Source organism: Cannabis sativa, chromosome 9 (assembly GCF_029168945.1).
Source record: "Cannabis sativa cultivar Pink pepper isolate KNU-18-1 chromosome 9, ASM2916894v1, whole genome shotgun sequence".
Taxonomy (NCBI): domain Eukaryota; kingdom Viridiplantae; phylum Streptophyta; class Magnoliopsida; order Rosales; family Cannabaceae; genus Cannabis; species Cannabis sativa.
The window spans coordinates 18,380,565-18,452,653 of record NC_083609.1 but is presented as its reverse complement, the minus strand read 5'-3'; the positions used below and the strand labels follow the sequence as shown (position 1 = coordinate 18,452,653).

General features: G+C 32.3%; 4 protein-coding genes and 1 long non-coding RNA gene across 5 annotated transcripts; 1 reads left to right on the top strand and 4 right to left on the bottom strand.

Moving 5' to 3' along the window:
• Positions 1-13,493: 13,493 nt before the first annotated feature.
• Positions 13,494-14,901, bottom strand: LOC133030961 (uncharacterized). The gene is made up of 5 exons (XR_009684515.1): positions 14,573-14,901; positions 14,332-14,415; positions 14,068-14,134; positions 13,909-13,984; positions 13,494-13,815 (listed from the first exon to the last, which is right to left on the bottom strand). It is a non-coding gene; the product is annotated as an uncharacterized LOC133030961 (long non-coding RNA).
• A 5,616-nt stretch (positions 14,902-20,517) lies between these two features.
• LOC115723600 (uncharacterized) lies at positions 20,518-21,051 on the bottom strand. Its single transcript, XM_030653084.1, has one exon. The coding sequence runs from the start codon at positions 21,049-21,051 to the stop codon at positions 20,518-20,520; it is 534 nt and encodes a 177-aa protein (XP_030508944.1).
• Positions 21,052-34,104: 13,053 nt separating this feature from the next.
• Positions 34,105-41,503, top strand: LOC115722999 (auxin-induced protein PCNT115-like). The gene is made up of 5 exons (XM_030652396.2): positions 34,105-34,529; positions 34,638-34,841; positions 40,025-40,197; positions 40,439-40,541; positions 40,911-41,503. The coding sequence occupies exons 1-5, from the start codon at positions 34,314-34,316 to the stop codon at positions 41,250-41,252; spliced, it is 1,038 nt and encodes a 345-aa protein (XP_030508256.2). The 5' UTR covers positions 34,105-34,313; the 3' UTR covers positions 41,253-41,503.
• A 1,038-nt stretch (positions 41,504-42,541) lies between these two features.
• LOC133031279 (uncharacterized mitochondrial protein AtMg00810-like) lies at positions 42,542-42,985 on the bottom strand. The gene has a single exon (XM_061104750.1). It carries the CDS (start codon positions 42,983-42,985, stop codon positions 42,542-42,544), a length of 444 nt encoding a protein of 147 aa, XP_060960733.1.
• Positions 42,986-64,774: 21,789 nt separating this feature from the next.
• LOC115721891 (flavonoid 3'-monooxygenase) lies at positions 64,775-66,311 on the bottom strand. The gene is made up of 2 exons (XM_030650993.2): positions 65,635-66,311; positions 64,775-65,533 (listed from the first exon to the last, which is right to left on the bottom strand). Exons 1-2 carry the CDS (start codon positions 66,127-66,129, stop codon positions 64,889-64,891), a joined length of 1,140 nt encoding a protein of 379 aa, XP_030506853.2. The 5' UTR covers positions 66,130-66,311; the 3' UTR covers positions 64,775-64,888.
• Positions 66,312-72,089: the final 5,778 nt, after the last annotated feature.

Below are 72,089 nucleotides of genomic sequence, written 5' to 3'. Positions count from 1 at the left end.
GTAAAGTTTTGTTTGATTCTGGTGCAACTCATTCCTTTATTGCTAGCACAATTGTAAATCATATAAATGCACCGAGTGAATTATTTACTGTGGGGTTTGGGACCATGTTACCATCTGGGGAGGTTGTAATCTCTAGAAGTTGGCTTAGGGGTATACCTGTCAGGATAGATGGTAGAGAATTATTTGTAGACCTGATTGTATTAGATTTATTTGATTTTGATGTAATCTTGGGCATGGATTTTCTTACCAAATATGGAGCATCAATTGACTGCAAGCAAAAGAAAGTTGTTTTCACACCAGAAGATGGAGAGACTTTCGAGTTCAGGGGGGTAGGAAAGAAACCCCGCACTCCTATTATTTCGGCAATGAAGGCTGGGCAACTATTACAGCGTGGGTGCTTAGGGTATCTAGTTAATGTGGTTGATGACACCAAGAAAATTGAAAGAAAGCCGGAGGAAACACGGGTAGTTGCTGAGTTTCTTGATGTATTTCCAGAGGAGTTACCCGGGTTACCACCACACAGAGAAATCAAATTTGTGATAGAATTAGTGCCCGGGACAACACCAGTTTCTCGTGCACCATATAGAATGGCACCATCTGAATTGAAAGAACTCAAAATACAGTTGGAAGAATTGCTTAAGTTAGGGTTTATCAGACCTAGCTACTCTCCGTGGGGCGCACCAGTTCTATTTGTTAAAAAGAAAGACGGTACTATGAGAATGTGCATAGATTACCGAGAATTGAACAAGGTGACTATAAAGAATCGGTACCCACTACCAAGGATTGACGATCTGTTTGACCAGCTTCAAGGGAAAAATGTGTTTTCTAAGATTGATCTTCGTTCAGGGTATCATCAGTTAAGAATCAAAAATGAAGATATACCGAAGACAGCCTTCAGAACGAGATACGGGCATTATGAGTTCATGGTGATGTCATTTGGACTTACAAATGCCCCAGCAGCTTTTATGGACCTCATGAACCGAGTCTTCAAGGAATATCTGGATCAGTTTGTCATTGTATTCATAGATGATATACTGATTTATTCTAAGACAGAGGAGGAACATGAGGAGCACTTACGCTTGACCTTGCAGCGACTGAGAGAACATCAATTGTATGCCAAGTACAAAAAATGTGAGTTCTGGTTGTCCGAGGTTGCATTTTTGGGCCACATTGTCACTAACGGGGGAATAAAAGTAGATCCTGCCAAGGTTGCTGCAGTGAAAGAATGGCCTAGACCAAAGACCGCCTCAGAGGTTCGAAGCTTTTTGGGTTTAGCAGGCTATTATAGAAGGTTTGTTGAGGGGTTCTCAAAGATAGCCACACCCTTAACAGAATTAACTAGGAAGAATCTAAAATTTTCCTGGTCAGACAAGTGTGAGCAAAGCTTCCAAGAGTTGAAGAATAGACTTATCTCAGCACCAATCCTCAGTTTACCAACAGAAGAGGGACAATTTGCGGTATATTGTGATGCATCTAAACAAGGGTTGGGTTGTGTTCTAATGCAAGAAGGGAAGGTAATTGCTTACGCTTCAAGGCAATTAAAAGAATACGAACAGAGATACCCGACACATGACCTAGAGTTAGCCGCAGTGGTTTTTGCACTAAAAATCTGGCGTCATTATCTCTATGGAGTGAAATGTGAAATCTACACCGATCATAAGAGTTTAAAGTACTTTTTCACCCAGAGAGAGTTAAACATGAGGCAGAGGAGATGGTTGGAGCTAGTCAAAGACTACGACTGCGAGATAATGTACCATCCCGGTAAAGCCAATGTGGTAGCGGATGCACTCAGCCGTAGAGGTCCCGGACTAGTTTCCACTTTACAAGGAGTATCAAGGGAATTAGTGGAAGACATGGAACGAGCTGGTATAGAGTTTATTACAGGGCAACTTGCAAAGGTCACACTTCAATCCACTTTGTTAGAATAAATTAAGGAGGGGCAGACGACAGATCAAAAGCTCAGTGAACTAAAGCAAGAAATTTTGAATAGTAACGCCAAAGATTATGAAATATCAGACACAAGATTAATTCGGTTCAAGGGACGAATTTGTGTGCCCGATAATGATGAGCTCAAGAAGGGGATATTGGTAGAAGCTCATACTACACCTTATTCAGTTCATCCCGGACCACTAAAATGTACCATGACCTAAAAGCATTGTATTGGTGGCCTGGCATGAAAAAGGATGTAGTTGAATTTGTGGCCAAATGCTTAACATGTCAACAAGTTAAAGCAGAGCATCAAAGACCAGCGGGATTGTTACAACCACTGAAGCTCCCTGAATGGAAGTGGGAAGAGATTTCCATGGATTTTGTGACTGGGTTACCTAAGACTACAAAGCAGCATGACGCCATTTGGGTAGTCGTCGATAGGTATACAAAATCTGCCCATTTTCTACCAGTACGCATGACTTACTCCATGGACCATTTTGCTGAACTTTATGTGAATGAGATTGTGAGATTACATGGGGCACCGTATTCTATTGTTTGTGATCGAGATGCTCGGTTCACTTCGTCTTTTTGGGAAAGCTTACAGAGAGCAATGGGAACTCGATTGAAGTTCAGTACTGCATATCATCCAGAGACAGATGGTCAGACTGAGAGAACAAATCAGATCTTGGAAGACATGTTGAGGGCATGTGTGATAGATTTCCAAGGATCATGGAGCAAATACCTGCCTTTGATTGAATTTTCTTACAACAACAGCTATCAGTCTACTATCGGGGTAGCACCCTATGAGATGTTGTATGGAAGAAAGTGCAGGTCTCCACTGCATTGGGATGAGTTGGGAGAGAACAAACTCCTAGGGCCAGATGCAGTTCAGCACACCAACGAAGCTATTCAGAAGATCAGGGCTAGAATGATCACAGCTCAGAGCAGACAGAAATCTTACGCAGGCTTGAAGCGGGGACGTTACAAAATGGTATCAAAGCCTTGACCCAGCCGGAAGTGTGGTCGACGAGGACGTCGGACCCCGTAAGGGGGGGTGATTGTGACAGTCAGTAGTCCCGTGATCCGTAAGGGGAAATACCGGGTAAGCTGTGCAATCCCACACCGCCTGGGGAAGGTCAAGTGGGATGATTCTGAGACTGTGTAGGTATGGGACTACACAGTTGAAGAGGGCTTAAATGGATTGATTGGTACTACCTATGTCAACAAGGTGCATCTTGTTTTTCGGTAGCCCATCACGAAAGAACTCCACAGTTAAGCGTGCTTGACTTGGGAGCAATTTCAGGATGGGTGACCTCCTGGGAAGTTTTCTCAGGAAGCGTGCGAGTGAGGACAAAGCACGCTGGAAACACTGGTGTTGGTCTGTAGGGCCAGTCATCAGTCCATGAAGCAGCCAGAGTGACGTACTCGTGTATAAGAGCCATTATTCCGTGGGTGTAAGGGCCCAATGGAGGCTTGAAGCGGGGACGTTACACACTGGATTTAGACTGACATGGTATAATCAGCGATAGGTATTCTTACACCTTGGAAAAGTGTTATGTCCTTTCCAGGACATTGGCAAAGTTTACCAGTATCGGATGTATGGAGTATACATCGGAAGGGACCGATATTGAACTTTAATTAGATATATTAAAATTTACCGTAATATCTATTCAATTCAATATCACCTGTTGATCCTAGATCAAATGATCTTAATCCTGATATGGTTAGGTTCGATCTCAAGAGTTGTTGGAAAAAAGTGTTGGAAAGGACTTTGAATTGCAACTCGAGAAGGAGACTAGGAAAGTGTTGGAAATATTTTACCAGGATCTAGATTTACTACCAAGTATGTTTGATTAACATCCTAATATGAATTCTAAAACAATGAAATAAACACATAAGAGTTTAAGAAAACCTTACATTGGGTGCAGCGAAATATAATGACTCCTTCCATTCAGATCTCTAGCCCTTGATTCCTTTCTGTAGCAGAGCATAATCAAGATCTGAATCTGGATCTCTTTTTCTCCTTCTTTGATGCTGATTTCCCATAGTCTTACATACTATGATTTAGGGCTGTACAAAAAAATTTGTAAACCGCCCAAACCGAATAACCCGCCCAAACCGAACCGAAAAAACCGATAAAAATTACAAACCGAAATAACCCGAAAAAATTACAAACCGCCCAATCTGTTAATTGGGCGGGTTGAAAATAGGTCCAACCCGCCCAATTAAACCGACCAACCCGACCAACCCGATTTTGCACATTTAATTTTTTTTTTAACTTTTTAGTTTTTATTATATATAACATAAATGATTAAATATATAATAATATAAAGTTATATACTTAATTACTAGTTTTAAAGCCATATATATGGTGTTGTACTTTGGTGGAATGTGATATTTTTAATTTATCTTTTTAATTTTTATTGATTTTGACTTTAAAACTAAAAAAAAAAGTTTGGCCGGTTTGGGCGGGTTAACCCGACCAAACCACCCAAACCGTTGGTCGGTTTATAGATTTTTTTTTTTTTACATTGGGCGGGTTGCACTTAAATTTTAGCAACCCGAACTTTAGATTGGGTTAGAAAATATATAGGATAAACCGCCCAAACCGACCGATGTACAACCCTACTATGATTGAGGTACCACTTGATGTGTATGGGCACTACTCATTCACTCAAGGGTTTTGAAATTTAGAGAGGAAAAGAGAGAGAAAGTGGCGTGTAGGCTTTTTCTGAAAGAAACAAATGTTCAAAGTTATGAGTTTCCTGAAGCCAACACTTTCTATTTATAGAATGCCCTCTAGGTTTAGGTTAGAATTGTATGACATTAAAATAATAATAAAAAAATAAAATTGTAAAGTGCTTTGCATAGTGGGCGGCCAAAATTGGAAATTGGGCCTCACTTTGCAACTTTCCCATTTTGTTATTTCTCATTTCCATTTTCTCAAAAATGCCAATTTTCCAATTTAACCTTTTAAATGTCAATTCTAATTATTTAATAACTTAAAAATAACTATTAAATAATATTGTCATTTAATATATTTATTAATTTAGACATATAAAGTCTCTTAATTAATAAATAAACCTAGAATCTATTTTCTTTACAATTTCGCCCTTGCTTAGTGAAAATTCATAAAGTAGACATAGTCTAACTTTAGAATTATAATTGATTAATTAAAATCAATTAACTGAGTCTTACAAGCAGTATGGTCTCAACTAGTATGGGGACCATGAGTCTATATAACCGAGCTTCCAATAAGTCGAACCGAATTTACCAAGTAAATTCCCTAACTTATTAATTCCTTATTGAATCCACTCTTAGAACTTGGAATTGCACTCTCAGTCATTTAGAACACTCTATATGTTCCACGATATAGATACGTCATTAGTTATCCATTGTTATAATCCTAATTTGATCAATGATCCTCTATATAGATGATTTACACTGTAAAGGGATTAAATTACCATAACACCCTACAATGTATTTTATCTTTAAAACACTTAACCCTGTATAAATGATATTTCAACTAAGTGAAATGAGTACTCCACCATTTATTTTTGTTTGGTTAAACTCGAAGGAAATCATCCTTTACTTTCTATTCGCCAGATATAAGCTATAGATTCCATATTTATGTTAGCGCTCCCACTCAATTGCACTACCGTGTTCCCAAAATGTACGTATCACCCTGACCCAAAAGTAGGCTTAACTAACAAATCAAAGAACACGAATAACACTCTTGAGATTGAACCTAATCATATCAAGATTAAGATCATTTGATCTAGGATCAACATGTGATATTGAATTGAATAGATATTACGGTAAATTCTAATATATCTAATCAAAGTTCAATATCGGTCCCTTCCGATGTATACTCCATACATCCGATACTGGTAAACTTTGTCAATGTCCTCGAAAGGACATAACACTTTTCCAAGGTGTAAGAATACCTATCGCTGATTATACCATGTCAGTCTAAATCCAGTGTTTTGACAAATCAGGGAATAAACTTTCGAACATATTATTAAGATTATATTCCACTGTGCTGACAACACTATAATCATTAACAAATTCATATGTTCTGGACTTAAATAGAATTCATACATTCTATATATAATCATGAAATAAATCATGTGAACCATGCAACATAAAATGTTATTTCCGATCTTTATTAATAAGTAAATCTGATTATATTGAAATGGATTTTATTTAGGGCACAAAACCCAACAAGAGTACTATACATGTTCTTTGATTTGTTAGTTAAGCCTACTTTTGGGTCAGGTTGATACGTACATTTTGGGAACATGATAGTATAATTGAGTGGGAGCGCTGCCATAAATATGGAGTCTATAACTTCTATAGGAATTTAGAAGTGAAACGATGATATCCTTCGAGCTTGGCTAAACAGAGATAAATGGTGGAGATCTCATTTCACTTTGCTGAAATATCATTTATACGGAGCTAAGTGTTTTAAGGATAAAATACATTGAAGATGTAACGGTAACTTAGTGCCTTTTCAATGTAGATCATCTATTAGAGGGTCATTGATCACATTAAGATTATAACAATGGATAACTAATGACGTGTCTATATCATGGAACATATAGAGCGTTCTATATGACTGAGAGTGCAATTCTAAGTTCTAAGTGTGGATTCAATAAGGAATTAATAAGTTAGGGAATTTACTTGGTAAATTCGGTTCGACTTATTGGAAGCTCGGCTATATAGACCCATGGTCCCCATACTAGTTGAGACCATACTGCTTGTAAGACTCAGTTAATTGATTTTAATTAATCAATTATAGCTCTAAAGTTAGACTATGTCTACTTTATGAATCTTCACTAAGCAAGGTCGAAATTATAAAGAAAAGAGATTCTAGGTTTATTTATAAATTAAGATACTTTATATGTCTAAATTAATAAATATATTAAATGACAATATTATTTAATAATTATTTTTTAGTTATTAAATAATTAGAATTGGCATTTAAATGGTTAAATTGGAAAATTGGCATTTTTAAGAAAATGGGATTGAAAAATAACAAAATGGGAAAGTTGCAAAGTGAGGCCCAATTTCCTTATTTGGCCGCCCACTATGCATAGGCTTTTACCATTTTATTTTTCCATTATTTTAATGCCATACAATTCTAACCTAAACCTAGAGGGCATTCTATAGATAGAAAGTGTTGGCTTCAGGAAACTCATGACTTTACACATTTGTTTCTTTCAGAAAAACCCTAGCCGCCCCTCTCTCTCTTTTCTTCTCTTCTAATTTCGAAATTCCCTTGAGTGATAGAGTAGTGCCCACACACATCAAGTGGTACCTCAATCATAGTATGTAAGACTGTGGAAAATCAGCATCAAAGAAGGAGAGAGAGATCCAGATTCAGATCTTATTAATGCTCTGCTACAGAAAGGAATCAAGGGCTAGAGATCTGAATGGAAGGAGTCATTATATTCCGCTGCACCCAATGTAAGGTTTTCTTAAACTCTTATGTGTTTATTTCATTGTTTTAGAATTTATATTAGGATGTTAATCAAACATACTTGGTAGTAAATCTAGATCCTGGTAAAATATTTCCAATAACTGGTGTCAGAGCCATGATAATGATTTACTTTCATGTAATATGAATTAAAACGATGTTTTATATGTTTTGTGTTGATTTGGATGGTTTCGTATTGGTTTATGTGCTTATGTGATGAATGTATATGTTGTACGAATTTTTTCCATGAAAAATATTTTTTCTATTTTTGGAAATATTTTATTTGGATTCCTTGTGAAAAATTAAGCAATTTTTGTTTTTACGGAACTTGATTCCGATAAAAATTGAGAAAGTTATGAATTTTGGAAAAATCGGGATTACATTGTGTCGAGTGGGTGCTCGTGCACTCGGACTGGATGCCCATTCGCTCGCGTGACACACCCAGAACCCTGCACATCCGCCCATGCCTACCCTGCATGGGTTGAAGAATGCTGCACATCCCTCCCTGCCATCACCTGTTCCGCGCGCGTTTTGGGTGTCATGCAGCCTCTAGAGGCTGCACGTGCAACCTCCTGGGTAGCCAGCCTCCGAATTTCGTTTTTTTTGGTTTTCCCTAAAAATCCAATTTTTATGGGATTGTTTCCCAAAATTCAATTTTTCCAATTTGAAATATTTCTTTTTTAAATATTTTCAATTTTAAATATTTCCTATTATGGTTAGATTTAAAAATTTGTTAACTTCTTTAATATTTATATATTATTTAATTATAAGATTAGATATTTTGATATTTAACATATTTTAAATTAAAAGATAACTTTGTCTTTTTATTTAAAATATTATATTAAAATTATCTTATATGACAAATTAAATAATTAATAAATTTGAAATTAACATAGATATTTTTTATAGATACACTTACCATAATATTTTCAAATTCAAAATTTGTTATTTTGTTAAATATTTAATTTTTTAAATTATAAGTTTAAAAATGATATTTTTTCTATATATATATATCATTTTTTTTTCCTTATTGGAAATTTATAAATCATATCTTGAATATTTAAATAACTTAGATATTTTGTAGAAATTTGAATATTGCTTAATTTGAGATATTTTGACATATAATTATGGTAATTATTATTTTATTCCTAAAATAATAATTATCTAACCAAATCTATTTTAAAATTGATTTATTTTATTACTTTAATTTTATTAAATTATAAGATCTGAAAGTGATATTGAAGATTCTTTCTTTCAAATCATTGATCTTATTTGATATTTGATTTAATTTGATAAAAATAATTCAAATAAACATAGATATTTTAAAATTAGTTTATTTATTTTGAGATTTTAAGGTTTGTTTTAACAATCCTAAATTATCAAAAATTTATTTGGTTAGTTTAAGAATAATAATTTAATTATATTAATATCTTATTTCACATCTGTTACATGGACAATGTTTGTTTATTTATTTATATTGTTTATTCAAATTTTTTTTAACAAACCTATTATTTATTTGATCTAAATTGCTATGATTAACTTGTTGACATATCCAATGATCTGATTTTAATCATAGTCCAATTCTCAATAGATCTTATAAATAATTTGTAACAAGTAAATTTTGTACTTCTTTCATCTGTATAAACCTAGTAACATGATAGGGCCCATCCAAACATTTGACCTGTGTGAGCCTATATGTTTGCTATTGGGCTTAGATGCATATAGGAAGCCCATTTAAGTTTTACTAAGTAAATGGACTAGGTTGCTAAAATAAAATTTGACATAAGTAATTTTATTTAGGCCCAATTAGATTTGGGCTTATTCAATGAATAACAATTGTTTATTGAAAGGTTAAATTCCTCTCTTTTGGGCCTTGTGTGAGAGTTGGGGGCCAATAGAAGTGGGTACGACATACTGAACCCAGCTCCCCCTCACATGAACTACCCCAATTGTGAAGGTCCATTTGCCTTATTTAAATAATTGTATTAGGTTAATTATATTAGTCTAACCTAATTAAAATTGAATTAACAACATAATTAACTTTTAAAATATATGAAATTTATTTTTCATTTAATATTTTAAAGTTAATTTTAGAAAAACACTTAGTTAATGGTATATATTCTAGATAGTTATTTCTATACTAGTTATTATTTCTAATATTAAATAGGAAAATATCATGGATTGTGAAATTAATTGTTTAATAATTAATTTTGGTACAATCTAAGTTTCGAATATTTTCTTAGTATTAAACTAGAATTAATAATTAAGTTTCCTCTATACTTAATTATTTATTTCTTGAATTTAATACATTTAATTAAATTGAAAATTTCAATATCTAAGTTGATTTTCATCATGATACTTAAATATTGTTATTTTCATGTTATTTAATTAAAGTTGAAAATTATCTTAAGTTTGGAATCTTATTTCAGAATAACTTAAATCTGAATAATTTTCAAAATATATTTTATTTTATTTTATTAATCTTTTTCCCACAATTTCGAAATTGTATTTCTTTAATGCAGAAATTTCGAATTTTTATTTGAAAAATAGATTAAAGTTGAAAATTATTTATTTTGGACCAACTTAAATCAATGCTTTTTTTCATTTAATGATTAATTAAAATAAATGAACTAAAATATAATTAGAAATTGAATTAATTAGTCCATGAAAGTCTAGATAGTTATTATCCGTTTTGCTTGAAGTATTTTTCTAGTGATATTTAATTAAATAGAAAATTAATATTTAAGTTGATTCTTAATCATAATACTTAAATATTTGAAATTTTTCTTTAATATTTAATTAAATAGGAAAATTATATTTTTTGTTGTAAATTAATTTTATTAATTAATTTTGGGCCAACATAAAATTAAGATAATTTTTTCCAGGATTTATTTTATTTTAAAGCATTTTCGAAAGTAGTATTCTTATACACTTTATTTTTTGAAATGTAATATATATTTATAGAAAATTAAATTTGAGTTGTAAATTAATTTTGAAACAACTTAAATTGCATATTTTTCTAAATATTTATGGAAATTATTACTAAGATGGAAATAATTCACGTTATTTTCATATCCATCTAAGTATAATTTATAAATATTACATTAAAATTTATATTTAGAATTTTTCATTCTAAATTGGAAATTTTAATTAAATAAATATATATTCAAAATAAATTGATTAAAATAAATATTAGAAGAAAATACAATTTTTTAAAATAATGAGCTTTATTATTATTAGGACATTCGATCTCCTTTGTTGGTCTTACAATAGTTAAATATTTTCAATATAACCTCGAGACGCTAGACTTCGTCCCCCTTATGGATGGTTATTCGTTGAACGCATTTAACACCGTAAGATCTCATTTGATAAGTGTTTTGTAAGTTTTCGTCTCTATTAGACTCTCCCCTATGGTGACTACTTAGAGATAAACTTATAAAACATGAAACAATGGTGGAAGCTCATAAAATGAGAATAACCTTGACTCTCGCCTACCGGGACAACGTTGGATTCTTATTTTGATCGAATAAAAGGTTGCTAGAATGGTTTGCATTTTAGATGAGCTGACAACTCTATTCAATGAATGATACTTTGACTCTCGCCTACCGGGACACTGTATCAGTTTGTTGGAAACCTTAGAAATTATTTAAGATGTGCCTGTTTTGTATTTTCACATGTCTTTGTTATTTGCTATATGTTTGATAATTTCTGAATTGTGTATGAATTTATATTGAACCGTGTTATTTTCTGTTATTAAGTTGTAGTTTAATTTCGAATCTTCATTGTTGGTCTAACTTGGTTTGTTGTTCTAATGAGATAAATCCCTAATGGATTTTCACCATTAGACAAACATAATAGTGTTAGATCTCGAAAGATAAATATTGTAAATGCAACATCTAGCTGTTCATCAATTGATGACACCTTAGACTAGTATTTACAATATGAAACAAGAAGATTGTATAAATAAGATTACTTTGACTCTCACTAATCGGAGCATCGTTGGATTCTTATTTAAATACGAAATTATCCTAATTCCTCTTAGCTTATTCATTTCGAATTAGCTCAATAACATATCATTGGATGAATGGTCTATAAATCATTTCATGACATTCTATATTTTCTCTTAAGAAATTAAAAGACGCATATGATTATATTCCCGAAATTCTATCCCGAATTGATATATATCCTCAATCTTAGAAATCTCCTACTTGTATGGGCAAATCAACTTAGAGTTAAATTAGTAGTGGTGGTCCAAGAAAGAATTACTCATCATACAGTTACACTTTCACAAGTGTTTAATAACCATTTTCTATCAATGGATTCAAACAGTATGAGTTTAGTATTTTGTGACCAGAATTCATTTGCACTACTCTAAGAACTCTTTGATGTAACTAAACCTAAGTCATCAAAAGATACAACCACATATTTTAAATCTATGGCATTTGTATCTTGTTCATAGTGGTTTTGACAAGATCATCTCTCCAAAGAGTTAATATGCCTATATCCACTGAAAGCAGTTCATCTCATTCGCAGATGGATGTACATTCAGGGGGTGGATATGAGTTTTCGTTGTATTCTTAAAACGATCACTCTAGATTTTACCTTAAGCAAAAGAAATTTGAAATGTTTGAAAAATTTCATGAATTTCTAGCAATGGTGAAAAACCATTAAGGTAAGTGGTTAAAGATCTTGCGAACTGATAGGGGTGGAGAAAAAGTTAGTAGATATGCAGTTCAAAGATCATTAATTTGATTTTTGAATTATATCCAAACTTACCTCCCCAGAAATTCAATTAGCATATTGATAATTAGTTACTAGTCGTTGCCTAAATCCTTCTATGGTAATATAATTTCAGAATCACTACTACAAAAAGTATAATTCCCGTCGGTTTTTAAGTGTCATTTAAAGAATTTACGTCGGTTTATAAAACCGACGTATATACCGTAGTCGCAAATAGTTTTTTATTAGCGTCATTTTTAAAACGACACAAAAAACAATTTTCTACATTTATAAACCGACGCAAAATATTTACTTTTCTATTTTATCTTCTGTGTCGGTTTAGAAATGACGCTAAATTGTTTATGTCATTTTAAAAATGTTACAAAAAAACGTATTACGTCAGTTTAAAAATGTCATATCTATTACGCAAATATTTTTTTTTACCTATTGCGTCGCTTATAAAATGAAGCACAAATATAAGTAAGGGAAAATTACAAATTTTTCATGCAATTTTCCCCATCTGCATTATCAAATTTTAGAATAATTCTATATAATAGTTAAATACAGAATTCAAAAAAAAATTAAAATAAAATTTTTAAAACTTACATGAAATTAGTAATCTATTAACTAATCACACAATACCAAAATAGTTAATAGACATTTGTAAAATCTTAAAAAGTGCAGTCATGTGACTACATGCAAAAAGACATTTGTAAAATATGTTAGAATAAAAAAATGAATTATTATATGAATTAATTGATCAGTTATAAAGTTAGATGAGACTAATTAACTTAAAAAGAACAAAAGAAGAAAGCTATATAATTAGTACGTATGTGTGCAACTAAAATTTCACATGTCATATTAAAAAACCAGCTCTTAAAAAATACAATACTCCAACATATGAAATTAGTCAATGCTACATTATTGTTTTTCTAAAATTAAAATGCAACTTGTATTATTAATGTATTAAGTAATACAAGAAATAAACAAGAAATATATCACATAATTAGAAACTTTACAGAAGTATTACAAAAGAAAAGTTCCATAAGTCAATGCTAAATTTTATCTATAATCTAAATATATGGCCTTTTCACTATGTATAGAAATAAGCAACTTCAGCTGTTGTTTGGTTTCATGAAAAGGGTCAAAAAGTGCATTCATCTCACTTTATGTTGCCTTGTTTAAAAAGATGAACATCAAAGACAGTATGAAGACAAAAAAACATGCCACAAACAAGTATATATACCTTTGCTAACAAGCATACAAGCAGCACGAGACTCAAAATGTGCCACAAACAAGATATATGATACCTTGACTAACAATGCTACACTAGTAACTGAATAGCAATACAATCACACTATCAAGCTAAAACAATCAGAAGACCAAGCATCAAATAGAGTTGTATATATAGTACAGAAAGATTAATAGAAAATGCAAAGTACCAAGGCAACTCACAACTTCCTTAGAAGTATAGTGTGGCTTCCTCTATATTACAATTGGCTGCAATCTCATGGGAGAAATCAGCACCAAATCAGCAATGACTTCCAAAGATGAATGCACCCGAGATAGAACATGGCTCTTTCTTGAAATACCTCGCGGTTTTTTCAAAAACTCTATCATTGAAGAAAGGGGTGTGAAATTTCCAACAACCCTAAACACGAATTAACATATTTCCCACTTGAAGCAGCCTACAAGATAGACATTGTACATACAATATTTTTATAAATAAATCTAGTAGTTCTGAAAAACAATAGTTATCACCATAAGAAGAATTCACATACCAATAAAATGATTAGTTTAATTAATTAGAGCATCCATCACATCAGTCCTGCAGGACCACGTGTTCATTGAGAATATCTGGAAAGAATTACCAAATCAGTAATTGAGTAAATTGAAAACAGCAAAGATAACATCAAATCAAAGTGCTTTTATCAACTTACAGAAGCAAGAAGAGAGTGATGAAGAACATTATCGATATGTGAAACTGTAACAGACAGTGCCTTCAAACTCGTTTATCAAGCATTAACAAACAAAATTTAGTTGATCAAAATAAAAAGTCAAATTTGACAGAATGTTTTAACAGGCTTCATACAGGATGTCTATAAAGTAATTACATGATAAATCCCATGAAACAAATGAATTAACTTCTTTGACAAAGAAGCAAAAGAACTTGACAAAAAAATAGCTTTAGATAGAGAGCTTACCACGAGCAGTGCAACCTCATCAGGAGCAAGATGTCCCCTGTGGTGCATGACTGCAACAAGTTGGTTATACTTGTCACTATCCCCCTAAACCAGAAAAGATAAAAGAAAACAATAATTAAATTCTCACAACAAATATTTTTACTGCAATTGGGGAAAAATGATATAAATCCATATGTAAGAAAACCTTCAATCAATCCACAAAGAATGCTTCAGATTTTGGGAGAAAAATCTTGAGCTTTACCTTTGAAATAAAAGTAAGAGCATCTCTAATGTGATAGAACAAATCGGAATCAGTGATATCGACATTGTTTAATTCATGATACCCCACGAAGATGGATTCTAGACAAAGGCTAGGCGGTTGGCGTCTCAATGTTCTCTTTCATCCTTGGCTTAGAGGACCGGTGACGTTCTCAGAGTACAACTGGAAACAAGAGAGAGAGAGAGATGCGCATGTACCTGTGAGGAATTTAACGAGAGATAGTGAGAGGGGGCTTCGAGAGAGGTGGGCAGAGGAGAAGTTAAAATCGCAGGTGGGTTGAGGGTTTTGAAGATTAGTCGAATGTGAATAGTGGGCTTCAATTAGGGGTGAGCAAAAAATCCAAGAAACCGACCAAACCGAGTAAACCGACCGTCCGAACACCGAAAAAACCGACACCGAAAAAACCAAAAACCGAAAAAACCGCCTTCGGTTAAAACCGCTTTAATATGGTCGGTTTTAGTGTCAATCGCAAACCGACCGATTAAACCGAGAACCGACCGAACATATATATTATATATAATATATATTATTTTTGTACATATTTAATATACAATTTTATTAATCTAAGTTTACTTATATCTTTTTTATTTAAAGTCTCAATTATTCATTATTTTATTTTATTATAATTTGATGCATTTACATATTACTAGGTGAATGTACGTGCCGAGCCACGTATTGCTAGTTTTATATTTAAGATTTTGGTATTTTTAAGATTTTGAATGTATTTTATTTTTAAAGATTACAAATTTTTTGTTTGAAAAAAATTAAATATTTATATTTGAAATATTATTTAATAATGTATTAAAAATAATATTAGTGTAATTATAAAATTGTAAATAAATTTATTATTGGAGTAGTAGATTATTCTATTTAGTTCTTTTTTTAACATAGCATTGTAATGTAAGTTTATATTTATAAATATTCTGTAAAGTGTTAATATTATATGAACATCTCCATTTATAAAGCTAAAAAGTGGGTCAATGACAGAAGTGGTATATCTGCAATCACACAAAGATAGAAGTGGTATTTCTGCTTCCTATGCTTATCCAGAGAAAATATTAGATAACGTAATGTTAACTTTAATATATAAAGATTTTTCTTTTTTAAAAAATAAATAAAAAAAATATTAATATTCTCCCAAAATAGGTTTGTTAGAGAGATATGTGGGTAAAATGATTTTTTTCATTTAAAAAAAGATTATTAATATTTAAAAGATTGTTTAATTTTTTGGGTTTAATTATTGGGTTTATTTCTTAACGGGAGATCAAACCTAATCGTTAAATTTAACAGAATATTCTTTTTATTTTTAAGAATATTCTGTTAAACCAAGAATTGCCGTTATGTCAAAACAGATAGTAGTGCATCATTGCAGAATTTTTTAATATTGTATTAATTTTTGAAAAAAATAATAATAATAATTTTTACACTACAATTTGATCTAATTAAAATTTGTATGATATGATGAGTTGGCATAATTGATGAAGTGGTATTTCTGCTTCCTATGCTTATCCAGAGAAAATATTAGATAACGTAATGTTAACTTTAATATATAAAGATTTTTCTTTTTTAAAAAATAAATAAAAAAAATATTAATATTCTCCCAAAATAGGTTTGTTAGAGAGATATGTGGGTAAAATGATTTTTTTTCATTTAAAAAAAGATTATTAATATTTAAAAGATTGTTTAATTTTTTGGGTTTAATTATTGGGTTTATTTGTTAACGGGAGATCAAACCTAATCGTTAAATTTAACAGAATATTCTTTTTATTTTTAAGAATATTCTGTTAAACCAAGAATTGCCGTTAGATAGGCACTTTTAATATATAAAGATATACACACATTCATAAAATAATACTAGTTTTTTTAATATAACTCATTACCATATTAGTAGCACAAATAATTTGAACAAATTTAAAAAAGTTTATTTTACATTATTTATTTAACTAAGAAAGTTTTATTTTTAAATTATATGATATTTGATACAATACTTTAATTTTTTAGTTTTCAAATAATTATAAAAAATTTTAAAAGTTATTTTTTTTTTAAAAAAAATGAAGTTCGGTTTGGTCGGTTTAAACCGACCAAACCGTGAATTAAAACGGTCGGTTTTTTTATATTTTTATAATGGTCGGTCGGTTTTCGGATTAGAACCATAAAAACCGAAAACCGAATTTTGGATTCTTTTTGTGTAAAAAACCGACCAAACCGACCGTTGCTCACCCCTAGCTTCAATTTGGGGTATAGTGATACAATTATAATTTGTGTATGTGGATCCCCTTAGTAATTAAAATATGCGTCAGTTATAAAAGGTCAAATAGAAAGTATTCAACCTTTTATAAACGACGCTAATTGTTTATTATATTTTTGAAAAAAAAACTTATTTTCTCGTCAGTTGTCTTTAACGCGTCATTGTCTAAACGACGCAAATCATAAATTTTTACTGTCTTTTAGAAACCGACGCTGTAATTAATTGGGATACTATTCACGTCGGTCAACTTTGTGAACAGTAGTGTTGACCGACGCGAATAGTGTTTTTTGCAGTAGTGAATGATGGAATGGTTGTATACTTAATGTAAATCATTACTAGATGGATGACCTAATCGAAATCTTAAGAAAAGCTAGAATTGTTAACCATGGTTTGCATGTTTGTTAGCTATTCTAAGTGATTAGGGGTGGAACATCCCATAGTCATTAGATAAGAAAGTGTTTGTTTAAACAAATACCACTTTTCTAAGAAAATGACTAAGTCTGAAAATAAAGTAGCAAATAAAGGAGATATTTTTTTGATTCCAGAAGTGTTCTATCATCTTATTCTACATATGATGATCCCACTGCCTCTGTTGTCTTAACACAACCGAAGAGGTCAATACCATTTATTTTTCTTAGACATAATTCACGGTACCTTGTCGTAGTGGGAGGGTTTCTAGGAATCCACCTTCTTATGACTTGGAAGACACTAGTGATTAAAATCCATTGTGAGTTTAAACAAGTAATGGATTGTCAAGATAAGAAACTAAGAAGAAAGCCAAGAGAATTATGGTTTAATCCATTCACATGGAGTAACCTAAAGTTTTCTATTACAAGGACATAAAAGGAAATTTTCGTTAATAAGTCTATTCAATGGACTTAACAAAACTTCCTGTTCCTAGTATTATAGGTTTGAGTTTATCTAAACCTATGGCTTGTGGTATACCTGGTAATTACTGACTCTAATGCAAGCAACCTACTTTAGTAAGATGCTGAAGCATTTTCTTTCCAAGGCAATCTATAGAAGCTTCACAACTTCTAGACATAGATTTTATTTATCTAAGGAAAAGTTTCAACTATTCCAGAAAGGATAAAGCCATGAAAGAATTTCTTAAAACAATAGTGAGAGGTCTCAGATATGCTTTAGTATGTCTTAGACCAGACACCTGCTGTTGAGTGGGAGTAATGAGTAGGTATCAGATTAATCCAGGAGAGGAATATTGGAAGACAATCAAGTAAATCTTAAGATTAAGAAGATGAACTATATGTTAGTCGATAAGGGTGAGTTTAAAACTCTTAGACTACACCACATCAGATTTCGAGACTTGCCTTTGTGCTAGAAAGTCTACTGATAAGATGGTGATTACTCTGGGGGTGGAGTAGTGATTTTGGAGAAGTGTGAAAACCTATCTGAAGTCTCTTAGTCTACCAGAGAGAGACTGAATGTCAAAGTTGCAGGAAAGGTACTTATTCAGTCTAAGGAAAGTTCTATACATTTGGGGCACCGTTCTAACTTGTCTTAACTACTAGTGTTATTTTCCTTATTAACCAAAAGTAGTTGTCAAAAGTATAGAATCCAATATCCCAAGAGAGTAGACATATAGAGAGGAATTTCAAAATATCAAGAATTTTGTGATTAAGGAAGAGTAATGGTGGAGAAGAGGTTGTGTTTAATTCAACCTGTTAGATCCTATTACGAGGAGTTTACTACTATTACACTTGATTTGTATATCAAGGTGTTGAGATTATTTGAAATGCACATTTTGTTTTATATTAGTGCAAGTGGGAGTTTGTTGGGCTTTGTGCCCTAAATAAAACCCATTTCAATATAATCAGATTTACTTATTAATAAAGATCAGAAATAACATTTTATGTTGCATGGTTCACATGATTTATTTCATGATTATATATATAATGTATGAATTCTATTTAAGTCCAGAACATATGAATTTTTTAATGATTATAGTGTTGTCAGCACAGTGGAATATAATCTTAATTATATGTTCGAAAGTTTATTACCTGATTTGTCAGAACACTGGATTTAGACTGACATGGTATAATCAGCGATAGGTATTCTTACACCTTGGAAAAGTGTTATGTCCTTTCCAGGACATTGGAAAAGTTTACCAGTATCGGATGTATGGAGTAGACATCGGAAGGGACCGATATTGAACTTTGATTAAATATATTAAAATTTACCGTAATATCTATTCAATTCAATATCACCTGTTGATCCTAGATCAAATGATCTTAATCCTGATATGGTTAGGTTCGATCTCAAGAGTACTATACATGTTCTTTGATTTGCTAGTTAAGCCTACTTTTGGGTCAGGGTGATACGCACATTTTGGGAACATGATAGTATAATTGAATGGGAGCGCTACCATAAATATGGAGTCTATAACTTCTATCGAAATTGAGAAGTGAAACGATGATATCCTTCGAGCTTGGCTAAACAGAGATAAATGGTGGAGATCTCATTTCACTTTGCTGAAATATCATTTATACGGAGCTAAGTGTTTTAAGGATAAAATACATTGAAGGTGTAACGGTAACTTAGTGCCTTTTCAATGTAGATCATCTATTAGAGGGTCATTGATCACATTAGGATTATAACAATGGATAACTAATGACGTGTCTATATCATGGAACATATAGAGCGTTCTATATGACTGAGAGTGCAATTCCAAGTTCTAAGTGTGGATTCAATAAGGAATTAATAAGTTAGGAAATTTACTTGGTAATTCGGTTCGACTTATTGGAAGCTCGGTTATATAGACCCATGGTCCCCATACTAGTTGAGACCATACTGCTTGTAAGACTCAGTTAATTGATTTTAATTAATCAATTATAGTTCTAAAGTTAGACTATGTCTACTTTATGAATCTTCACTAAGCAAGGGCAAAATTGTAAAGAAAAGAGATTCTAGGTTTATTTATTAATTAAGATACTTTATATGTCTAAATTAATAAATATATTAAATGACAATATTATTTAATAATTATTTTTTAGTTATTAAATAATTAGAATTGACATTTAAATGGTTAAATTGGAAAATTGGCATTTTTGAGAAAATGGGATTGAAAAATAATAAAATGGGAAAGTTGCAAAGTGAGGCCCAATTTTCTTATATGGCCGCCCACTATGCATAGGCTTTTACCATTTTATTTTTCCATTATTTTAATGCCATACAATTCTAACCTAAACCTAGAGGGCATTTTATAAATAGAAAGTGTTGGCTTCAGGAAACTCATGACTTTGCACATTTGTTTCTTTCAGAAAAAGCCTAGCCGCCCCTCTCTCTCTTTTCTTCTCTTCTAATTTCGAAATTCCCTTGAATGATAGAGTAGTGCCCACACACATCAAGTGGTACCTCAATCATAGTATGTAAGACTGTGGAAAATCAGCATCAAAGAAGGAGAGAAAGAGATCCAGATTCAGATCTTGATAATGCTCTGCTACAGAAAGGAATCAAGGGCTAGAGATCTGAATGGAAGGAGTCATTATATTTCGCTGCACCCAATGTAAGGTTTTCTTAAACTCTTATGTGTTTATTTCATTGTTTTAGAATTCATATTAGGATGTTAATCAAACATACTTGGTAGTAAATCTAGATCCTGGTAAAATATTTCTAACACTTCTTTCCTAGTCTCCTTCTCGAGTTTCAATTCAAAGTCCTTTCACTTTAATGCTGCATGAACACCCTCCAACAAGATCACATCCCTGCCATACTTGATTGCTGCTTTAACTTCTTGATATTCTATTGGCAATGATCTGAGCAATATGATTGCTTGACTTTCTTTTTCTACCTTATGATCAATGTTAGCTAAACCAACAATTATTTCATTAAATTTATCAATATTTTCATCTAAGGAAAGAGAAGAGTTTATTCTAAACCCGTATAATCTTTCAAGAAGATTAATTTTGCTCGAGATTGATGGTGCCATGTACAACTTCTCTAGTTTGTTCCACAATTCTTTTAGGGTCTTTTCTTGGATTAGCTTTCTTCTAACTCCATTGGATAGGTACATAATGATGGTGTAGTATGCCATCTCCTCCATTTTTGCAATTTCCTCTCGCTTCTTCTCAGCTAGCAACTTTTCATCTTCGAGTACCTTTACCACCTTTTGGTGCACAAGTATACCCTTCAAACTCTCTCGCCATAGTGCGAAATCAGTTGATCCATCGAACTTCTCTAGTTCGAACCTCGCCATCGACATCCTCCTTCAATATGTGTTCTTGTAGAATTCCTTGATGAATTCTTGTTGAGTTTTTAATGAGTTCTTGGTGCGGAAGCAAGTGATCTTTGAATTTCCCTTGATGATCGAAGAACCAAGCTTTGATTTGTAGGAAATTTAGCTCTAATTTGTAGGAAATAACTTCTGTAATTCCAGCTTCAAGATCACACTTAAACAAATACATGTTAAATCAAAACAAACAAATCAAGAACAAAAAACTAGCAAACACATTAAACCAGAAAAATATAACACAAATGAATCTAGATAGCTTCCAGACACAACAACACATAAGATTTATACTAGTTCGGATCCTAACTTCAATGTGAACTTGGTCATACTCCAGTTTGAAAGCATTGCCACCAATCTTTATTGATAATGAGAATTAGATATATTAATTTCAGGAGCTACAAGGAAATAATCACAGTAAGTCATCCATGGTGTAATCCTTCAACACTTATTAACTCACTAACCCGAGCCAACATAATCGACAATGTTGCTCAATACAATTTCCCAATCCCAGCTCGCTCTCTCTCTCTCTCTCTCTCTCTCTCTCTCTCTCTCTCTCTCTCTCTCTCTCTCTCTCTCTCACTCTAACTTCACTCTCCATTGTGTTGTGTCTCTCTTGTTATTCTTCTTTCTATTCCCCTTTGAAATGAGATAAGTAGTTCTCTTTATATATAGGCCAAAAGACCCAATATACAATTGCTGTCATATTTGACAATTAAGTTAGTTAATAAATAACTAACTAACTGAATATTGATTGGGGATTTAAGGAATAATACCACAAAATTTATAGAGGTTCCCGGAAATTTAGGTACTTCCTCTTTTGAGCCCGCCTGAGAAGTATGGTTCAATTCCACTATGAATCTTCAAGATTAACAAGTTACAATTATTGATTCCAAGTCACACGTAAATGGCTGGTAATCCTCTTTATTACAATAACATTTCTCTGTGTTTATCTCTCTTTTTCTCTTTAATTGTTTTCTTTTCTTGTGTGTATGTCTTCTTCTCCCTTAGGTCTCCGAGCCCTAAATTCCAGGCTCCACCACATAGCTAAGTCTCTCTTCTACGATCTAATTCTGTTTTTGTTGTAGATTTAGGTATATATAGCTTTGGTAAGGTGTTAGGTGAGCTGGAGTTAGTTGCAACAATCTTTAATCTTGCAACTAACTTCAGCCTTGTGAGTGAGAGAGTTAAATCCCACGTGCCATGTAATTTTTATTTTTGTAATTTATTTTACCCTTATTGTAATTTTGTATATGTTGATTTGGACAGTACATATGGAGATTTACTCCAATAGTACATCTAACAACGCATCAGAATGATAGATATTCCTCCTAAGCAAGTACAATTTTTTTAAACCTGCTAATAGGAATTACTATTAAGCATGCAAGGAATTTTTCTTCTATTGTATCTTCCTTTGTTCTTTCGTGCTACATGCTGTTCTTTGAGAGATGAATGGAACTTTGTGAATCACAATATAATACAACTTGTCTTTGTAATAATTAAGGTTGTGTTTGGTTTACTTGAATGGACAATGGAATGGACTTGTCATTCCTTAAGAGGGCCCAATAAAGTATTTGGTTTCTTTATTAAAGCTTGAAAGTCTATTCCAATGGAATTACAAATCACTTAAACTAGGGATTTAATTTTCCATTATAAAATCAGTAGAAAGCTAATTCTTTACTAACAAAAGTCCATTTTGCTCTATCAATTCTTCTCCAAGAAGTTACTTTCTCATCCTTTCTTTCTTTCTTTTTTTTTTTTTTCCGAGCATTTCTTCTTCTTCCTTCTTCTTGACACGTGATTGTGATTGTTGTTCTAATAATAATGTATTTTTTTTTCCAGATTATGAGAGCTTCTAACCAAATATTTCTGTAGGATCAGCTCAAATACTATTGAAAAGTACTTTTTTATGCGATTTTATTGTTCTTCCATGTATTAGAAAGAAAATTTCTTTTTTATACAATATGTTTGATGGGTTATCTACTACTTTTATCATACTCTTATAAGGATTGTGTTTGAGGATATAAATATATAAATATTTATATATATATATAAATTATTTGAGAATGTGTTTTGGAACAATAATATTATTTCTGTTATTTTTTTCTTTGATGGCTCACATATGTAATTATATTAACACTTTGAACATAATTATAATTATATAGATATATAATAGATGTGTGGTGATTAAATTAAATAGATGAAATTTGTGTTGATACTAATTATTAGATATTTATATGTAATTTTATTATTTTATTTTTTAATACTTAGATTTAAGAATGTGCATATTCTCATCACGTGATAAATATATTTGTTTGCTAAAAATATTATTTATTTTTTCAATTTATAAAATAATGGTAATTAAATAAAACAAATATCATTTTTGAAGAGTAAAAGGTAATTTGGTCAAAATAATAAATGTTCTATTCCATTCCTTACAATACCAAACATAATAATTCTTATTCCGTTGTTGATTCCATAGCTTTTACCAAACAAAAGATAGAAATTTCATTCCATTCTATTCCTATTCCCATTCCCATTCCATTTTCACTTACTAACCAAACGCCACCTAAAGTTCCTTAAAATCTTTTGATACACAAGCTTCCTTTAACTGGGAAAAAAATCTTATGTCCCCAAAACCATGTCTCCACCCTGTCTCACCAACAAGTTTAAGCCACCTGTTTTTTTCATTTATTAAATAATTTAATGAAAAATTATAACGTTAACTAAGGTTAACTGAATAGTTAACTTTCATCCTATATTTAATGCTATATTCTCTCTCAGAATTGTAAAAGTCTCCTTCTAACTTAATAATAATACTTTTCAAAGTAAATAATATTTTAAACAAATAAATTTTACTTTTTTTTATCTCCACTGTAGAACGATCATTTTTCTAAGTTTTTCCTACTTTATTGAAGAAGAAAAAGAAGAAAACAAGTAAGCTCCATTTTCTACTTTTTCATTTGATTTTTTTTTTTGGGTTTCTCCTATTTTATTGAAGAAAAAAAGTAAACTTCATTTTCTATTTTTTTAATTCTTATTTTCTTTCTTTAAAATAATATTCAAATAAATTATATATTCAAATCACACATATTTGTTTTTTTTTTGTTACTTTTGCTGTATCGATTGTATATAGAATTATATATAATTAAATGTTTTGTTTTATTCATTCGTTTTTTTAAGGATTTATAAAATGTAGAAAATATTTTATTTATTTACTGTATCTTATTCTTATTATATATATATATTAATTTTTATTTTTTAAAATTATTTTATATAGTTAAAATTATTAGTTTTACTTTATAACAACTTATTAATATTTAATTTATTAATTAATATATTTTTAAAATTTAACTTATTTATATATACAGGATTATGAATATTGATACAAATAATGAGAAACAACACTCCAACAATCAAAGGAATAAAGAAAATCAAGAAGCTACAAATGATTACGCTGTAAATATAATGCAAATTCATTCCAACATTCCTGATGATGAGATACCAAAGGTTAGTATGGAATTTGAAACTGAAGAACAAGCTTATAATTTTTATAATGTTTATGCTTATAAAGTTGGTTTTAGCATACGGAGAAGCAAAAGTCATAAGGATAATGAAAATGGAAAAATAAAAAATAGAACTTTTTGTTGCTCATGTGAAGGCTTTCGTGAGAAAGATAAACGGAATGATAATGTGAAATGTCATCGTGCTACAACAAGATTTTGTTGTTTGGCGAGGATGAAGATAAAACTTCATCAATTTGGAAAAAATCAAGTTATTGAATTTAATGCAGAGCATACACATGTGACTTCAAGCCCTAATATGAGTCACTTACATAAGTCACAAAGAAGAATAACCCCTGCTCAAGCATCTAAAATTGAAATGGCTGAGAATTCAGGAATTGCTCCTAAAGCCAGTAGGACACGAAAATCTTGGATTTATTTTGGATGATTGTCGAAATTACATACGCACTAAAAGAACAATTCAAATGCGTGCAGGAGATACAGGTGGTGTTCTTAAATATCTTCTAAAGATGAAGTCAAAAGATCCTAATTTTTATTATGCATTGCAAGTGGATGAAGATGATTTGTTAACAAATATATTTTGGGCGGATGCACGAATGAAGGAATTATATTATAACTTTGGTGATGTTGTTAGCTTTGACACAACCTACAGAAAAAATCATGATTGTCGTCCTTTTGCTATGTTTGTTGGGGTAAATCATCATAAACAAACCACTATATTTGGGGCTGCATTGTTATATGATGAAACTGCTGAAACATTTACGTGGTTATTTGACACATCTGTAGAAGCTATGTCAGGGAAAAAACCAAAAACTATTCTTACTGATCAAGATGCGGCAATGGCAAAAGCATTAAGATCCCAATGGCCAGAAACATATCACCGTTTATGTATCTGGCATATGTATCAGAATGCAACTAAACACTTGAGTAGTGTTTTTGAAAGATTTCGTGAATTTGCTCATGATTTTGGAAATTGCATATATGAGTATGATGAAGAATGTGAATTCATTGAGGCTTGGGGGAACATGCTTGGGAAATATAATCTTGAAAATAATGAGTGGTTGGCACAACAGTTCAAGGTTAAGGAGAAATGGGCTTTAGTATATGGAAGAGATACTTTTTGTGCAAATATGACCACTACACAGCGAAGTGAAAGCATGAATAATGTACTTAAAAAGTATGTCAGCTATCAACACACTATGTTGCGTTTTTTAGAGCATTTTGAGAGGTTGGTTGATGATCGACGTTATGAAGAGTTAAAAGCCGACTTTAGAGTAAGTCAAGGTAATTTGGCACCATCACTTCCAATTGAAATTTTGAATCATGTAGCGAATGTGTATACCCCTGCAGTGTTGAGAATGTTTGAGGTTGAGTTTTCAAAGGCTTATAGTTGTGTTATGGAACTTATTACCGAGTTAGGAGTTATGAGAGAATATAAGCTTACTCTGAATGGTAAGTCTTTTCACCACACAGTTAAATATGATTCATCGACTAATACAACAATATGTAGTTGCAAGAAGTTTGAGTTTCCAGGAATATTATGCTCACATATTCTTAAAGTCTTTTCCTTTCATAATATCGTGAAAATACCTTCTCAATACATTTTAAAGAGGTGGACAAAGCATGCGAAAATGGGAGTTACAAGTAGTACCTTTGAGATTAAACAGATGATCCTAAAGCATGTTTGGCATTACGTTATCAAGATTTGTCAAGATCCTATACTCATATTGTAACAAGAGCATCAGTAACTGAAAAAGCCTATAAACTTGCTAGAGATGGTTTTAAACGAATTTCAGATGATGTGGATGCTTGTTTGGAAGAAGATACTGTTGGAAGAAAAGAGGAGAATTGTACCGACGATGGAATCAATACAACAATAAAAGGTATAAAAATAAATAATAGGAGAATTCGTGGTAGTTCTTCTACACGTCCAAAGAATGCTCTTGAGAAGATGCGTAAAAAAACTAAAGTTTCTTAAAAAACCGTCTCTACAAAACAGGTACTTATTTTTATTTTTTTAACTTTATGTTTTCAATTCTATAATTTTATAATATTAAATGTTATATATTTTATCTTACAGGCTTCACAAGTCTTTAACAACAATGATCAAGTCAATAATTATATGCCACTTTGTCAACCAGATTTTTCATTCCCGACTACATCATATAATCCTAACCATGTAATATATTATATATTTAATTTAATTTTTTATATCAACAACCAATTTTATATATATTTATATCTTTTTGTTTGTTACAGATTAATATGGCACCTAAAAATTCAAGCATACAAATAAGCATGACTGAATTACTTTTACAGGTATATTGACTTTATTTAAAAATAATAATAATAATAATAATAAATGCATTGCTTAATAAAAATTTTATTATGCATATAGGCTGAGAAGACACCTATTGGATTTGAAGATAGCCAATTTTTCAAGAATATTTAAGAATTTAGCTTGGTGGAGTTAGTAATTGTTAAAGGCACAAATTTATTGATATGTTTTGGAATTTAATTTATAATTATGATTATGTGGAGTTAGAATATAACTTTTATAAGGAATTTTGTTATTTTTAACAATTGTATAGAATTTGATTTTATATATAAAAAATGTTATATAAATACATACGAGCAAAACAAAAGAGAGATGAAAATTTCAAAATTAAATAACAGTGGGGTGTTATAAATTAAATAACGCTGCCATGAGGGAGTTGCTAGACTAGACAACTATATTGAGTAATATATAAATATTAGCACAGGATAGTAAATGAAAGAATATAATATGTAGTTAATTTAATATTTAGTACTATTATTATTATTATTATTGAATAATTGAATCAAGAGAGAGAATATAACATTAATTGTAGGATAAAAGATAACTGTCTGTTAACTTTAGTTAATCTATCTTAACGTTTTAAATTTTTATTGAAGTATCTTTTTTTTTTTTTTGAAACAGAATTCATTTAATCAAAAGCATTACAATGGATAAGGCGAGTCTCGCCGAATAGCTTGACTCGCACAAAGGGGAACAACCCCTACCCACATGGCACTAGCTTTGTTAAGCAAAGCATCATTGGCTAAATTATGCGTAACTTGGTTGGCTTCTCTAAATACAAAAGAAATTCCTGTCACACATTCATTTTGCAGCAACCATTTAATCTGCGCAATGAGTCCATCAACATCCCGACACCCTTCTTGCTCATGCATCACTAAGTGTACTGCTTGAAGACAATCGGACTCAACAGAGAAGGAGGGAAGATTGCGTTGTATACCAGCCTACAGACCCATCAAAATCGCTTGTAGTTCTCCCTGCAGTGGCGTAATGTTCTTTTGGACGTACCTGTTAGCAGCCACCCCAACCCAACCTTCATGATCCCTAGCAACTGAACTCAGCCCAGCAATGCCTTCCCCAACCTTGACCCCTACATCCACATTGATCTTAAAGGAGCCTTGCCTAGGTGGAGTCCACCTCACCTCTTCCCGCGGCTGTCCAGGAGGCTTCGATACATTGCTCTCTCTAAATTCATGAAGAAACTTGCTACACCATTCCAATATAGCACTAGCTTGAGGCTTGAGTCCCCCATGATTAATTGAGTTGCGAATATACCAAAGGTTCCAAGATAGAACCAGAAAAAAATCAAAGTCCTCCTTAGTAAAAGAACTCGAAATTCGCATGAGAAAAGCAAGCACATCCTCTCGGCCTTGTCGCTGAATATTTCCATAAAAGCCAGCCGCATGCCAAACCTCTCGGTTAACTCTACACCCCCATAATGCATGAAAAACATTCTCATACGCACCAGTAGAACACCGCTTACAATAAGGTTCTACCTGGATATGCCGGTGAGCAAGAGCTGAGTTAGTAGGAATCCATGAATGAGCCATCTTCCAAACAAAGTGTTTCACCTTCGGCGGAATTTTCAACTTCCAAAGCTTGCTCCACCACTTCTCAACAGCCTGCGTATCAGACTGCACATCTCTCACTTGTAAGGCAGCCGCCATACGATATCCGCTTCGAACGGAATACTCCCCATCCTTACTATAGTGCCATAGGATTTTATCTTCAATATCCCATTCAGTGGTGTCCATTCCCATGATTAATTCAGCATCTGTTGGATTGAAGACAACTCTAATAAATTCCTCATCCCATTCCCCATTACCTTTCTTCAAATCAATGACATACAACTGATCCGGTAGAGACGGTTTGTCATATATCTTAAAAGTGACAGGACGTGGCAGCCAAGGATCTTCAAGAACTCTAACCGAATTGCCATTACCAATCCTCCAGCGATACCCTTTTCGAATAACCTTCTTCCCCCAAACCAAACTTCGCCAAACAAATGACGCATGGTTCCCACTTTTTGCCTCCACCACCCCCCATTTGGGTAATAGCTTGCTTTCAATACTCGGCTACACAAAGAATCCGGAAATCGTATGCACCACCAAACTTGCTTAGCTAGAAGAGCTTGATTGAACAGTCCCAAATCCTGAAACCCCAAACCACCTTGCTCCTTGTTCTTACATAAAACATCCCACTTACACCAATGTATCTTCGAATCCTTCTCCGAAGATCCCCACCAAAACCTCGCCGCCATACTATGTATGCTATTAATAGTTTTCTTCGGTAGGCGGAAGCAACTCATTGTGTAAGTAGGGATGGCTTGAATGACTGCCTTTATAAGAACTTCCTTCCCGGCAGCCGAGAAAAAAGATCCTTTCCATCCCTTTAACTTATTCCATACCTTATTCTTAATGAACTCAAAGTGTTGCTTTTTTGTTCTTCCAAAAAAAGATGGTAGCCCAAGATACTTCCCATAATTATCCACCACCTTCACCCCCATTATACTTGCTAAATGAGTCCGAACTGACATATTAACATTACGCCCAAAACACATCTCCGATTTATGAAAGTTTACCAACTGCCCAGACGCTTGAGAGTATTTTTCCAGCAACCCTTTAATTCCCTTGCACTCATCCTCATTCGCTGCAAGAAACACCAAGCTATCATTCGCAAAAAATAGATGCGACACCGACACTCCCTGCCTTCCAAAGACAATCCCATGTAACTGCCCCGATTGTTCAGCATGTTGTATCAAACACGAAAAGGCTTCAGCACAAAGAAGAAAAAGAAAAGGTGATAGTGGATCACCTTGTCTAAGCCCCCGTTGTGGAATTACTTTCCCTTGAATTTCACCATTAATGAGAAAGGAAAACTGAACCGAGGTAAGACAACTCATAATCTTAGAAACCCACAAAGCATTGTACCCCAATTTCAACATCATCGCTTCCAAGAATCTCCATTCCACTCTATCATACGCCTTCGCCATATCCAATTTCAAAGCTACCTTTGTACCATTTCGAAATCGATTCTTCCTCATCACATGTAAACATTCATACCCAACAATGGCATTATCATGTATGAGCCGACCCTTAAGAAAAACACTTTGGGAATCAGACACAACTTGGCCTAAAGAATGACGAAGCCGATTAGCCAAACACTTCGAGACAATCTTATAAATCACATTACACAAGCTAATCGGCCTAAATTCTTCTATCTTTTGGGGCTTGTCAACTTTAGGAATCAAAGCTACCATCGTATCAATGAGACAACTAAAATCAGCCCCATTATTCAGTACATTCAAGCACACAACAATGACCTCATCTTTTAGTTTAGACCAAAACTTCTGATAAAAAAGTGCGGGCAACCCATCCGCACCCGGTGCCTTAGTGGATTCATCCTCTTCACTGCTTGCACAACATCTTCATCAGTAAACTCAACCATTAAATCCTCATTCATTGCCAAAGTAACTTTCGGCTATACCACATCTAGAACCTCATGCACTATATCCTCGTCGATGTCTGACCCCGTAAGCAAACCTTTGTAATACTCTTCCACAATTTGGCAAACTAGCATCTTATCATCTTGCCAAATTCCCATTCGGTCTTGCAATCCCTTAATCTCATTCTTCTTTCTACGCGAGGACACTTTGTGGTGAAAGTATTTCGTGTTTCGATCCCCCCACTGCAACCATAAAGCTCTACTCCTTTGTCTCCAATACTGCTCATCCTTTTCCAGCAACCCATTTAACTTATCTTCCATTTGTTGTATAGCCTCCCACACTCCCGGTTGTTGAACCATTGTCAATTCATGTAACGTCTTTTTAGTCTTGGCTATCTCATTATTCAACCGCGCCTTCTTCTTCTTATTCCAATCTTGTAATGCTTTCCCACATTTATTGACTTTGCATCTAAAAGACACTGGCCGACCCCTTCCTTGCCATTCCTGCCACATTTTATCCACAATCTCAGTACACTCCTCCTCATGACACCAAGCTTCTTCAAAATGAAACCGGTTTTTCCTTTTAGACTTACCACACTTATCCCCATCCAATCTCACTGGGATATCAATCACTAAAGCCCTATGATCAGATTCCCACCAATCAAGCAACTTAACATCAGCACCCTCAAATTGTCTCAACCATTCTTCATTACACAAACCTCTGCCCAGCCTCTCCATAATCCGAGAAGATCTATGCTCATTACACCAAGTCAATTCATGCTTGGAAGAACCAAAATCAATAAACCGACAATCATCAATAACCTCCTTAAATCCATCCATAGCTCCCGAAAGTCGATCCCTACCACCAATCTTCTCAGCTAAACTCACAATTTCATTAAAATCCCCCACACATAGCCACGGTCCCTGTACCTCTTTCTTCAGATTTCGTAGCAATTGCCATGAGAATCTCCTCAAATTAGCTTCTGGATTTCCATAAAAGCCAGTGAAGTACCATGGCGAAAACCCATTCCCCGCCACCGTAGCAAGAATATGCCCTGGAGAACTATCTAAAACTTGCACTTTTGCATCACTTTTCCACATTAACAACAACCCCCACTCATCCCCATTCTATCAACCGTCCACAGTGAATCATACTTAAGAACATTACAAACACGCTCCGCTTGACCCCTCGTCAACTTACTTTCAATTAAGAAAATGATGCTCGGTTTAGCCTCACGTACATGGGATTGCAACGCTCTCAATGTCCAGGGATTCCCAATCCCCTGGACCTTCCAACTTAGTAGTTTCATTGCGTTCGGCGGCCTTGAACACCAAGGCTCGCCGCTTCATTTTCAGATAAAGAAATAGGTAAATCCACACAATTAGAAACACCTACCTTAGAAGAATTTCCCACATCTCCATCCTTTCCACTCGCACCATCATCTCCAGCTGTAAATATAACAACCTCACCCGTCCCTCTCACCCCACTCCCACTGAAATTGCCCTCTGATTGAGCTCCTCCCACCCTAGCTTTTGCCCGAGCCTTATTCTTAATGGATATTCGTTTTCTAGACTCTCCCCCTTTCTTTCCCAGCCCCTTACCGCCCATACTCTTCCCCACTTCGAACCGCTCTGTATCCCCCAGATCCACAGCCACATCTTCACCATGTTCACAAAGACCCCCCCCCACATCGTCGCCATCAACTCGGCCTGAACTCGCACAACTACGCCTACACTTTCTCTTCCTTCCTTCCCTTCCATCCTCCTCCTCAATTTCGAATCCAGCCGATTCCCTCTCCCAGCTTCGTGTCCCCTTTCCTTTGCTTCCATTACTACTTCCATGTGTCTGTGGTGGAACAAACAAAGAAGACCCTTCTTTCAATTGGGAAGTAGAAAAAAGAGGCCCATTGACCACCGACCCAAGATTAGTTTTACCAACTGGTGGGCTTTGTGCATTATTTTTAAAAATGCCATTTTGGTCTATTTCAGAAAAAGTGTCAATTTTACCTTTAAGTTTATCAGACTCAGTTGCACCATTGACTTCACTCCCACGATCAACCCCATCACCCACTCTTTGCTCAACCTGCATCAACCGAGAAAACTGCTCCTTCCCACTACTCACAGCCTGATGGGAACCCCTGTGCTCCGATTGACCAATCTCCGGCCGACTAGTCTCTCCGTCTATCCCATGACCACCGTTGCTATTAACCTTTCCTCCTCCTTGTCGAGCCATCAACTGATCATACGCCATAAAGCAATTGGGAGTCGGGTCTTCCTCTTTTAACCACTGCCCATATTTTGGAACCGGAGTCCCTTGCGAATTCATCTCCATCACCACCGCCTTTGTACAAACCGACTGATCATGACCCCAGAACCCACATTTAAAACAAAGCAATGGTAATTTGTCAAATTTGAATTGAACCCATCTTTTCCCACCATCAACCGGAATATATCGGCCAACAAACACCTCCCGTTGAATCGAAAAACCAATCTTCACACGCACATAACCATTCAGAAATATTTGTTGCGGATTGTTCCACACTATATCTTAAACTTTCCCTGCCATATTGCCCAACCATTTGATATTGTTTAGAGTAAGAGCTTTCAAAGGCAAACCTCTCATCCTAACCCAACAAGAAACTGAATCCAATCTCGCGTCTCTCCACTGACCACTAGTCGGCCATTCCTCCAACATCAGCATTCCTCCATTGAAAAGCCACGGCTGCTTCTCCAATGTCCTCTTAGCTTCAGCTCTACTGTTAAAAGACAGCCCAAAATATTGATATTCTTTATCATCATTCAGACTTTTGACTTTCCATTCCCCAATTGATTTCCACATTCTAGAAAACATGGTCTTGAATAACCCCACACTCACACTCTGTTTGGATACAATTCTCCCTACCAGGGACTTCTCACCAAACTCAGCCACTTGCTCCTCATTCACTTCCCACTCCTCTTCTTGATTCATTCCCAATTGATCCGTCAACTGCACAATCTCATCCACTGTACTTTCTGCCATTGTCATAACCATGAAACCAACGATCATAAAACATTCAAACATGTTAAGAGTCACAAAGACCATTAGATATCACTCAGAGCCCTCCAGACCATTTTTTTTTTCATTTTAAAACTCCCATTAATTTAAACATATTTTTTTATCGAAGTATCTATTAAATGAAGAAAATAGGTGGCTTAAATTTATTGGTGGGACAGGGTGGAGACATGGTTTTGGGGACAAAAATTTTTTTTCTCTTTAACTGCCCCTTGTGTATTCAAGCTTCTCTAACTTCTTTTGATACGCACTAACTTGTTTCCCACATAGCCAATTATTGATCTACAGGTACCCCAAGTAAAAAAAAAAGTCCTCTAAATAATTTGAATCAAAATTCCCTTTACAAAATTTGAGTACTGAACATTTATTACAGTATTATATTTCACCTCAGTTTTCAAGCACCTTTAAGATATATAGCTGCTGATCAATACAACTCCATAAGTTGTGTCGGGCCTATTTTTAATTTGTCAAGAATACTATCAGGCCCGACCCTGAATGATCAACAACAACAATATGCATGAATGAATATTAAAGAGCTTTCTAGGATTGTTCTCCACAACGTAAGCAATGACGATAGCAACTATACCAACCTAGAAAGATACCTTGTTCTTTACACAGCTAAGGAATAATAAATTTCATTAATTTGTTACTGAAAAACAATTCATATAAAAAGTTTACTAAAAAAATACAGTTGACATATATTCCGTTGCGCCAGCATTTTGGAAGCTAACTGTTATATATGGCTCACTTAACAATGGCCTTCCACCACAACGTTTCAAACAATAGCAATTATAATTAATCAATAATATATTATATATATATATATATAGACTGATGAATTAATTAACCAGTAAAAAATAAGATCACCAGATCAATTATGGCTTCTAAAGTAAAGACAATCAAACTTGGGTCGCAAGGCCTTGAGGTCTCCGCTCAGGGCCTAGGCTGTATGGGCATGTCCGCCTTCTACGGCCCACCAAAGCCTGAACCAGAGATGATCAATCTCATCCACCATGCCATTAATTCCGGCGTCACCTTTCTTGACACCTCTGACATTTACGGGCCATTCATTAATGAAATCCTTATCGGAAAGGTCCTAATTATTACGGATTCTCCTCTCTCTCTCTCTCTCTATATTTTTTTTCCGCGTGCTTTGTTTCTTAGATTATAATTTTGGTATTGAGTATATATATACGTGCAGGCGCTTAAAGGGGAAATTAGAGAGAAGGTTCAGTTGGCTACAAAATTTGGAGTGAAATTGTCGGAGGATTTGAAGATGGAGATTCATGGGGAGCCGGCTTATGTGAGAGCTGCGTGTGAAGCTAGCCTGAAGCGACTGGGTGTGGATTGTATCGATCTCTATTACCAGCATCGTATAGATACTACTGTCCCAATTGAAGTCACGGTTAGCCTTCTTACTTCCTCCAAAGATTTCATAACTTTTTGCATTCTTTTTTTCTTTTTCAACTGATTTTTATTTCTAACTATTACAAATACAAATTGTAGACTTATGTAAAGTTTTATACAGCTAGCTAACAAGTATTGTGATATCTAGGGGTGGACATCCGATCCAATCCAACCTTTTTTTTTCCTCATCCGATCCAACCCAATTAGTAATTGGATTTGGAAAATCATCATTCGATCTAATTCAATTGGACCTCAAAATCCAATCCAATCTAATCCAATTACTAATTGGATTGGATCGGTTTTTTAATTGGATATCCAATTGCACACCTAAATTTCAATATTATCTTAAAAATATAAAGAAAAATACCTAAAAAACTAAGTTTAACTTTTTGTTTAAGTTTTTTTTAGTAAGTACTTTTAATTTAAGTTTAATACTTCATAAACATACTATTCTTACAAGTTTATTGTAACTAAAAGTTTAAATAACTAAAACAACAATATTTCTAAGTAATAACATAGAACAAAACATCATGAAATAAATAAATACACTAAACAATCAAGTGTTACAAATTCAACATACAAAAAAAAATCTAATAAAAATATAATAAATATTTATTATATTTTTTAATATTTTTTATTGTATAAATAATTTTTTAAGATATATAAATGTAGTTGGATTGGATCAGTTTTTAATTGGATTTTGAGATTGACATCCAATAACCGATCCAATCCAATAAGAATCCAACTTTTAGCATCCAATCCAATCCAATTGTAATTGGATATCCAATTTTTTGTAATTAAGTTGGATTGGATCGGTTCGGTTCAATTGGATTGGATTGGATGATGCCCACCCCTAGTGATATCATCACTAAATTACAATTTAAAATTTACAAATTTTATATTATCATTTATTTTCAAAGAGTTTTTGGTAATTAGATGAATATTATGATATTTATAACAAAATAATAAATTAATGGCTAATTAGGATTTTTGCCCCCTGAACTTTGACATGTACCAAATCATGCCCCCTGAACTTTTAAGGTCGTTAAAAATGCCCCCTGAACTATTGAGATTATTGGATTTAAGGACTTTTGTCTAATTTCATTCAATTTTACTACTTCAGTGATTGTTTATATACTAAATCATGCTTCCCAAACTTTGATATCTACCAAATCATGCCCCTCGAACTTTGACATGTACTAAATCATGGCCCCTGGACTTTCATCCATGTTAGACTTTTTCTACTAAAATTAGAAAAAAATCCTTAAATCCAACAATCTAAATAGTTTAGGGGGCATTTTCAATGATCTTAAAAGTTCAGGGGGCAAAAATCCATATTTACCTAAATTAATTTTAAGTTTTCTCTTATTAGTTGTTACTAGATAAATTTCTTAAACTAATTATGTAACGCTTAAGTGACAATGATTCAGTTGTATAACACTTTATTAGATACATAAGATAAAATTTAACAAAAGTATTATATTTCAGTATTGTTGATAATTCAGGCAATTTATAACAGACAGAATAATAATATAATTTGGAGTAATAATAATTTAACGGCAAAAATTTTAAATAATTTTTTTTTCGCTATTCTGAATTGTAATATCTGAACTTTTATTCTTCACAAAAAATTAACCCTATATTTAAAATAAATTATAAAGTAACAAATATAAAATAAACTAAAACAAAAGAGTACAAGAAATACTTTAGTTGATTGGTTAATTATTAGGGGAATTACCCCATATACTATTTTTTTTAACTTTTTTTTTTTCAAATTTACCGTTTGGGTTTCTAAAGTGGTTGTAGCGCTATATAGTTGCAATAAGGGTTCCTATGTAGAATTTCGTAAAATTAAAAAAAAAAAACTGTTTTGAAGTGTAAAAATGAAAATAACCCTAATTATTATTATATTTTCTAAAAAAAAGTATTATTGAAAGCCTAATAAAGAAGAACACTAAAACAATAATAGTAGTTTGGAAGCATTAACTTCATGATATAATTTTGGTAATTAGATAATTATTTAAGTGTACTAATATTCTAAATATATATATGTTTAAGTGTTATTTATAATTATAATTATTTGAATTTATATTTTTTGTAAAATATATATCTTTTATTTATTGTATTTTCTTTTAAAAAAATTCTCACTTATTATATTCTTAAAAAGTCTACATATAAAATCAAAATAAAATATATTTTAAACATTAGTTAAAAAAATTAAAATGAAAAATTATATAAAATTTTATTAAAAAAAATTATACATGATGTCAAAGAAAAAAAATAAAAATAAAATTAAAATAATTATGGACAAGAAAAAAAAAATAATTTATATATTAATATTTATTTTTTAAATTCATATAAGTTTATTTTTTTTAATATTGATGTGTACACAGTGCAAATCAAAATTTCTATATAACTAATTAAATAAACCTATGGGTAAACCCACTTCCATTGTGACACCACTCCCATGAAATAGGGAAACTTACAAAAATACTGTTTTTTTACCAAATATTTTCAAAAATACTGGGACATGGCAAACTTTACATTTTTACTGTCCAAGCCCATTTTTATTTCTTTTATACTGTCCATGCCCAATATATTTACTTTTATACTGTAAATAGTATCAAAACACAAACGGCACCTCTCCTTCGTGGTTAGAGACGGATAAATCAACACCGGAATCATAGAAACACCAGAAAAAAAAATTATAAAATCTGGGAAAGAGAAAAAATTACTAAATTAACAATAAATTACTGCTTTGTAGTGTTATTTTACTGTTGTTTTAATATGAAAAAAAGGCCACATAAATGAAATATTGTAAAAAATGACAGGACATGGTATCTATACCAGTTCTCATAAAGAGCAATGGACAATAGGAAAAAGAACATAATTATTTCAAGAGAATGTGACAATCCTATAAAAAAAACATATGAAAACACTACTAAAACAACACAAAAAAAAAAAAAAAATAAATAAATAAAGAACATAAAAAACAAGCATAAAAAAACTCTGGAATGGTAGTATTCCGATCGGGTGTACTTGAATTCCCAATCCTATAAAAAAACATAAGAAAACACTACTAAAACAAAACTAAAACAACAAAAAAAAAATTAAAAAAAAATAAAGAACATAAAAAACAAGCATAAAAAACATTAAAACTAAAATAATGAAATGACACACCTCAACAACCCTTTTCTTAATTATGTCTTCAAACAGATCAGTTGATTGAACAATCTTCACTTGGTAATTACCCTTTCCCTAAGAGTTAACAAAATAAAACCAAAACAACAACAAGACACAGAGTCAAACAAACAGAAAACTATAAAATAGGACTAACAAAAAAAAACATGAAAAAAATAGGAAATATAATTAGCTTGAAAAAAACCCTAAAACAACACAAGATCAATAAAAAAAAACCTTATCAGATTTGGGAGACTTTGGAACTTTGGCTCAAACTCAAAATCAAAGTCGGAGTTCTCCAACACAGATTGAGGATATTTTTGATTTAGTGTTCTTTGAAGTACCAAAACCTATATTTGCAAGAACAGATCTAGAAAATCAAAATAAAATAAAAAACCACTCTTTTATTTCCTCCCAAAAGTGTGACTAAAAATTAGAAAAACTAAAAAAAATGAGAAGAAGATGAAGAAGAAGAATTGAACTATTAAAAATAGAGCAGTACAATAATATTTAAAAAAATGTGATAAAAAAATGAAAGAAAACAACAATAAAACAACATCAGAACAATAATAAAACAATAACAAAATAAGTCATAAGAGCCATCAAACGATACAATATCACCACTCACAAAATCAGAGCTAACTATAAACCTAAAAAAAGAAAAAAAAAACATAATTAGTAATAACAACAAAAACCCATTAAAATTTATGTCGTTCTAGAAAAAATAAATAAAGAAAAAAAGAAATTTTTTTACTTAGAAAATTTGAGTTGTCTGCTGTTCTTCTTCTTCCTCTATATAGTTCTTCTTCAAGATATTCTCACTCTCTTCACCAAGAGAGCCTCCACACTCCTTCATCAACATGTTTCAAGTTCTCTCTCTCTCTCTCTCTCTCTCTCTCTCTCTCTCTCTCTCTCTCTCTCTCTCTCTCTCTCTCTCTCTCTCTCTCTCTTAGCACGCCCACAAAACTTTCTCTATATATATCTTGTTTTTCTCTTTTAAAACTCAAGTAAAAAATGAATGAAAGGAGCAAGCTTTGTAAGTTTTTGAAACAATGAAGAATGGAGATGAGTTTTATGTAAAGTCCTTGGTTGATGGACTTTATTTTAGACACCAATCTCAAAAAAAAATTTACAGACACAACTCACAAAAAGAGATAGAAAGAGAGAGAAACAAAATATATATAAACTTGGGAAAAGGGATCACATGGGTGGGTTGTTCCTAATTTTAAATTTAAGTAAACAATAATTTATCACATCAATCAACTAAATACATGTAAAAAGTCATATATATATATATATATAAACACATATTACAATTCTTAAGAATGTGATCACTCACGTTAGACTTAAATTATAAATTTAAGTTTAAAAAATAAATAAAAAGTCTGACATGAAAATGACATAAAATCATCAATCAACTTTTGAAAACTTTTTTTTACATATATACACATATATATTATTAAGCTAAATTAAATAGACTTGCTTAAAATTTTTTAAAAAATATATATATATACACACAGTAAAATTGTTATAATTGCCGTGTGACAGTAAAAAAGAAATAAAATGGGAAAAATCAGTATAGGGTGTAAATTTCCCATGAAATATCATAAACAATCGTTAACTAACTATAAAAACCTATATTTATTTTGAGTACAACTTTTGTTGCAAATATGTAAATATAAGAGTGCCTACATCGAATCGAATGAATTAGATCATATAAATTAGATCAAATCTCACTTAATATTATTAGAAATTTGGAGATAAGTTGAATGAGGTTTCATCTCAAAACCAATTGGTAATGAGAGAAGTAGCTCATTCATCTTATAAATTATAATTTATTTTTACATATTAACAATGGAAACTAACTCTAATAAATATTGTTCGAAAGAACATCTGGTCCCAACACATTAGTGGCTAGTAATAATCATCAAAAAAGCCGCTTAACAATCTATTGTTTTTAACCAAGCAAACCTCATAACCTGTACACTTTTTTTTTTCAAGGTTGGGGAGTTGAAGAAATTAGTTGAAGAGGGTAAGGTGAAGTACATTGGTTTGTCAGAGGCCTCAGCTTCAACCATAAGAAGAGCTCATGCAGTTCATCCAATTTCAGCCATCCAGCTGGAGTGGTCCTTGTGGAATAGAGATGTTGAGGATGAAATTATTCCTGTCTGTAGGTGAGTCTCATTAACCAACCTTATAATTATTCATTTAAAGACATATTTTTATGTGTTATTACATGAGAACATATATGTAATGTTTTTCTTTTTAAAGAAAAGCATTCATAGATTAAATGGAAAAGAGGATATATCCACTATACCATATCGTTTGTGGGTAAAAATCTACTTTGCCACATTAGCCACAAAATTACAAGTTATGTGGTATTGATCTAATAATATTGTTTTTGTTTTTTGTCAGGGAACTAGGCATTGGTATTGTTGCATACAGTCCGCTAGGCATGGGATTCTTATCATCTGGCTCTAAACTTCTAGATACTTTATCCAATGATGACATTCGGAAGGTAGGTATCATTGATTATGTGGTATCATTACATAATAAATATGTTTTAGGAAAAATATAAAAAATAAAATTAAGTTTCCTTTTGGTTTGATATACATAATAAGTTTAAAAATTTGTACGAGTAATTATCATTCTCACAAAAAGACCGCCAATGAAGGGGAAACCAAGCTGATAATAACACAAAAATTTTATACAAAATACCCAAAGTTGTTTTTATATATATTTTTTTACTTAAATTTGTTTTTCAAGAGAAAATAATTATTACTTTCAAAGGATAATGTAGCACTTATGTTTTCTAATTGATACAGCTACTTCAACTTTGATATACTAATAATAAAATATATGTGCATTGTGTGTGTACTTATTGCAGACCCATCTTCCAAAATTACAACCCGAAAACATTTTACATAATCAAAAGATATTTGATCGAGTGAATGAAATTGCGACAAGAAAAGGATGCAGTCCATCAAAGTTAGCATTGGCATGGGTCCACCACCAAGGAAATGATGTGAGTCCCATCCCAGGAACCACAAAGATAGAAAATTTCAATCAAAATATTGAAGCCCTGTCACTGAAACTTACACCAGAAGAATTGGTTGAGCTTGATTCAATTGCTTCCGCACATGCTGTCAAAGGTGATACATATGATAAGTCTGCAAGTACTTGGAGGAACTCTGAAACTCCACCATTATCATCATGGAAGTTGGAGTGAATATACATGCATGCAATGCACATGCCTAATATAATAACAAGCTAGCTATAGCTACTGCTATTTCCCTCGTGTACCTTGCCATTATTTTTCAACCTTTACCATATATATGCATGTTGAACTAGTGTTCTTGATTGGTATGCAAGTAGTTTTTAGTTATTATTCACACTAATTAAAGCTTTTAAGGTGTGTTCGGCATACAGTATAAGAGGGTTGTATTGTACTAAATATGTAAATACCATTTTCTTTTTCTATTTTTTGATCTCATTTTTTTTTTCTAGCTTTCATCATTATTTTTTTTTTGGTGTATGTAATTTCATTGCATATATATGTTTTCCTCTACTATTAATTTTCTGTATTAATAATTGAGTGTAACAAAATTTGTTCTCATCAAAATGGGGCTGTTGAATATGTGTTAATGTTGGACAACACAACACGTGAGAAACGTAATTACTTTTTATTTTTTATTATTGTAGAAGTAATTACACCAAGACTTATACACAATAATTTGACCACAATACTCTCAAAATACTTGCACACTTTATTTAGAGCACTCACTTATAATTTAATATTTATCAAGCTTATATATGTAACTCTCTAAGACACACTTAAATAAGAAAACTCACACTATACTTTGACTCTTTTCTTTGGGACACCTTTGTTTGGATGATACACCACTAAGGACCCAATGTCCTATTTATACTATCCATAGTCGGTTGGTGTAGCCAACTTTAAATAGCTAGAAAATTCTAGCTTATGCTAACCTTGAGCTTAAGCCCAATTACTAGAAAGATCTTCAAATCTCCATATCTATCTAATTATTTCTTAAGCCTAGAAAATTCTAGAAGTTCGTGGTGACTTTTACACTCCCCGTCGGCACCAACTCTTTATATTGAGTTTCTTAGCTTCTCAAATCTTGAAGTATTGAGCCCTTTAGTGAATAGATCCGCTACTTGGTCTTCACTCTTTATTAGGTGCATCTCTAACTCTTCTTGCAGAACTTTCTCTCTGAGAAAATGGTAATGCACCTCCACATGTTTTGTTCGAGTATGAAATACTGGATTTTCTGCCAAACGAATAGCAGACTGATTATCACAATAAAATGGCACTGCAGAATCTGTGAATTGGTATAAATCCTTCATTAGTTGCTTCAACCATGTACTTTCTTGAGCCTCCATTGCTGCTGCTCTATACTCTGCTTCCGTGGTTGACAAAGACACTGTTGGTTGCCTTTTGCTACACCAAGACACTACTCCAGATCCAAGTTTGAATACATACCCAGTAGTTGATCGTCAGGTATCATGATCACCAGCATAATCAGCATCGCAGTAGCCAATGATCTTAACCTCATCCCCTTTCTTATAGAAGAGACCATAGTTAATGGTATCTTTGACATACCTCAGTATTCGTCGTACTACTTCCAAATGTGACTTCTTTGGTTGCTCCATATATCGACTTACTACTCCAACTGCATAAGAAATATCTGGTCGAGTCAATGTAAGGTAGATTAGACTTCCCACTAGTTGTCGATACATTGCTCCATCTTGCAAGTCCTTTCCAGCATGAGCACATAGCTTAACATTAGCTTCCATAGGTGTTGAGATGGGCTTGCACTCGAGCATTCTAAATCTTTGCAGCAAATCTTTCGCATACTTTAGCTGACAAAGAAATAAACCTTCCTTAGTTCGGTCAACTTCTAATCCAAGGAAGTGTTTCAATTCTCCAAGCTCCTTCATTTGAAAGCGTACTGATAGGTTCTCCTTTGTTTGATAAATTTCTGCATCATCCTCTAGTGATAATGAGATCCTCAACATATACCAGAACATTTTCGATCTTTACTTCTTTTACTTTGACGAATAAGCTTGAATCTGCATGTGCCATAGAATATCCGCTTTCTACTAAAAACTCAGCAATCTTTCCATACCATGCTCGTGGAGCTTGCTTTAATCCATAGAGCACCTTTTTCAGTTTGCAAACATAGTCAGGATGTGCTCTATCCTCAAACCCTCTTGGTTGCACCATGTATATCTCTCTATCCAGTTCTCCATGTAAAAAGGCATTCTTCACATCCATCTGCCATAGCCTCCAGTCTTTATTAGCTGCAAGTGCTAACAGAATACGCACTGTTGTAATTTTAGCAACTGGACTAAATGTCTCATCATAATCTAGCCCATATTGTTGAGAGAATCCTCTAGCAACTAACCGAGCCTTGTATCTCTCAATTGAACCATCAGGATGAGTTTTTACCTTGTAGACCCATTTGCACGAAATGGGTTTCACTTCCTTCGACTTTGGCACCAACTCCCAAGTCTGATTCTTTGCTAGCGCACTTATTTCTTCTTTCATAGCTCCTAGCCACTTGGAGTTTTGGTATGCCTCTTCATATGACTCTGGTTCTTTGAACTTTTCTTCTTCAGCTACAGCAGCATTAGCATATTTTGGATTTGGCTTTCGCGCTCTTGTTGATCTCCGAAGTTCTGGTTGACTATCATCATGTTCTTCTCTTTGATGCACCCCTGTTTTCCATGGATTCTAAGGTGCCTCATCCTCAGTGTTTTCTTCTTCATCTGTATCTTGTGTTGTAGGTAACTCAACAATTTGCTCCCCCATTTTCTTCTGCAATTCATCTTCCATTTCTTTAGAATCTGGTAATGCTTCCTTTTGCGATGACCACCATGATGATGCTTCATCGAAGACCACATTCCTTGATGTATAACACTTTCCAGTTGTAGGGTCGCAGCATCTCCACCCTTTCCGTTGGCTGTCATATCCCACAAAGATACATCGTATCGCCTTCTTGTCAAATTTACTACGTAGGTGGCTTGGCACGAATACGTAGCACACACAACCAAATACTCGAAAGTGACTTACTGCAGGTTTACAAGCCCACAGTTTTTCAAAGGGTGAAACGAACCCTAACTTAGCCTAGGGCAGCCTATTGATTACATGAGCGGCTGTCTTCATACATTCAACCCAAAATCTCCCTGGAACATTCTTTGCATGTAGCATGCTTCGATATGTTTTTGCAAGATGGCGATTCTTCCTCTCGGCTACTCCATTCTGTTGTGGCGTATTTGCACATGTGAATTGACGGCGTATGCGACATTCTCGAAGATACTCAGAAAATTCATCTGAGGTATATTCGCCACCGTTGTCTGTTCGGAGGCATTGGATTTTCTTGCCGACTTCTCCTTCTTCTATTTCTTTAAACTCTTCAAATTTTGAAAAAGTTTCGGATTTTTCTTTCATAAAGAAAACCCATAGGTACCTTGAGAAGTCGTCGATGAATGTAACCATGTACCACATGTTGCTGATTGATGGTTGTTTGACTCGCCCAAACACGTCAGAATGGACCAGCTCCAATGGTGCTTTGGCTTTGAACTTTGAATCTTCATACGGTAATTGATGCGCCTTACCGTATTGGCAGCCAGCACATACGGTCTCTGTTCTGACCTCGAGTTGAGGAAGACCCTTTAGCATAGACTTCTTCATCATCACCTTGAGTTTATGATAACTGACATGTCCTAGCCTTGCATGCCACAAATCTGTTGTTTCATTCTTCCGAGTCTTGTCTACGTAAGCGGACTTTGCTGACATTACATAGACAAACTCTAAGCATCGTCCTTTCATCATAGGTGTTCTAGAGATTTCAAGATCTTGGTAGATCTTGACATCTTGAGGGCCTAATACGACATGGTGGCCTGTCGCCGTAAGTTACGCCACTATTAGTAAGTTTTTCTTCATCCCAGGTACATGGTAGACATCCTAGAGTGAAACTTCTTTTGGGCTGAATCTCGGCGTGATTGTAGTTTTACCGATGTGTGCAATCGGTAATCTTGAGTTGTTGGTTGTCACCACTACGCGACCACCTTTATATTCTATCATGTCTTGCAGCTTCTCTTCATCTCCTGTCATATGATTTGAGCAGCCAGAGTCGACTATCCAATCGTTATTGTAGTTGATCTTTCCTAGAACAGAAGCCGTGAAAGCTAATTCTTCTTCCTCCACTATGAATGATGCTTCTGCGTCCCATTCTTCATCACTTGTCCTTTCTGCATTTGATGTGGCTGCATTGCCTTCTGCAGTTTTCTTCTTGAACCAACAACTTTTAGCCATGTGGCCATACTTGCACAGTTGTAGCATTTTCCATCAAATTTATTGTTATTCTTTGATTGACCACCCCGTTTGTCTTTATTTTGAGCTCCCCCTGTTTGGGAGCTCCCATGATGACTATCCTTGTCATCATGTTTTCTAGTATTTCTACTAGTATTTGGTCGGGGTCGTCCTTTCTTATCTCTACTAAAGAGTGCTTCTTCGTCACTCTTTAATGAGACTCCATACGTTTGCTTAGCTAACGCTTCTTGGTCAGCTAGGAAGTTTTCTAACTCGACAAGAGAAGGTTGGCTTGGCCAACCTTGTATTGTAGCAATAAAAGTTCTATATTCTGGCCTTAATCCATGAATAATAATTCTTCTAATTCTAGCATCTGACATGCCAGCACCAGAGTCTAATGCAGAGATTTCGCAACAAAGAGATTTTACCTTGGTGAAGTATTGGTTGATCGTCATGTCGCCCTGTCTAATTGAGAGAAGCTCATTCTCCAGAAGCTGCAATCTTGTATCATTCTTCTTGGTGAACAACGATGCAAAAGTATCCCATGCTTCCTTCGGTGTCTTCACCGACCTGATGTGCTCTAACATCTCATCTTCGACTGTGCTCCGAATCGCAAACATGGCTTTGCCCGCTTTAATCTTCCATTTCTTTAAAGCGGATGCATCCTCTGGTTGTGTGACTTCATTGCCACCAACGATCTCCATTAAGTCTTGGCCTTGGAGATATGCCTCCATGTGCATCGACCACGTGTTGTAATTTTGGTTGTTAAGTTTCTTAATTCCGCTGACCACTTGAAGGTCACCCATCGTGCAAATTTTGTAGTACTAAACCACACACGATCACTCTAAGAAACACAACAAAGGACTCTTTCAGAACAAACTCGATCTGGCTCTGATACCACTTGTTGGACAACACAACACGTGAGAAACGTAATTACTTTTTATTATTGTAGAAGTTATTACACCAAGACTTATATACAATAATTTGACCACAATACTCTTAAAATACTTGGACACTTTATTTAGAGCACCCACTTATAATTTAATTATCAAGCTTATATATGTAACTCTCTAAGACACACTTAAATAAGAAAACTCACACTACACTTTGACTCTTTTCTTTGGGACACCTTTGTTTGGATGATACACCACTAAGGACCCAATGTCCTATTTATACTATCCATAGTCGGTTGGTGTAGCCAACTTTAAATAGCTAGAAAATTCTAGCTTATGCTAACCTTGAGCTTAAGCCCAATTACTAGAAAGATCTTCAAATCTCCATATTTATTTAATTATTTCTTAAGCCTAGAAAATTCTAGAAGTTGGTGGTGACTTTTACAGTTAATAAATTAATGATCTATGTAGAGATACTTTAAGGAGAAGAATGTTGTTTCGACTCCAAGTAAAACATTATATGGGTAATAGAAGAAATTATATGGAAACATACATGCGAAAAAAATCAAAATAACTCAAGATATAATTTGTATATAATCTGTAATACAATAATAATATATAATAATTTAGTATGTGTATCTGATTTATCCATAGCAATTATAGTACAATACTATCAAATAAGTTTTTATCCCTAGGTCTCTAAATCAGAAGTAATTTTATTTATCTGATTATCAAAACTATATAATTGTGATGAGACAATATATATTTATAAAGTTAGGGAGGGGACTTAACTACATAATCCTAATTGGACTGAGTCTACTCATTAAAGGCTTCAATTAACTAGAAAAACCGACACTTTTACTTCAACTAGACTGTACACACATATAGATGCTAAACCCATTAACTATTAATCACTAACAATAAGATGTTAACATAGCAAAGAACTATCCAATTAACCAAAGTTTTAATAAAACTAATAAAAGTTAATGTAAGCCCAAATAAAAAAGTCTAACATTCTTCTACTTGTGCTACATTAATTTTAATACATAATATATATATATATATATATATTAAAATAGTTTTGTTTGAAAATGACTCAAACTCATGGGTTGAACAATAAAAAAATATTTGTGGTCACTTTAAAAATAATAGTTATTGATAGCCTCTCCACATACTCATCCAATTTAACCTTTGATATTGAACTATGAGAACCATATTATTTTTAAATCAACAAAAGACATTCATAATTATAAATATCAAAGTATTAAATCGACATGTTAATGAGTCTACATTACTACAAAAACTAGTTTTTGTGTTGGTCAATGCTATTGTTCACAGAATTGACCGACGTGTAGTGTGTACAAAATAAGGCTGTCAATTACAAAATGACATTAAGAAATATTGATTAGCATTGTTTAACAAAATGACGCTACAAAGAAAACTAAAGAAAAATAAAGCAAGGAAAAATTAGAAGTGGAGACTTTATTCTAGTCGGTTCAAAAATATCGCGTAAAAGTTGTGTTAGCTTTTAAAAGAACTGAGAAATGAAATGCCTAAGGTTAAGAACTGACAAAAACAACCTCTAGATCCTTAAACCCCCGAATCGATCCCTCTGTTCACATTCGTCTTCAACCTTTGCGAAGACAAAAAAGCTTTGACAATTGGGCATCTTTAACCCATTGTCAATCCTCCATCGTCGATCATTCTGCTCCCCTCTCTTCCTCTCCATTGTCGATCCTCCATCATCGATCGCTCCTCTCCCGTCTCTCTTCCTCTCTACATCTGCTCCAATCTCTTCCCTTTGAACCATAACTCTAAGATTTTGACCCGTGTGCCCGATGGTTCTCCCCAACGGACCATCCTCCTCCCTCCTCTCCTCGACGGCAGTAAAACTGATACAGGTAAAGTGCCAATCTTCTTTTTTTTTTTCTCTCTAACTTGTAATTTTGTGATGATTTTTTTTCATCTATAATCGTTCTCCCCGACAGACCATTGTTGGAATATACTAGGGTCTGGTGGATCGGTACCACCCCCGTCTCCACCATGATAAGTTGATATATCAACTGACATTACTTTTTTTTTTTTTAAAAAAAAATATTTTATTTATTAGTAATAGTAACAATAATTTAAAATAAATAAAGTGAGCTTGAAATAAAAAATATTAGCTTGAAATTAATAAATGTATGTATTACAAAATAAAGTGTTTGAAAATTAATCATCCATATCTGTTGTGAAAATTGTATACGCAAGTGTACGCAATCGTAACAAGTAATAAAGTGATAAATCGAGTATCGTCTCCACAGGGATTGAAAATTGGAAATTGATTTATAAAACTAATTACTCACAAATTGGTTTCAACAAAAAAAAAAATAAAATAAAATAAAGTGATTAGAATATGTAAAAAAAAATTAACAAACACAAACTATGAATAAAACAAGCTAGAACTATTAGATTGACCTAAAAAATGCAAAGTTGATATAATGGTGCTAATGAGTATTGTTGTAAATTGATAATGTCAACTAGGAATTTAAAATGTCATAATCCTTTTTCCAAAGTGTTTATGGTTTGATTCTCTAATTAATTAACATATTCCTATGCCCAATTAATTTTAAGAATACCAATTTAAGCACAATTCCTTCAAGTCATACAAGGTAAATAACACATTCCTATGCTATTTACAAATCACACTTTTTCAAGTTGATATTCATGCATCATTCAAGCAATTCCACTAACCCTATTTTTTCTAAAATCAAGATTAGCTACTACTTACTAATGGTGATCAAGCAAAAGTAAGCAATTGCACAATAAACACTCTTGAATGAACAAAACCAATTTACTAAACATAGCAATAAAATATCAAATCATAATTTAAGTCAAGAAAATAATTCTAGCAAAATAAAAATTAACTAATAATAGATTGTGCAAAAATTACAAAATTTAAAAGAAAAGAAAGATAGAAATAAAAACCCATTTAGAGCTTGTCACAAGACTCTAAGTTTCTTCTCCAAATTGCTCTTCTTCTTCCTCTTGATTTTTGCCAATCTCAAAATTAAAAATGCTAAATTAAAACCCTAAAATAAAACCCTCTCTCTCTCTTTTTTTTTTTCTTTTCTTTTTTTTTTCTTCCTTTTCTTTTTCTTCTTTTTCTTCATTTCTCTTCTTTTCTTCACTGTCAGCCGTCCTCTTTTTTCCTCTTCAATCCAGTCACGCCCTCTCTCACATATATCCATCTCAATGTATATATACCTTACACATCTCTTAAATTCCAAATGTCAAGCCCATAATGTGATGGCCCAATTATCTTTTTTTCTTTTTATTGTCTTCTCGTTCTCTTTTAAATGGATGGGCCTATAATATTAAATGCAAAGTTTGCATTCTAAAATCTTATAACACCACATGAATTAAGTATGGGAGACTAAATAAACAAATAAAAATTAAGAAAATTAATTAAAATTAATTTCAAACTACTAAAATTAATATTTATGAAAAACTAAATAAAATCAAATAAAAGTCACTAAAATAAATTAAAAATACTTGAGAACAAAGCTAACTTAATGCCCAAAAAGATATAAATAACTCTATTTTCATAGAGTTGTCAATATCACTATCATTATTAATTAAATTATCGTTCAGATCATCTTCACAAAGGTCAACTAAAATTTCATCGTCAGATTCTTCAGTAGCATCTTCTTCGTCCATGTTGCGCTCCTCTTCGTTGACATGCAAACTTTGCTCAGTGCCAATGTCCATCGGAGGTTCATTAGGTAGCAAAATTAATTAACTTCCCAAGATCAACAGTTAACACAAAATTGGATGAGTTGGTGTCGTGTACCAAATCAACTTCGACATTAGCATCATCATCCACGATGTCCCAAATTTGTCGATGATTTACATTCTCAACTATTTTCCAATTTTTCCCTCTCAATAAATCATCGAGATAAAACACTTGCTTTGCTTGACTAGCAAGTATGTATGGGTCATCTTTATACCATTCCCCACTAACATTAATACTAGTGATAAGGTTCTCGACGATTGTTTTCTTCCGTCTTGGATCTGTATTGTACCACTTGCACTTAAATAATGTGACAGAGTAAACACCAGTGAAGGTTAACTTTAATACTTCAGTAAGTGTGCCGTTATAATTAAAACCTTCTGTTCCTGCCACAAACACTCCACTATTTTGTGTGCTCCTCCTCTCATCTCGTTTGGTAGCCATAAATCGAACTCCATTCACAATAAAACCTTCATAGTAAGTACCTAAGTGATCAGACCCGGATGCTAAAGCTAGCAACTCTTCGCCATTCTCTAATGATCCAAACTTGTGCAAGTCATATATCTATAAAAATAAGTACCTCATTAGAGAATGACAAACACACTTAACATAATAAACATTGACTACACATATATATTCACCTTCTTGTGAAACTATGGACGAAAATATTTTTGTGTAGAACAATATGATTTCCATTCGTGTAATTTTGTCGGATCACTTCCAAGTGTTCACTGTAAAATCAAATAGATTTGAATTGATTGATTGAAATTTCAGGTGAAAAAAAGAAAAAAATAATAAAAAAAGAAACTCACTCTAAGTAAGCTTAAATTTCAGGTGAATTGTTGAATATATACCACTGTACTTGTTCACGAGATGCGCAATCAAGAGGCCAGAGATTGGCTTTTGTAATGGGCCGACATTGAGATTGAAACGCAGAAAGCTTTCATGGGACATCCTCATCTTCATTGAGATCAAGTCAGTTAAACCTTGTTTCAACCCCCTTGAAATACATTGAACAAAATTTCAAAGCCTCATCAACAACGTAACTTTTCGCTATCGACCCTTCAGGATGTGCTTTATTTCCTACATAGTTCTTCAACTTTTTCATGTACCTTTCAAATGGATACATCCACCTCATAAAAACAAAGCCACCCAAAATTGCTTCTTCAGGCCAATGAAGGACCAAATGAATCATTATGTCAAAAAATGCTGGAGGAAATATGGACTCCATTTTACACAAGATTAAAATTAGATCTTATTGAGCAACCTCCATGTCTTTGACATTTATAGTCCTTGAACAAATTTTCTTGAAAAAGTTGTACAGTTCAGAAATGGTGGTCGATATAGGGTTCGGGAGAAACTTGCAAACACCAACAGAAAGTACTCGTTGCATTATCACATGGCAGTCGTGTGACTTCAATCCGATGACATTTGTTAAATTTTCGTTTACTTTTTTTTTTCAAATTCGAACAAAAGCCATCAGGAAATTTCACATCTTTAATAAATTTACAAAATTGGAGCCTATCATCAGGTTTAAAAACGTAAGGTGCATGAGGTTTCAACAGTTTCCCCCTCTCATCTTCATAAATCCACAACCATTCTCTGACTCCTAACTTCTTAAAATCGTGTCTTGCATTGGTAGTGTCCTTGGATTGATCATTGTCCAAGATTGTGCCCAATAAACTATCACAAACATTCTTCTCAACATGCATGATATCAATATTGTGTTTAAGAATGTTTGAACACCAATAGTTAAGCTCGTAGAAGATACTTTTTTTTTTCCTCCAATTTTGATTTTCTGCAACTCGCCTACGCTTCACACCACCAAATAGCTCATGATTTCCCAGGAGATGGGGTGGGAGTTTGTTTACTTGTTCTAATACTTCCTCACAAGTAAAACATCTTGGAGGAGGTCTTCTCTCAATTTGTCCGTCGAATTGAGTATCCCTTCTCATTCGATGGTTATTTGGCAAAAATCTTCTATGACCTTCGTAAGATGTCTTACCAATTACTCGAATGGAAGAGATATGTTCATTACAAGTTGGACAAGCTTTGTATCCCTGACCACTCCAACCAGACAAATAACTACGAGCTGGAAAATCATTAACTGTCCACAGAAGAGCTCCGCGCAGCTTGAACACAGTGTTGGTTCGACTATCTCTCGTATCTACTCTGTTAACCCACAACTCCTTCAACTCATCCACCAAGGGTCTTAAAAATACATCTATGTCCATTCCTGGTGATTTTTCTCCAGGAATAAGAATGGTCAACATAAAATTATTATCTTTCATACATAACCAAGGTGGAAGATTATAGTTCGCCAAAACTACAGGGCACATACTGTAAGCTTGGCTCATGTTGCCAAATGGATTAAAGCCATCGGCAGCTAAACCGAGATGAACATTTCGTGGTTCACTAGCAAAATCAGGATGTTTGGCATCAAAGTCTTTCCACGCTGCACCATCCATAGGGTGTCGCATCACACCGTCATCTTTTGATTTACCAGTGTGGTGCCATACCATGTATTTTTCGTATGCCTTGAAGTATACAGTCTCTTCAGTCGCGGAGTTAGCGGAAAGTAACACATCACCTTATGAGGCACCTTTTTTGCTCCTGAATTTTCTGAAGTTATCTATCTACTAATGCCACAAACTGGACATGAATCTTTATTTGCATGTTCATTGTAAAATAAACAGCAATTATGCTTCCACACATGAATTGACTCATACCCCAGCCTTAATGTCTTCAATCTTTTCTTGGCATCATAGTAGTTTGATGGAATTTTATTTTCCTTTGGAAAAGCTAATTTTAATAACTTTAGTAATTCATCAAATATGTTGTTAGGAATCTTTCCCCTAACTTTCAAATGCAATAACTTTGCCAAAAAGTTAAGAGAAGATATCTAATCACAACCAGTATACAACTCGGCTTCAATCTCTTCAAATAATTTGTCGTGCCATTGATTTGCATCAGGATTATCATCCATTTCAAATGACGGCTGACGGAAGTCATCCACTATCGAAATCATCTCGTCAATTTCAGGGTCATCATCAGCGCTATCATGGTCATTCATTACATTAGTGGCGCAAGATTCTGCTTCCCCGTGGTAAGTCCACTTCTCGTAACCAGTAAAATAACCCCAATCGAATATGTGTGCTTTTACAACAGGTAAAGTTTGAAGCCTATTGTTCACACATCTTACACAAGGGCACCTAATTCTACCATCACAATCGTTACATTTTGAGGCCAACTCTAAAAATGCATTTAAACTATCCCAATATTGTGGACATCTCCGATTTCGCAAAGTGGTCCAAGACTTGTCGATTGTCATCTAAAATTTTATAAAGACATATAAGATTTTATAGTTTAAAGAAAAATTGAATGATAAAATTTTATGCTATTTTATGATATCTTTTGCTATTTTATGCTAGTTAAGATATCTTATGCTATTTTATGATATTTTTTTTTTTAAAAAAAAATCATGCATTATTACTTATTTAGACAAATTATTATTCACCATGTAAAAGTTATAATATTATTATTTTTATTTTTAACTATATTAAAATTTTATTATTAAAAAATTTACATTATTATTTTAATATAACTTACACAGCTATTTATAAATTATTATAGAGTAATTTGCGGCGAAACCCCTTATGTTTTAATTTTTATACACTTAACCCTCTTATCTTTTTTTTTGTGGCAAAACCCCCTTATGTTTTAGTATTAATACACTTAACCCCCTTATTTTTTTTGTGGCAAAACTCCCTTATGTTTTAGTTTTAATACACTTAACCTCCTTATCTGTTATTTTGGTAGCGAAACCCCCTTAAGTTTACTTTTCTTTGCAAATTTAAAGTTTTAGTTAGATATTATCGATAAATACTAACTGCATTACCACTGTATCGACTTCGAGGTTTTACCGTTACATATACACAAGTGTATACAGTGGTCATCCAATTGATATTTAAAGGTAATATTTAACTGGCGTGTCAAATTTGTACAGAAAAAGAAACATATAAGGGGTTTTGCTACAAAAAAAAGGATAACGTGGTTAAGTGTATAAACATTGAAACATAAGGGGGTTTTGCCACCAAAAGAAAGATAAGTGAGTTAAGTGTATAAAAGTTAAAACATAAATAGGTTTTGCTACCAAAAAAAAAAATAAGAGGATTAAGTGTATAAAAATTAAAACATAAGGGAGTTTCGCCGTAAATTGCTCATTATTATAATATTAACATTCATTATTAAAATATTTTTTATTTTTAATTTTTAAAGAAATATTATTTAAAAATATTTTCATACATTGAATCTTTATTTTTAAAAAATTATAATTAAAATCTTAAAAAATTATTTATTAATTCTTTACACCAAAATATTTTTTTTGCTTTCATATTTATATTTAAAGTAAATATTACAATAAATTTTTAATTTATTAATTTTTTTTTATTTTAAAAAATAAATTATTATTATTAATGTTTATTTTTTTAATTATTTAAATGTTAAAATTTTATTATTTAATTAACTTATTTATGTTTAATTATTAAGTATTTGTTTTATAATTTTTTTTGTAACTTAAATTTTTATTATTAAAAAAATTATAATTTAGATTTTAAAATCTTATTTAATCATTTACATAATTTTTTTTTATTTTTTACATACATAAAAATTATTTATATATATTTATATAATTAATGTTAGAAAATATTTTAATTATAAGTATTTTTTTTCAATAATATAGATTTATTTTAATTTTTTTACTACATTTTTTAAAAATAATCAAATAATCAATTATATAACAATTTTATAATTTTATACATATTTACAAGTTGTAATTTGTTTTTAAAAAATTAATGACATAACATTTCTTAACAAAATTAAATAATAAACTCTATAAATTACATTTAGGATTACATAATATATATAATAATATATTGTATATACAATATATATAATATAGGGAAACGATTCCCTCACGCTTCCGAGGCGGTATAACTTCCGCTTATAGTCATATCCATCGATATATATATATCTATTCTATATAAAGTGTGCCTATATAACTAAAATTCTTGGTTTATGAAAAATTTATGGGTGACTTTTTATTTTTATTTAATAAAATATTATTTATATATAATAAAATAATAATAAAACCAATCTCATTAATATTTGAACTGATATTTAAGATTCTGATGTTTGTTTTCTTTAATCTTATACTTTTAACTGAATTTAAATATCTCAAGTATATATATTATATAATGACATATATTTTACTCTCACTGATTAATCTTTTATTGTTCTCCATAAATATAATAGTGTGCATTCTTTTTTATTATTATTATAAATTATTGTCGTTACATATTGAATTTGTATTTGACTTGACTAATCTCAGTGATAGTGTGGTAGTGGCTTTCTTGCAACAATGTACTTGAGGTCGATAGACGATCAATGTGTGAGTAAAGAGTGAGCACAAATAGTATAGGTATTCTTTCTTTTCTCTTTATCTCTTCATCTCCTATCTCTTTGAATTATATTTGTATTTATAATTTTTATTAATTTATTGCAAATTTCAGTGATGATAACATTGGGTTCGAGATGCTTGAGGTTGTATTTTGTTGAAAATACAATAAAGAATAAGAAAAATTGTTACAAATGTTATAAAGAAGACATTTATTTAGTGAATCAATTATAATTTGTGTGGAAATCTCAAATTTTGAGCTATATATTTACTTTCTTTCCATGTATAGTTATTCTTTATTAATCTAATCCTTATATTTATAATGATTACATTTAGTGCTATTCATGAAATCTCCATTCTCCCTAAGCAATACATAGTTTATTGGTTTCTATAATTTTGTGCTAATTTTATTTTATATTTTTTATGTGCCAATTATAAAGTGGTAATATATATATATCTCATATTTTCTTAAAGTAGAGTTTATATTCAATTTCATATATTGGCTAATTGTTGGGACTATCTGGTTCCATTTTTTTCGTAATTTTTTGTCTTATTAAACTAATTATTATACTTTAAGTTACTCATTGAGTAAGGTAAAATAATTACCTTAACCTCTGAAATTTATACTTAGTTATGAAGATTTTGACAACAAAGCTCAATACAATTTAAGTAAAATCTTATTTTCAAGTTTAGCAACAAAATTCAAAATGAAGAAAAAAAAAGTTTGAGCATGAATTTAGTGAAGCTATGAAAATTCAAAACATATACTGCTAATATATTTTTTGAAACAATAATAATCAATTCTTATTTTTCAAATTAAAAAAATAATTCAATTAAAAAATTATGATAATAAAAAATTAAATTAAATTTAAATGAAAACTATACTTAAGATATTTTTCAAAAAATATATAACTTTTATTTTTTCTCAAATTATCTTAAGAATTTTTAGAATATGTATATATTTTCACATTATATATGTATGACTAAGTTTTTAAATTAATTAATATAGCATATTATTATTAATAAAATTAACTACGTTAAATAATAAATATGGTTATATATGTAGAATATTATTAAAACAATTATTCTATAGATTTTAAAATAAATATCAATAATAATTATTATAATCTATAAAATTGATTGTTATATCTATTTTCTATATAAAGTGTGCCTATATAACAGAATTCTTAGTTTATGAGAAATTCATGGATGACTTTTTATTTATATTAAAAATAAAATGGTTTATTAATAAAAATAATATAGTTTATGAGAAATTCATGGGTTACTTTATATAATGAAATAAATAAAATAAATCTCATTAAATCTAAAAAAATACAATTGGGTTTTTGCTTTATATATTATATATATATTGCTAAATAATTTTTCTATTTGTTTTTTTGGCTCGATCAGGTTATAATTGTTTGCCTCCACATCTAAATCTGAATATATAAAATGTGGCTATATAAACGAATTCTTGGTTTATGAGAAATTATTGACTGACTTTTTAAAAAAATATTATTTTTTTTATATAAAATGTGGCTATGTAACAGAATTCTTGGTTTAATATTATTATTTATTTTTCTGTCAAAATATTAACAGAATATTCTAATACTTGATAGAATATTCTGATTAGAAAACGTTAATTATAATTGATTAATTTTAGATAAATAATCCTACCAAAATTTAATCTAACAAATTTCTCTCTCTAGAGCAAAAATCCCAGCCTCCAACATAACGTTTACCAGTTTATAACCTTAGTTATAATTTCTTAAGCTATATTTTATAATTTTAATTTTCATATAAAAATTTGAAAAATACTAATGAAGACAACATGCTACATGCTATTATACAAAAGTATTGCATTTATATATCCCACGATGTTTCAAAAGTACTTTTGAAAGTTCATCTTGAATTAATTATTAATATGTAATAAAAGATATTAGTTATTATATTATTACTTCAAACAAAGGAAAGTTCTAGCGGTGCTTTTACTTTCTAATCATCTCTTGGTTTCGGGCAGAAAGTCATATTCATGTGTTATGTGTACGTTAAATTTTTGTTAATAGGCCAGGGAAGAGAGTATAGTTTTACAAAACTTGAAATGTGAACATGAGTTGTCAGCATATACATAACCTCAATTTTGGCTTCTTTAACCAGCTGCCACACACAAGTTACTTACTCTAAATTTATAACCATTTACAATTTTTTAACACTCAAAAAGTTACCAAGTTTGTTTTCTATAGCTCTACTTATTAAGGTAGAAATATATTGTCAGATTGACTCCTCTATTCCGTTTATTAAATGAATTGTTTTTAAGTTGACACATTAACTTAAAAATGACACAATAATGACCTACTACAAAGTATACACTTATATTCATTCTATTTATTGAGAATCAAAACTTCAATCTTCTCCACTAGATTAGCCAGACACACACAATATTATTTGGACATAAACACAGGACACAATATTATAACTCAAACTCATAAACACTTAGTCGAAACTTGAATGAATAATGCCACTCTTTTAAGTTTTAAGACTGTGTACTAGGCAATTTTGGTTATTGTATTATCATTGCTGCTACGTAGTTGATCATTTTTAGATTTTTGATGTGAAATTTTGTATTGTGAGTTTTTTACAGTTTCTAATAGACTTCAATGAGTAATAGATTTATATAATTATACTTGGAATTAATTTTGATAATGTTGTTTGGTAGATTCCTATTTTGTTATTAGGTAACATAATATTATTATTCGTTAGGTCTGTCACAATTATTAGAATGAATCAATTTAAAATCCTTTCACTATATTGAAAGGTGAGATTGATTTTAATATGAGCTTAATTATATATTATATTTTGTATATCTATTGTTTTATTTGAAAACAGGTGAATAAATGACTACACTATATACAACAATTAAGGACATCACTCCAACTACAGAAAGTTGGAAGAATAAATGGAGAGTGTTAGAAAAATTTGAAAAGCGGACAAATAAGAGTTCACCACTCAAATATCAAATACTTAATGTTAGCAGACAAAAAAGTATACAATCAATTAATTTACTGTTGAAATTGTCAATACTCTACTAATAAATGCTATATTTTCCGAATTTTTCCTGTATACCCGTTGCAACAAATTATTATTTCATAAATATATATTTTTTCTTAAAAATGAACACAGGGTAATGATGTTGAACCTAATAACTAATAATATATATATTTTTTATTTTTAATTGTATCACTTTTTAATAACGTAGAAAAAAACTAACATAAAATTTAGTATACGTGCCTCGCACGTAACTTTTTGCTAGTATATATATATATATTAATACTCATCTAATGGCTAATTTTTTATTTGTTTTTAAAATTGTTAAAATGGCACACTTAAAGCTATATTATAGGAGCACTACCAACAAAACAAAATCATAAAAACTTACTTCTGTTTTTTTTTTTTGGTCCTATTCATTGAATCATTGGTCACACACTTACTTCTACCATTCTCTCTCTTAATTTTTAAAAATTAACTCAATTTTGAATATTAATATTTATATGCTAGTATAATTACTTAATCTAATCATATATTTTAGTTGAAGATGCCTTTTTTATAGTGTTCCTATTTTAATTAAATAGAGGGTTGTTTTTTTTTTTTTTGAAAAAGGATAATAAAATAGAAGTTTTATAGTTACATGTCTTATCATTTAATTTAGTTTACTAGAAATTTATAATATTAATTACCAATTTTATTTATTTTATTTAAAAAATATTAGACATGAGATTACAATTTATTTTATTTTTTAAGGGCTCGTTTGGAACGCCGTATTAGGTCGTATTGTATTGTATTGTATTATATTGAATTGTATTCTATGCAATATTTTTATGTAAAACTATATGTGGTATTAACTTTTATGGACACCTAAATATATAATATTTTAGTATAAATTAAAGTTTAACATAGTATTATATAAAAATATGATATATAATCCAATTTAATATAATACAATACAATACAATACGGTCTAATACGGCGTTCCAAACGAGCCCTAAATATGTAATTTAATGTGTTTTAACTTTATCTAAACGATTGTACAATAATATAAAATCGTGTTATCCTAATTTTTGCACTCTGACGTGGCATCACATGATGGTGACACATGGAATCAACTTCGAGTATCTGCTCAGAGAATACAGTTCGAACAGGATGCCTCATAGGCATGCTTGAAGTAAAGCGATCAGCAATCCGCGCAAAGCGACCAACACTTAGTGAATTCAGTTTTCGCATCGTGAGTCATCAAAGAAATTCCTATAACTTGGGGATCAGATTGCAGAGATATAGCAAGCTGTCCAAATCCCACGATCAGTGTATTCTGTATTTATCATGCAATCTTTCTGCTTATATCCATTGTAACAAGAAGGGAAATACTTCCTCTCCAAGCTCATAGCCCTATAAATAGTGATGCATGCTCACTGGGCAAAGGGTCGAGAGATTTTACCCTAGAGATATTATCTAAGAATTCATATTCAGAGATACTGTTATAAGAGCTATAAGAAAATGAACCTTTCTCCTTGTTCTTAAGTCAATACAAATAACGAGGATTAAGCTATTACCGAACTGCTCGAGGCTGAACCTCTATAAAATTCTTGTGTCTTTACATTGCTTTACTATATATCAATTGCTATAAATTACTTATCGCTTATTAAATAATACTCACTGTCGTTGGCTAAAAGCGAGGTCAACAAGTCGAAATTATATATTTTATGGGTATCTTTTATAATATCAATAAAAATATTATTTTATGGTGTTAAAAAATATATTAGAAGAACATCATTAAGTAATTAGCTGTAGTTATTCTCTGGTTACCATAAGAATGTAATCAATTATTCTCTATTTACGTTAAGGGTACATAATTGGGTACATAATTATTGATGCTTGATGCTGATTTTTTTTTTTTTTTTTTTTTTTTTTTTTTTTAAATAAGACGTTTTATAAATAAAAATAAAAGTTAAATATCACAGTCGTTACAAAGGATAGAATTCGGTATCAAAGATAGCTCTACCATTCTAATAACATTGTTGGCAAAAGTCCACTTGGCCACGTTATGAGTCGCGAAATTAAAAGTTCTAGAAAGAGGAAATTACACTCACTATGGGATTTTAAAAGTTGTTTACTTAAATATGACCCTTTTAAGTTTGACCAATTTATATGATATATTTTTTTTTTTTTGGTTTTAGGTATTTTTATGGTATTTGATATGCCATACATATGTAAATTAGGTTTTTAAAGTCCGTATTTAATGTTTTTATTTGTTTAGGCATTTTTTTTTGTCACTGGTGCCGGAAAAGTCCTCGGAGTTTGCTGTCGGTGCCAGAAAAGTCGGCGGAGTAGCTCCCGGCGTCGGAAAAGTTGTCGAAGTTGCTGCCGGCGTAGGAAAAGTCGTCAGAATTGGTATTGTCACCGAAAAAATCACCGAAAAAATCATCAAGAAACTGGTTTCTAGATGAAGAAACCAGTTTCTTGGTGATTTTTTCGACACCGACAACTACTCCGATGACTTTTCCAGCACCGACAGCAAACTTCGAAAAAGTCGTCGGAGTTGATATTGTCACTGTAAAAATTACCAAGAAACCGGTTTCTTGATGAAGAAACCAATTTCTAGGTATTTTTTTAGTGATTTTTCAGGCAAAAATGCTAATTCTGACGACTTTTCCGAAGTTTATTGTCGGTGCTGAAAAAGTCGCCGAAGTAGCTATCGGTGTCAGAAAAATCACTGGAAAAATTACCAAGAAACCATCAAGAAACCAGTTTCTTCATGCCAGTTTCTTTGTAATTTTTTCGACGATAATGCCAATTTTAAAGAAGTTTGCTGTCAGTGTCAAAAAAATCATCGGAAAAATCACTAAGAAACTAGTTTCTTCATCAAGAAACCGATTTTTTCATCAAGAAACCAGTTTTTTGGTAATTTTTCGGTGATTTTTCCAGCGACAATGCCAATTTTAAATACCATATTTTTTTCTATTAAGTTTTTTTTTTTTACCATATTTATCTAAACTAGTTTTATTTATCCCATATTTATGTAAATACCCTTTCTAGAAATAAAAAAAATTACAACTTAACATAAAAGTAAAGAGATATTTACAATTATATACATAGTTATCTAATACACATTATTTCTTAATTTAATATAATATTAATTAAGTAATTTTTTATATTTAATTATGTGGTCATTGTCACATATTTTGAGCTTATTCATCATTGACAATAATATAATATATATATATTTATAATTAATAAAAATAGCCAACTTATTTATTTACTTTTTGAAAGTGCAAATATTTTCAATCCACAAAAGAATAATCTGTATTGTATAGAAATAATTGTGTTTTTTTAACTTATATAATGTGACATATATGTTAATGATAATACAATACATTCATTAAAAATTAATATTATACAGTAAATTACTAAAACATCCCAATTCTTTAACTTAGAGTAGGCCTATGACTGATTTTTTTTAAAAAAAACTACTGTGAGATGTATTTATTTTTTGAAACAGTGTCAGATGTACCTAATTTGTAGAAGTTTAACATTATATATGTTAATAATAAAATATTTTGAGCGTGAGCCAACCCGCGGCCAGGAGGGTTGGAATCGGTTGCCTATAATATATATTGTATGTACAATATACAGTATATAAAATATACTATATATACATATAATATACTGTAAATAACAATTTAAAATCAAAACTTACACATATTTCTAAATATAATATACTGTATAAATATTATATATATTATATATAAACATACAACACATATATACATATTATATATAAACAAAGTCATATACTTATAATTTACACTATCAACCATACACATATATATAAATTCATATACCAATTACAAAATTTTTCACAACACAAAAAATAAAATACCAACAGAAAACTAAAAACACGAACCTCTTAATTTCTGGTAGAAATTTTGATTCCTCCTCCAACGTTCCAAATCTCCGTTAGTATCCAGCCAATCGTACCCAACACTTAAACCAAAGACAATAAAAAAATAATTACAAAATAAATTTAAAATAGAGATAATTAATAACAAAAAAATAATATTATAAAAGAAAACATTAACTATGCAATGGTGGTTCACGGCGATGCAATCCCAGCAAAAAATGGAGAAATGGCTGGAGATAGAGGAGGAGAAGAGAAAGGGTGGTGGAATCGGGTGGGAAAATTTGGGGGAGAAATGAAAAATATTTTTAGAGTGAAGGAGGGGTCTTTTATAAAGTTTCATTACCGGCGGGACCCACCGGTATTAATAGGGGTTCCACGGGTAATAAAAAAAGGTCAGATTCACTTACTAATACCGGCGGAACCCGCCTCTAATAATCCGCCGACAATACTCCTTTTAAATGTCAAATTCCTGCCCAAAGGAATTAGAGGCGGATTTTCCACTGATAATACTCCTATTCTGCCGGCATTGCTATTTTTTATTAAATATATATATTTTTTTTAAAAATAATATTGGCGGATTACCTTTTCTGTCGGTAATAACCTAATTAATACTGACGGTTTGGCTCCACCGGTATTAATTCCACCGGTATTACTATATTTTCTTGTAGTGTATGGATTCGATTGCATGCCCTAGAGACAAGAGAGATGGAGAATGGTGGTGGACACCAGTGTGGGTTCGTGGGTGTGAGTTGGTGTGATTGGACTGAGTTTGTGGTTTGGGGCTAAGTTCGTGTGGTTTGGGGAGGAGGTCATTGGGCTGCCCTTTAGACACGACAATTTAAAATCGTCGAGTATAACAGTATATATATATATATTTTTTTTTTTTAATTTTGCGTTTTTAACAAAATCCGTCTCCTATTTTTATCGCTACTGTTCTAAATTTTTGGGAATACTCATTTTTCCTGACGGTTTTAAACAATTGCTTAATTTTTTTAGCAACAGTCCGTAAAATTTTGAACCGTCCCCACACTACTACAAAAAGAGACTTTTTATCCCGGTTTTTAAGGGCATTTTATCCCGGTTTTCACTAAAATAAAAATCGAGATGTATGCCAGTGGGATAAAAAGTCATATAAAAATCGGGATCAAAGACCTCTTTTTTTCCCAGTTTTTATGTAAAAACCAAGATTAAATGTCAAAAATAAAATAAAAAAAAAATAAACCCAAAAAAATTATATCAGTTCCATAAAATTAAATAAGAAATGGATATACATAATCGATATACACTCTAAACAAAAATTGATTTACAGATTAATTTAAAAAAAACACAAAACATTTTGAACTGAAATATTCCCATGAATCAATACATAGCTCGAATATGGGTGTAGAGCTCAATACAAACCTAGAAAATTTTCATAATAGTTAAAAAATAAATATGAACAAAATAAACCTAAAAACTATACACCAAGCCGAAGCTTGTTGTTCAACGCCGACTGCACGAAAAAAAAAGCAAGTGAGGCACATAGAAACAAAGAAGTAAAAAGAGTTCAAGTGATGTCAACCTTGAGATTTCGAGATTGGGATCTTGGATCTACAGTTGGAGTGGCTGGATTGAGATATCAGATGAAGAAAAAGATAGCAGAAACTTCGTCATTTATCGTCGTTTTTTTGGTTCTGTCGTGGCTCGAGCTTTAGAGGTTGATAAAAAAAATAGCAGACTGTTTTGAAGGTTGAGCTGCTTGAGCATGAAGAAGAAAAAAAAAATGACAGAAAGAAATGTTGCACAGTCGCTTAGAGAGGGATAGGAGAGAGAGTCGGATGGGAGGGACTGATATGTGTAAATGAAACCTTAAAACCTAATGATCCTTTTATATGTGTAAAGGCTTAACAACATTAAAAGGCCTTGAGATTATGGGACTTTTTATTCCGGTTTTTATATAAAAATTGGGATAAAAAGTCCCACTTAAAAACTAGAGTTGCGTTTGGCAAATGCATAAAAATAGTCCTTTTAACACTGTTTTTTATCTGTTTGCCATACAAGGCCCTTGTTCCAATTTTTTTTAATGCTCCAAATGTGAAAGTGGGATCAAAAGTTTTTATCGCACTTTTTATTTTTTTTTTCATGTGTAAAAAGTGTGATGAAAAGTCCTTTTTGTTGTAGTGCCAATACAAATTTTTGTAGTAGTGATTAGATGTTATTGTTATTATTTTTTGGAAAACCAAAACCACTAGTCGGCTGCAAACTCTGAATATATAATTTAACACCAACATCCCATTCCCCATTCTTGTCTCTAATTTCATAATAATAAGTAAACAGACTATCACAATCCGTACAATAATATTACTATGAAAATTATACCTTATTATACATCCAGGCTTAGAAAAAATAGTACATTACAATATTGATAAAGTAGTACAGTATACTATTCATTCAATTAAATGTTTTCAAATAATACTAGTGTAGGTATATGTCTATATCAGAAAACCTAGGGGTGGGAATGGCGGCTAAAGGAGTTTGTTTCTTAAGAACTAACCCAAACTTGTCTAAGAATTCAACCTTAGTACCAACAGGCAATTTCCAGTCAAAGCAATGCATGAAAGAAGCCAATAAATGCATCACCATCTTCTCTCCTAAAGAAATTCCAGCGCATATTCTTCTCCCTGATCCAAATGGAAGATAGTTGAAATTTTGATGACCTGAAAAGTTATAATCAATGTCTCCTTGGATTTTATCTCCACAGAACCTCTCAGGTAAAAACTCCAATGAGTTGTTCCAAACGTTAGGATCCCTTTGCATGGACCAAACGTTTAGAAAAATAGTAGCTCCTTTGGGTATAGTATAGCCACCAACAATAGCAGATTGGCTTGACTTACGAGGTACTAAAAAGGGTACTGGTGGATGTAAACGTAAAGTCTCCTTAAGGACAGCATTCAAGTAGGTTAGTTTTGATAAATGAGAGTCTTCTACATTGTTGTTCAGCCCAACAACTTGTTTGAGTTCCTCTTGAATTTTATTCAATACCACTGGTTTATTTAATATCTCTGCCATTGCCCATTCAACTGTGGTTGTTGTAGTGTCTGTTGCTGCCAAGAAAGTGTCCTATATATTTAACACAACATTATATGAGCCAATGATACTATTATTATTAGTCCTATTTAGAAATACTATAATCACGTTTAAGTATACATATATATATGTACCGTAAGCAAGGCTTTGATTTCAGTTATGGTAATAGGAGTTTCGCTAGTTTGATCCTCATGAAGCTCCATAAGATACTGCAAAAAGTCCTTCCTTGTGAACGCCTTGGGCACTGGATCATTCAAAGTATTCTTTCGTTTAGTTATGGCTTTATCAAACACGGCTTCAAACATTTGAAAAATCTTTGTTGACTCCCTTGCCATTCCTTGTATATCGAACCACTTAAGCACTGGGAAAACATCAGAGATATTAAATTTCCCATTTATCAAAACGAGATCCTCAACCGCCTTCTTAAACTGACCGATATCAATAGCAACGTCATCTCCCTCTAAGGAAGCACCAATCGTCATGTTTATGACAGTATCCATTGTAGTTTGAAACGCCAACCTCCCAATATCAACTGGGGTGTTTATGTTTTGGAAGAGGTACCTGATGGATTTTCTCACCTCTCCCCTTCTCACACCGTACATAATATCAATTTTGGTATTGCTTGACATCTCACGAATGAAGATTTTTCGGAGATTCTTCCATTCTGGGCCATATGATGCAAAAGCAATGTCATGGCCAGCATATGTGGTGATTGAGGAACAAATACTAAGATTGCGGTTGGCAAACACTATGTCTTGTTCGCGAACAACTTGGCCAATGAGTTGTGGTGAAGTAATGACCACGCATAGTTTGGTTTGTTAGACTTTTTATTTGGGCTTACATTAAATTTTATTGGTTTTATTAAAACTTGGGTTGATTGGATAGTTCTTTGCTGTATTAGCCCATGTTGTTGGTGATCAATTGTTAATGGGCTTAGCATCTGTGAGTAAAGTCTAGGTGAAGCAGAAGTGTGGGCTTTTCTAGTTGACTGAAGCCTTTGATGAGCGGCCCACCAACTAGGGTTTTGTAGCTAAGTCCCCTCCCTAACTCTATAAATACATATTGTCTCATCACAATTGTATACCTTTTGATAATCAGAGAAAATAAACTGCTTCTGATTTAGAGATCTAGGGAGGAAGACTTAGTTGATAGTATTGCACTATCAAATTTGGAGTAACTGCTGTGGATCAATCAGAGATAATTGCTATGGATCAATCAGGTACACATACTCAATTATCATATACTACTATTGTGTTCTATGTTATATACAAATAGATCTTGGGTCAATTGTTAATTTATCTAACATGTGGTATCAGATTGCCTATTGTATATGATTTAGAACCTATAATTAGTATAATTAATTTGTATATGTTAATTATCCATAATTTCATATTAATTTCGTTATTATTTTATGTTGAATTTTTTGTTTTTAAATCTTAAAACTTTAGGGGTTTTGTTTATCGTTAAATTCTTGTTCTATTGATATATTATATGCATGAAATCATTGTGTATATTAAGAGAATTTTAAATTTAAAGTTTTAGGGTTTATATAATTATAATATGAAATTATAATTTGTGTGTTTTGATTTTATGGTTTTTGATCTAAAATTGATGATAGATTTGTCATTATCAATTGTTTAAGATTGTTCCTACATGATTAATTTCGGATTCAAACCGAGATTGGCATTACAATTTTTTTTCTATTGTGTTTTTCAATTTTCGGTTAGATATTTGCCATGAAATTTAGAGATTTACACCTTAATAGCCGAAATTAGACATTTAGATTGATTAGAAATCCAATCCCGAGCAAAACCCATCGAAAATCCAGTGTTTTCGTCGATTATTTGGCCGGAAAAACGAGCAGACCCGACTGGAGGAGATCCGGGTCGCGTACCCGGTTTCAGACCCGACTGGAGGTTGAAGACAACTCCCAGCCGCGAAGCCCACTCGCGCAGGCGGCGCGTGGGGGCGCGTGGGGCCGGCTGGGAGGTCCGTTTTCGACGATTTTTTTTTTCAGCGTTATTAGAATTCAATTTCTGATTTTTCTATGATTTTTAATTAATTTTTTAACTCCGTTTAATAATTATTATTATTTTAATGATAATTATGCAGTTAAAAAATCATTAAAAATAATTTTTGATGATTTTTCGAAATTTGTCAATCATAGAAAATTTTTTGAGTTTCTTCTCGTTCCATAAAACATAGTCACTCTCTTATTTAATTTATTTTGACTATGTAGTCTCCACCAATTTTCTTATATTCACATCTTTTGATTAATTGTTGTTCTAAAGTTATAAAACTTGATTATTTGATACAAAAATAATGTGTTATGGTGGACACTTTATTTTTTGCTTATCAATATAATAAAAGCAATTATATATCTCTTTTGGAAATTTGGTTGAAAATTATTAATTTTCAATGATTGTTTTATCACCAAATTTCACATGTTGAAGAAAATATTATTTTTTTTGGTTGACTATATGTGTAATTACTTGCCCAAAGGTAGTATTTACATATATTAGTTCACATTCCATGAAGTGAGTTAATATTAAATGCATATATTTTAATTATTTGCCCAAAGGTAATAATTTAAATATATAAATTTATTATTATTTTTTGCTTGAATTAATACATATTTTTAAGAAATTTATTTGCCCAAAGGTAATAAAATTCTTAAATGATATGTATTTTTTTCTTTGTTGTTAACTTCATGAAGGTAGATCATGTGTGTGTTATATTCTCACCCCAAAGGGGAGTTTATAATGACCAGTTGATTCTACAATATTTTCTAATACATTGCTCATATTGCTTATTCAAGTTTTAATTTTTTGAATTTTTCAGTCTCCTTTTCTGTGAACAACAATAATGCTTCCATCCATATTTTGAATGCTTCCAACTACAAGACATGGAAACGAGATGTGGAATTTACTTTAGGCATAATGGATATGGACTTGTGCCTACGAGAAGAAAAACCTGCTGATCTTACTGACTCCAGTACAGCTGCCGAGAGAACTCATCATGCACAATGGGAAAAGTCAAGTCGACTTAGTCTTCTTACTATGAAAAGATCCATTCCTGAACATCTATTGAGTGGTTTGCCAGACACTACAAATGCCAAAGAGTTTTTCAATGCTGTAGAGAAATTATACGACACTGGAGAAAACGCTGAAGCTGGACATCTTATGGATGAAATGACAACCATTAAGTATGATGAATTAAAAGGAGTGCGAGATTTTATTCTGAAATTGGTGAATGTTCAGTCCAAGTTGAAAGATCATAATATTCCTCTTTCCCGACTCTTTCATTATTCATCGAGCTCTTCATGCTCTTCCGCCTCTTTCAGCCTTATCAAGACAGCCTACAACACTTACAATCAAACATGGACTATCAGCGATCTAATTTCTCAGTGTGTAGCTGAAGAAAGCAAGCTTAAAAGGGAGAAGAATGAATCCTGCTAACTATGTTTCTCACCTCGAAGCCCAACAAAGGAAAAGGAAAATTCAAGAATAAAAATGATGGTGCTACTAAACAGAATGGTAATGGTAAGGAGCATAAGAATAAACAGAAGAATAACAATGGAAAGTCCAAATACTCTAATGTGAAGTGTTACTTTTGTGAAAAATTGGGGCATCGAAGAACGGACTGTCACAAATTTAAGACTTGGTTAGAAAAGAAGCAAGCACAATCAGGTAATCCATTGGCATGTGTTTGTTTTGAATCTAATCTAGTTGATGTTCCTATTGATTCTTGGTGGTTAGACAGTGGTGCTACTGTTCATGTTTCGCTTCCTTACAGGGGCTAAAGGATCTCAGGAAGCCAAGTGAGAGGGAGTCCAAGCTTAAAGTGGGCAATGATGTTGGAGTTGACGTTATCTATGTTGGAACATTTATTCTTGAATTACAGTCTCGTGATAAGATTATTCTGAACAATGCTTTTTATGTTCCTACTTTTAAAAGGAATTTAGTTTCGCTTCCGCTTTTGGTTAAACAAGGATATTCTTTTCATTTTGCAAATGATAATGTTGACATTATGCTTGACTCTCGAATTATTGGAAATTGCTTTTATTCTGATGGTCTTTACAAGTTGTCATTGGCTCCTTTAGATTCCTCTTTTAATGTTGTGAATACTGTGGGTAAAAGACCTCATATTAAGGAAACATCCTTATTGTTATGGCACAAAAGATTGGGTCATATTTCCAGAGAAAGGGTTGATCGTTTAATTAAATCTGAAATACTTCCTCCTCTTGATGCTTCTGATTGGGATACTTGTGTTGATTGTACTCGTGGAAAATTGACTAAAACAAGAAAGAAGACTGCAAACCGCAGTCAATCTCTATTGGAAATTATCCACACAGACATCAGTGGTCCTTATTCCACCACGTTGTGCAGAAACAAGTATTTTATCACTTTTATCGATGATTTTTCTCGTTATGGATTCACCTATTTAATTAAAGAAAAATCTGACGCCCTTGATAAACTCAAAATTTTTCGAAATGAGGTTGAGAAACAATTAGGAAGAGTCATCAAAGTTGTTCATTCTGATCGTGGCGGAGAATATTATGGTCGTTATACAGAATCTGGACAACACATGGGGCTTTTTGCAGAGTACTTACAAGAAAATGGTATAGTTGCTCAATACACTATGCCTGGTTCACCTGAGCAAAATGGCGTTGCTGAAAGAAGAAATCGCACTCTCATGGATATGGTTAGAAGTATGATGAGTAGAACAAATCTTCCAGAGTTTTTATGGGGTGAAGCACTTATGACTGCAACTTATATTTTAAATCGTGTTCCCAGTAAATCTGTTCCCAAGACCCCTTTTGAGTTGTGGACTGGGCGGAAGCCTAGTCTAAATCATCTTCGTGTATGGGGTTGTCCAGCTGAAGTAAAGATTTATGATCCTAATTTGAAAAAGTTAGATCCGAGAACAAATCGCTGTTATTTCATTGGTTATCCAATGCGCTCAAAAGGCTATCGCTTTTACTGTCCCACTCGTGGTACGCGAATTGTTGAATCTCAGACTGCTAAATTTCTGGAATTTGATGTTGCTGAGAAAATTCCTTCAACATCTCTTGAAATGGGGGAGTCATCTAAAGGAATTTGTATTCCTATGTCATTTTCAAGAGATGATAATAGTAGTCTCAATTCTACTCCAGTTGGTAATGCTCCCATTGTTGATGAATATATTGCTCCCGATATCGAAGATGATGAAGGTCCTATTATTGATGAAGGGCCTATTAATGATGAAGCTCCTATTGTTAATGAGAATCCTGTTATTGAAGAAATTCCAGTTGTGGAAGATGTTATTCAAAACAATGATCAACAAAGAGAAGTTATTCCAGAAGTACCTCCTCTAAGAAGATCTCAGAGACAAAAGAAGTCAACAAAGTGTCATGATAATTTTGTTTATCTTGGAGAAGGAGAATATGATATTGATCATTTTGTGGATCCTGTCACTTTTAGTGAAGCACTTAATAGTCCACAATCTTCAAAATGGTTATCAGCTACGGATGATGAGATCGACTCCATGAAGAAAAATGGTGTATGGGAGCTAGTTTTATTACCTGATGGTTTTAAACCAATAGGTTGTAAGTGGATTTTAAAGGCTAAAAGGGATAAAAAGGGACAGATTGAAAGGTTTAAAGCGCGGTTAGTGGCTAAAGGCTTTACTCAAAGAGAAGGTATTGATTACACTGAAACTTTCTCACCTGTTTCCACTAAAGATTCATTCAGAATTATTATGGCCTTAGTTGCGCATTTTGATTTAGAGTTGCATCAAATGGATGTTAAAACTGCTTTTCTGAATGGAGAATTGAATGAGGAAGTCTATATGTCTCAACCTGAAGGCTACAAGGAGAAAGGAAAAGAACACTTAGTTTGCAAGTTGAAACGATCCATTTATGGTCTCAAACAGGCATCTCGCCAGTGGTACTTGAAGTTTGACCAGGTTGTGACATCGTTTGGTTTCGTAGAGAACAAGTTTGATCAGTGTATTTATATGAAGATCAGTGGGAGTCGTTATATTTTTCTTGTTCTTTATGTAGATGACATTTTACTTGCCAGCAGTGATTTGTCACTACTAAATGAGACCAAAAATTTTCTGTCTTCCAATTTTGATATGAAAGATCTTGGAGAGGCATCCTATGTTTTGGGGATTGAGATCCATCGTGACAGGAATCGAAAAGTTCTTGGCTTATCTCAAGAAGCTTACATTAATCGTGTGCTCAAAAGGTTCAACATGGATTTATGTAAAGCTGGTTCTGTTCCTATTCTGAAAGGGGACAAGTTCACTAAGCAGCAATGTCCTAAGAACGACTTGGAAAGAGGAGCAATGAAGAACATCCCTTATGCTAGTGTAGTAGGGAGTTTGATGTATGCTCAGGTTTGCACTCGACCTGACATAGCTTTCGTAGTCAATGTTCTTGGGAGATATTTATCTGATCCTGGCCTTGATCATTGGGTTGCAGCCAAGAAAGTTTTGAGATATTTGCAAAGAACGAAGAGTTTTATGCTTGTGTATAAGCAGGTTGACAATCTTCGAGTTGTTGGTTATTCAGATTCAGATTTTGGTGGTTGTGTAGATGATTTAA

What these genes read in the sequence shown, in the direction of transcription:
- LOC115723600 (XM_030653084.1), bottom strand. Translation starts at nt 21,051, where the DNA reads ATGGCGAGGTTCGAACTAGAGAAGTTCGATGGATCAACTGATTTCGCA.
- LOC133031279 (XM_061104750.1), bottom strand. Translation starts at nt 42,985, where the DNA reads ATGAAGGAGCTTGGAGAATTGAAACACTTCCTTGGATTAGAAGTTGAC.
- LOC115722999 (XM_030652396.2), top strand. Translation starts at nt 34,314, where the DNA reads ATGGCTTCTAAAGTAAAGACAATCAAACTTGGGTCGCAAGGCCTTGAG. An exon ending in GAAATTATTCCTGTCTGTAG is followed by an intron (nt 40,198 to 40,438) that starts GTGAGTCTCATT and finishes GTTTTTTGTCAG; the next exon opens with GGAACTAGGCATTGGTATTG. An exon ending in CCAATGATGACATTCGGAAG is followed by an intron (nt 40,542 to 40,910) that starts GTAGGTATCATT and finishes TACTTATTGCAG; the next exon opens with ACCCATCTTCCAAAATTACA.
- LOC115721891 (XM_030650993.2), bottom strand. Translation starts at nt 66,129, where the DNA reads ATGTCAAGCAATACCAAAATTGATATTATGTACGGTGTGAGAAGGGGA. An exon ending in AAATCAAAGCCTTGCTTACG is followed by an intron (nt 65,534 to 65,634) that starts GTACATATATAT and finishes TTAAATATATAG; the next exon opens with GACACTTTCTTGGCAGCAAC.